Source organism: Diadema setosum, chromosome 17, assembly GCF_964275005.1.
Source record: "Diadema setosum chromosome 17, eeDiaSeto1, whole genome shotgun sequence".
NCBI classification, from domain to species: domain Eukaryota; kingdom Metazoa; phylum Echinodermata; class Echinoidea; order Diadematoida; family Diadematidae; genus Diadema; species Diadema setosum.
The window spans coordinates 18,193,526-18,265,614 of NC_092701.1; the positions used below are offsets into that span (position 1 = coordinate 18,193,526).

A 72,089-nucleotide genomic window follows, 5' to 3' on the forward strand; every position below is an offset into this window, starting at 1 on the left:
AAAAGCATGTTGATTTGTGTTGATTTATGATACCCTCAACATCACTTTTGCGGTGAAACATTTCATGTTTCTGTGATATTAATGTTACTTACAAAAGACACGGCGAGGGAACATGCAAGTTATGCTGAGTAGAGGGGAAGGTGCATTCCAATGTCTTTTGTTAAACATTTCAGTACTTTAGCAATGATTGACAGATGAGGTCATCTGAGGAATATTGGTTTGGAAGCATTTTTTTTGTGGGTGTTCCCAATTAATCTGAAGAAAAATAGAAGAAAAATAATCGTTTAAAATATATGGAATGTTTCTAGATATTTGTTCCACCACAAAAGTGATGTTGAGGGTATCATAAATCAACACAAATCAACATGCATTTGGATTTGAGGGGCCCTTTAATGTTCTAGAGCCCAAATCATCATATGCACACATGCTTGATCTCCTCACTGCAGTCTACTCAATACAAGCAGCAACACCTGGTCACATTTCCCAGCACATGTTCCAAATAGGGGCATCAAAACATACATGTACCTGCTTCGTTACAGTGAGAAAGGCTTTATTGTGAATGCCGGAAATATACACAGGTAGGTTGGTCTTTGCTTCTTCAAAAGTATTGCAACTGAAATGAAAGAGGAACTACAAACTGCCGAGAGGGATAGGAATGGTATGGTGAAAGATCCTATCTCTAGGCTCCTTGAAGTTAATGAAGCTGATGCCTTATGTGCCCAGACGGTCTGTCAGAATTTTCAAGATTATGTTGGAGTAGACAAGAAAATTGTTAATGCAGACATGCCTTGTGCGAAGCAGTATGGTTCCATTCAAGATACGTAGGATCTTGCTTTTGGCAAATGATCGGTGAAATGGAAGTCATGGCTACGAGCAAAGTTGTGTAGAAGGCAATCCATATGTTCGTTGGGAAATCTGTCATGAAGTATGGTGAATATGAAGGTGAGCCACTGAGGGTCAAATTCTTTCAAGTTGGTCATGACATGGGAAGCTACAATTGTTTCGTCCCCAATACAGCATCAGTATCCCATAACAGGGCTGCACGTAACCATGGGAAATATGTTACGCCCAAGATGTTGTCGCCTCTGAGGATGTCTGAACCAGCAGTTGGGAGAAGGAAGCGTCAGTTTAGCAAGAGCCAGCTTCGGACGGGAAGTCCATATACGGATAGCCTCAATTTCAAAGCAAAGACTAGAAATGTCGCTATGGTGACTGGTATGCCTCCGCCATAATGCATGATTCTCCTAATAGGTCTGCAGTACATGTGGACAATGTGTGATTACATTTTCACAAAACTGGCAAAATATCAAAATGACATGTCTGTCACAAATATGTTGAATGTTCACCTTCCTTGACCTCGGTTTAATTGGATGAATGGGAGAGCATGTATTTGGGGACTTTAGGACTTTTACTTGACTTTGACCGTTTCATAAGTTTATGCACTGAGCAATTTTCAAGGTACGGAGAAAAAGTGCAATTTCTGTATTGAAATGGTAAATTGTTACTATTTTCATCCTTTGAGCCTAAAATTCTTAAGAGAATCACTGTCAGGCAGAACATGCATAAATATGTACTAAGTTTCAAGATAACTTGAGCCACTTCCGAGATAAGGAGGAAGAAGTACATTGTAAAGTTCAGCACTTTCACTTGATCTTTGACCTTTGACCTTTTTGGCAAAAAAACAAAAAAAGCAAAAAAAAAAAAACACCATCCCAGAGAATCTCTGGTGGGTTATACATGCATACACCAAGTTAAAAAAAAATTAATAATCCTGCAGGCAGTGCATAAATATGAGAGAAATAGTAAAATTTTGAAGTGTTGCCCTTGACCTTTGACCCCTGACCTTTGACCCCATGAACCCCAAATTCCCTAGATAATCACTGCCAGTCAGTACATGCATATATAGTATGTTCCATGAAGATACCTTGAACCATTTCCAAGATATGGAGAAAAAAGTGAAATTTTAACATCTTTACTTGACTTTTTGACCTTTCACCTTTGACCTCATGACCCTAAACTTTCACCAGAGAATCTTAATTGGGTAATACATGTATACACGAAGTTTCAAGAAAATATCTTTTGGCATTGCATAGATATAGGGGAAATAGTGAAATTTTGAGCATTTGACCTTGACCTTTTGACCTTTGACCTTGAGCATGTGCACCCAAAAGTTGATAGGCACAACTTCACCCCTCATACATATACCTGCCAAGTTTCATGAGGATACCTCCAAAGGTTTTTTTAGTTACGCTGTCCACAAAATTCATTACGGACGGAAGGATGGATGGACGGACGGACAACCCGAAAACATAATGCCTCCGGCACCACTTCGTGGCGGAGGCATAACCAAGAAGAAGCAGACTTTTGGTGTCAGCAAGCACTGTGACGCTAGTTTTATTCACTGTCGTAATATTTTACTTTTTATGCAGGTGAATAAGCTTTTCATGTTTGTGCCTGGGGATGCTTTTAATTCCCCTTTTTGAAGACGTAACAGTTGGGTAAAATGTTGCATATTGCTCTTAACATTTCAAATGATATAAAATATAGGCTTTTAATAGATAGGGAATGCAGCTCCCCCCCCCCCCCAACTGCATATGCTAGTGCCTTGTAGTCAGCCATGAACCAGAAGATACAGCCTTACTTTGGATGAAATGGGCTGCCTTCCAACATTTGTCTGAAGTCCCCTTTATTGAACGGGATAGTCCCCTATATTGAACCCTGGTTCAATAAAGGGAACTTGTCCCCTATAGTGAACTTTTTTCATTTCTTTGAAAAGTGAAATTATTGAAACAAATAATGATAGTAAGTAGCCACCCACTTTTGGTATCTGTGGGGTAGGCCTACAGAGAGCTGCCCAAAGTGGGCTTGTCAAATATGGGATACACCTCCTAACTTTGAATCTATTGGCTTCCCTTCCTAAGGGTTCAGTATATGGGACTTTTCCCTACATCTTTGGTTGAATAATTTGCCTTGCCATAATTTACTTTGCTGCTATGTTAGAGGCCCATTTACAGGACCTGTTCATTTGCAGCAGCCTTCTCTGTGATTAGCACGTATGATTGCAAACCATCCCTACTTTTTCCTACAATATGTGGCAGCTGTTTCCACTGATCTTATAGTTACTGTGTAGGTTTTCTACATTGATTACAGGAGATATAGTTTAACTACTACAATTACACTTGCGAGAAGTGATCAGTTCATGCGAAGACTTTGCTCAATTGCACTCTGTTTCCAAATTGTTTCTGGCAATTCTTCTTTTCTAACTTTAATGTCCGAGTTTAAAGTCGTAAGTAATACTTTGTCATTATATAGTTTAACTACTACAATTACACTTGCGAGAAGTGATCAGTTCATGCGAAGACTTTGCTCAATTGCACTCTGTTTCCAAATTGTTTCTGGCAATTCTTCTTTTCTAACTTTAATGTCCGAGTTTAAAGTCGTAAGTAATACTTTGTCATTGACAAACCTGTACAAATTATCTGAAAAAAATGACAGGGTGCAGTAGTGCTCATGCTTCAGAAAGTCGGAAAAAACGCAAGAGGTGAACAGCCAAGAAGTGTGTCAGTGGCCATAAAGGAAACTCCTTGGTAAAGACATGAAAAAAACAAAAAAACACAAGAAACCTTGCAGAGCTTCCCAAAAGAAGAAGTGGAGTCACAGAGAAAAAAGGAGGATGTGGGACACCACTTCAGGGGAAATCTGACATCACATGTGCAACCCACAAAGAGGCAAATTGACAGATTAGATTCCACACAACAGTAGAACTGGCAGAAGAACTACTTTCATGGAAAATACGAACTCGTGGGAGTGCCATGATCAACAGAAAGTGTTTCCTCAAAGATGTTGTTAAGAAACAAGGAGACCTAGCTAGAGGAGCATCCGACATGATGTTCAATGCAAAGACCAAATGACCAGACCACAGAAATGCAAGTGGCCCGGGAAGCTCATGCTGAGATCTTCCTATATCTTGATTGATTATATTAAATGGGTAGGTCAAATACCGGCTAGTGATTGGCTAAACACAGTCACGTGATGGAGGCACATTGGTCATGTTCGCCCATGGGCAGAACATTTTTGTAATGTTCTCCCATGGGAAAACATTTTCACGTTACAAATGACAAACGATACCAAACGATTGAATGATCACATTTGTCATGTATCGATAAGATAAATTTGCCTATTCCATGCAATGTGAAAAAGCAGATTTGACTATAATAAACCCATATAATATAACAGATGATGACTTTTGTTGTCGGGAATATGTACCAAACGTTCCACCGTCAGGGTTTGAAATGCTATTTTGGGAGGCTATAAGTCCCTCAACTTCGTCTCCGGACTTATAACCTCCCTCAGGAGACATTGTGCAATAAAAATTTTTCAAAAATGCCAGAACTACAGTGTGCAGATGCATTGTATGTGAGGAATATTTGTGCATCGGGGAGGAAGGTGTCAATTGCTATGCAAATTGGCACAAAAAAAAAAGTGGTCTACTGGTTGTAAGGTTGGAGTTTACCTTCATTTCTTTCACCTTCATTGATAATAAAACATATTTGGCCCATATAAAGAAAATATCCTTCATAAATGACACATTTTTTTAGATACCAGTAAGTCAAATATGCGAAATATGTCCAATAATTAGGTGTAAAGCTCATGAAATATGCAAATTATTCAGGGTTCAAAGGGTTAAGCGTCTGACGTCCTCGCACAAATTACTTCATGACAACAAAGAAGTGTTGCCATATGACACTGAGACAGACGGTAGATCAAGAAACTGTAGAAAACATATGACAAAGAAACAAAGAGAGCATTACATGTGTAAACTTCGAATGAGAAAGAAAAGAGAAAAAGACAGGGAGAAGACAGAGAAAAAAAAATACAGGCAAAACATGTGCAGCAAGAGAGACGAATAGGTTACGGAAACCTTGGAGGCCAAAAATGACGACAGACGGCGTACGGCCATAATTTGTAAATTTTTCACAGATCGCCATGGTCGCCATGGTTGTTTTCCTAATGAGATGGGGGCTTTAACATAATAAAATGCTTTATGCAGTTTTGTGATGTTACTGACATACATGTCTATCTTTTGCCTACATTCTAATATTACATTCTATTACATTCTAGTATTACTAAATTACAATGAAATTCCCCTGTACCCTGAAAACAGAACCGCATTTCCACTATAACATTCTTGTATTTTCTTTTCTCATTTCAAGATCCCAAAGAGAGGCAAGGCCATGATCGTTCTTCGCAGTCCCCATTCGACAAACAATGTCGAGCCCCACATGAACAACAAAACTCAACACGTCGGCATACCAAGTCAGGTGGCCAAAAGAAAGACTGTTTTAATGCTGATTTTGGAAAGAGGACTAGACTACAACACCAATCATGCAGTGAATGACTTCTATTAAACAAGGTTCTTCAAGAACTCCAACTTGGAAGCAATGATTATTACAGCCTACCCTCCTGGGGACACAGCGCTCAATCCGAATGAGCACCTGTGGGCTCCTTGTCCTCGGGCCCTGACTGGAGTGTACATAAATGCCACACTGCCTGGGGAGAAGTGCCCATCAGCCCAGCTAGTGGTCGGAGTCAAATACGGTATGTGTTCGCTTTCTAACTTTCTTAAATATCTTGGTAACTCCACCATAAGTGAGAACTGAAAATGCTGGTTAAAATGTTTTACTTCAAAATAACAAATGACCATAATTTTCAGAACTGCAAGTGTTCACTGGAGAGCATCCTCGATCTCGGGTCTCCTTGATCCCTCCCTCCATCCTCGATTGCATCTGTAACTTATAATTTTAGCCTTTTTCAACTTGCAGTCACAGCCCTCAAACAGGGATTAATAAATTGAAATTGTAATTGGTATTGTAAATTTTCATTAATGATAATTGAGCGATAAAAGAAATGTAATGTTCTAATTAAAGATGCCACTGAACTTAAAGTCAGAAATTAAATTGTAAACATTTTAAGAGTAGTCAATTTGAATTATGGGCAGTATCTTGAATGACTTTAATCCTTCTCTGGCTGTCATATACACGTAACTGCAGTCCTTAAAATATATTTTTTGAACTTTGATTCGCCTTTCAGCACCAATCCCTTGCCAGATATGTGCCACAAAAGCAGGTTCTTGCCAAAGGTATATGAGGACACCAACCCTACCACCAGCTCAATACTCGAGCCAACAATGCCCCACCAAGCCGGCCACTGCGGGCACACCAACCCAGTCAGCTCATGCTCAACGCCAAAGTGCTCAAGAGACATTTTCCATTTCTTTCTGTTACATGTTTAGCAGGGTTGAAGACAAAAAACACAACATTTCGTCCTGGTCTATCGAGGCAACAGTTTTACACAGCACTGAAGGATGAGTTCACAGATTTGGATCGTGTCTAATTTCGACTCTGCAAAGTTGTGCCAAACAAGCAAATTGTGAAGTTGTCTGAGAATATCTGTACACCTGAGGCCCTGAGACAGCATATTCACAACAGAAGGTCCAACCTTGACATCTTGCCTCGGTCTATCGAGACAATAGTTTTACACAGCACTGAGGGATGAGTTCACAAAGTTGGCCTGTGTCTCATTTCGACTCTGTAAAGTTGGGCCAAACAAACAAGTTGGAAGTTGCCTGAGAATATCTTTACACTTCAGGCCCTGAGAATATTTGTACACCTGAGGCCCTGAGACAGCATATTCACAACAGAAGATCCAACCTTGACATCTTGCCTCGGTCTATCGAGACACAGCACTGAGGGATGAGTTCACAGAGTTGGCCTGTGTCTCATTTCGACTCTACAAAGTTGGGCCAAACAAGCTAATTGTGAAGTTGTCTGAGAATATCTGTACACCTCAGGCCCTGAGAATATCTGTACACCTGAGGCCCTGAGACAGCATATTCACAACAGAAGATCCAACCTTGACATCTTGCCTCGGTCTATCGAGACACAGCACTGAGGGATGAGTTCACAGAGTTGGCCTGTGTCTCATTTCGACTCTGCAAAGTTGGGCCAAACAAACAAGTTGTGAAGTTGCCTGAGAATATCTCTACACCTCAGGCCCTGAGAATATCTGTACACCTCAGGCCCTGAGACAGCATATTCACAACAGAAGGTCCAACCTTGACATCTTGCCTCGGTCTATCGAGACAATAGTTTTACACAGCACTGAGGGATGAGTTCACAAAGTTGGCCTGTGTCTCATTTCGACTCTGTAAAGTTGGGCCAAACAAACAAGTTGGAAGTTGCCTGAGAATATCTCTACACTTCAGGCCCTGAGAATATTTGTACACCTGAGGCCCTGAGACAGCATATTCACAACAGAAGATCCAACCTTGACATCTTGCCTCGGTCTATCGAGACACAGCACTGAGGGATGAGTTCACAGAGTTGGCCTGTGTCTCATTTCGACTCTACAAAGTTGGGCCAAACAAGCTAATTGTGAAGTTGTCTGAGAATATCTGTACACCTCAGGCCCTGAGAATATCTGTACACCTGAGGCCCTGAGACAGCATATTCACAACAGAAGATCCAACCTTGACATCTTGCCTCGGTCTATCGAGACACAGCACTGAGGGATGAGTTCACAGAGTTGGCCTGTGTCTCATTTCGACTCTGCAAAGTTGGGCCAAACAAACAAGTTGTGAAGTTGCCTGAGAATATCTCTACACCTCAGGCCCTGAGAATATCTGTACACCTCAGGCCCTGAGACAGCATATTCACAACAGAAGGTCCAACCTTGACATCTTGCCTCGGTCTATCGAGACAATAGTTTTACACAGCACTGAGGGGTGAGTTCACAAAGTTGGCCTGTGTCTCATTTCGACTCTGTAAAGTTGGGCCAAACAAACAAGTTGGAAGTTGCCTGAGAATATCTCTACACTTCAGGCCCTGAGAATATTTGTACACCTGAGGCCCTGAGACAGCATATTCACAACAGAAGATCCAACCTTGACATCTTGCCTCGGTCTATCGAGACACAGCACTGAGGGATGAGTTCACAGAGTTGGCCTGTGTCTCATTTCGACTCTACAAAGTTGGGCCAAACAAGCTAATTGTGAAGTTGTCTGAGAATATCTGTACACCTCAGGCCCTGAGAATATCTGTACACCTGAGGCCCTGAGACAGCATATTCACAACAGAAGATCCAACCTTGACATCTTGCCTCGGTCTATCGAGACACAGCACTGAGGGATGAGTTCACAGAGTTGGCCTGTGTCTCATTTCGACTCTGCAAAGTTGGGCCAAACAAGCAAATTGTGAAGTTGTCTGAGAATATCTGTACACCTCAGGCCCTGAGAATATCTGTACACCTGAGGCCCTGAGACGGCATATTCACAACAGAAGATCCAACCTTGACATCTTGCCTCGGTCTATCGAGACACAGCACTGAGGGATGAGTTCACAGAGTTGGCCTGTGTCTCATTTCGACTCTGCAAAGTTGGGCCAAACAAACAAGTTGTGAAGTTGCCTGAGAATATCTCTACACCTCAGGCCCTGAGAATATCTGTACACCTCAGGCCCTGAGACAGCATATTCACAACAGAAGGTCCAACCTTGACATCTTGCCTCAGTCTATCGAGACACAGCACTGCGGGATGAGTTCACAGAGTTGGCCTGTGTCTCATTTCCACTCTGCAAAGTTGGGCCAAACAAGCAAATTGTGAAGTTGTCTGAGAATATCTGTACACCTCAGGCCCTGAGAATATCTGTACACCTGAGGCCCTGAGACGGCATATTCACAACAGAAGATCCAACCTTGACATCTTGCCTCGGTCTATCGAGACACAGCACTGAGGGATGAGTTCACAGAGTTGGCCTGTGTCTCATTTCGACTCTGCAAAGTTGGGCCAAACAAACAAGTTGTGAAGTTGCCTGAGAATATCTCTACACCTCAGGCCCTGAGAATATCTGTACACCTCAGGCCCTGAGACAGCATATTCACAACAGAAGGTCCAACCTTTACATCTTAGCATGTAAGAAATAACATGTATTTTGCCTGCTATTTTGATTATTTTTGCAAGAATGTCTGCACCACTGTGTTATAAATGGACTTGATCCAGAGTACACAGAGGCTGGGGAGGCAGCAATGGAGGGAGAGCAGAGTGAAATCAATGTCGGAGCTGCTGCTCAACCTCCCGATCCTGCTCCTGTTCGTGGTAGGAGGGGGAACAACAGGTGGTGCCTGTGCAGCAGCAACTGCCCGGTGATGCCGACCGTAGTGGAGTGTTTGTGCTGCCGCGAAATACCGAAGTGCAGAGACTTATATCCCAATGGATGCATAATCAATGCGGACGAGTTCAGGCAAGTCTGCCTGACGAGAGCAGTCCTCCGAGTTTTTCATATTGCGAGGCGAGATATTAGAGGACATCGTCTGGAAGTACCAGCAGTTCTAGAGAACAAGTAGGTTTGCTGAAAAAGAAAAACTAATTCATGCAACATCATAAAAAAAAAAAGCGAGCTATACTTTGGACCCCTAACACTGATTCTATACTAGGCATAAATGAGCTGTTGTTAAGCTGAATAACTCAGTTACAAATGTACAATGTGTGTACATTTGTGACCGGCGACAACGGTTTCAGGCAAAAGTCGGGAATTTAGAAAACTCAGTTTTTCATTGAATCACATTGCCCATTTCCTAAGCTTTACATTGATATCAAACACTTTAATTCTCCGGTACTGTGAGTGGTCATATAAAGCAAAATATAACGCACTTTTTGATTCGTTAGCCAAACAAAATTGCGAGAAAACGGGCTTTGAAGATTCCCCTCATACTCGAAGACAATGCCCAGCGGCGATGCGAGGTGAGAATCACCCATCCGTACAATGGTGCCAATCGAGATTAAGCTCCGCCTCTAGCAACCACAGCAGGTTCTGATTGGCTCACTGAGAGAGTCAAATTTCCCGGGCACCTTCCTCGGAACTCAGCTATGGAGCCGAATGCACAATGCGTTTCGCTCGGGTTTGTTTACCAGTATGTCTTTCAAGATGGCGGATACGATAATTACACGCTGCTGGTTACGTGTGTATTGTGCGCGTATTACATATGCTATGCCTGTGTGTATACATCATGGAAGCGGGTAGCACATTCGTATACGCATCTTCGCAAATCACGTTTTCATAGCGGTTGATTTGTCTTGTAAATTTCATCATTGGGACCCTTTCAAAGGCAGAAAGATGAAAAGGGTCATGTTTCCTGTATTTTTATTTTTTTTTAAGCTGCACATAATATGTTGCATTATGCGGTAAACAGGCAAGCAAACAAACAAACAAACATGACTTTATTTAAATAGTTTAGTGCAATTTGACGTTTACGACAGTGTATTATTTGAATACTGGCCATTATGACCACTCCTTTTCTCTCTTCTGCTGCCTTTTTGAGTCGACCTGCTGTCATATTTAATACACGCACAAATAACAAGTCAGTTTCCGGTCGCATGTTGCACGATTTGTGTGGCAATTTGCCACTCTAATACGCTTAAACCATGTTCCCTATCGTATCTATTTTCACGTAAGTTAGTGTTGCCTAGTGTTGCTGTTCACCTTTCACTTCCGTTGTCGAACATTGCGGAAAGCTCGGATAGAAAGCCAAACTAAGAGCTTACACTAAAGACCGAGCGTACTGGTATCTATTGTACCAACAATGGAGCATGCATGCGTGGACAAAACATTACCGACACGCTGCGAGGCGTAGACTCCGAATGCCGAACTATGTAAATGTGTGCGACGCACTATCCAATCGCACAGGAGATACCGCGCTGTAGCAACACTGGGCATAGTGGCGCGGCGTTCGAAAGAAGATCGAAACTGGCGAGTGCGATCCAACATAGGGTGCTTAAAATTCTATTTTCGATAGGAAAAACTTAGTGTTATGCTGTGAAATTTAATGTAGATGTAGAAAACATATCAAAGATTCCAATTCTGCAAAAACCCAAAATCGACAAAAATAATGGTCAAAATGTTTGTACCCCGTCTAGAAGGGAATTTACTCTTGCGACTTTTGCCTGAAACCGTTGTCACGAACATTTGTATTCACAGCTGGAGCATGGACACCTACACTTGTAGGTAAGTTTGAGTGTGAATTTGTTTATGTCCTTCTGCAGTCAAATTGACATACAGTGTAGCATGGCTACTCAGTCTCTTTCTTGTTAAAATGGCATTGGTGCATACGTGTGCATCAGTTTTACCGTGACCTATAAATTAAGGCCTATGAGTATTTCTCTAGTCTCTGAGTGACATGCAGGCAAGAATTCCATATGTACCCCCTAGACTGACGGTATCTGTCTCTTCACGTTGGGCTTCTTATCTGATGTTGGGACATGTGTGGGGCTGACCACACATGTCCCAATGTCAGATAAGAGGCCTGTCGTGAACAGACAGATACCATCAATCTAATGTACACCCTGCTAAAATTGGAAGAAAAAAAAAATAAGCGATATGTCTAGGTAATATGATTAAATTCATGTGGTTTCTTTTTGTTGTTGGGGGGGAGGGGGGGTAGGGCTACTTATTTTAGAGTTTACGGTTAGGGTTAGGGTAACATTGATCTCGGTGTCCTATACTCCTCGGGTAATGTGGAACCCCGGAGTCCAACACACTGTATACACTGTACAATACGTCTGTAGCCTCCGTGTAATTCGTAGTGGAGGGTACATATATTGGCTGTATGGAACTATTTCCAACATGCATTCTTGTGCTTTGTCATCATGCACGTAACAATACTGTAATTTTTAAAGCTTACTTTAGATATGTTAGAGAAAAGTGAAATTATGAAAGGAATTGATAGCATAATTGATTTTGTTTATTGTCTTATTTTTTTCCTGCCACAACTACAGGCCGTCAAGGTTTGCAGTCTATACTCTCTTCACCTACACGTATCTTGTACACAACCATCTGGGCAAAGGAGTGCTAAGAGTGATACCAGCCTGTGCTGTGACCAGGATAAGGGATGAGTTCCCGGAGCAGTCTGGAACATTGAAAAGAGTGGAGTACTACCACAGCACTACAAATGTGACTGAATGGATCAGTCACCAAATTTCAGAACAGTCCTTTCTGTGAGGAGTTCATAGGGAGACACATGGACAAACGTCTGGAAATGATCATCTTGTCACAGTGCACCTCACACCACTATCATCACTGCATTCACAACCAGCCAGCACCATCTGCACAGGAAATGGAAGTCTTTCCTAACTTTCCTACACCAACACTCTCTAAAGAGCCTGTGCCCCATCGCATAAAACAGTTACCGCTGCGGTAAGTCTAAAATTTCAATGGTAAGTCACAAATCAGCGGTAAGTCACAAATCAGCGGTAACTTTCCGTTGCATAAAAAGTTACCGCTGATTTTTTTTAAGGTAAGACTTCCAAAAACAGCGGTAACTTTACCATAGTTTTCAGGGGTGTGGTAAGTCAGCAAAAACTGCGGTATCCATGTCATTCCATCATGGCAGCCATATTGTATGCCTTGGAGCACCGCCGTGCTGTGAGAAGAGAGTGGATTTTCCGAGATAGGAGGCATTCTCTGGACCTGTACACCGACGAGCAAATGCTCAAGGTGTACAGGTTCAGCAGGCATGGATGCCTGTCTATAATCGACCGTATGACGGAGAGACTAGAACATCGAACACGAAGGAACCAGGCAATTCCACCTAGCCTTCAAGTGTTCACAGCACTTCGCTTCTATGCAGGTGTCTCTGTCATGGATGCAACAAGTTGCATCCATGGCATCCACAAATCTACAACATCAAGAACAATTAGAAGAGTCTCTTTGGCACTTTGCGACATCCGGGACGAGGTAAGAAAAAAAAATATGATTAATTTCACAATCAAATTTGTCTACAGAGGTCTACCATACTCTATTCTATCATTAAGACTACTGCCTATGGAGTATGATACATACTCCACTGGCCACGGGTGCAGTATGTTGTTGCGTAGGTAACCCTTCGCCGATGCGGACCGGGCGGCGATGGCATGGCCTACTACTAGGATAGAGTAGAGAGTAATAGCAACGCCAGAATGTATACGCCGAACTGACATCAAAGTTGGCAAACTCAATGCAAACATCATGCAGCATGATGCTATATTCATAAATTCAATTATATCGTACGTAGCAAACTACCTTTTATCTCTCAAACAATATGATACACCTAGTAGTACTCGTACTTCTAAGGGAAAAGATGACCAGCACGAATGCTGCTTCACTGTAGTCCCACATGTGCCCTTTTCTGCGCGTCTATCTATCAAGCACACCATACCACCACACCACGGTCGCGATCGTGTTGACGTGCCGATCATCGGTACAGTCAGGGAGGTGAGAGGAACCTCCCTGGGACAGTATGTCAATCTATGTATCTGTGTACATTGTAGTAGTAGTTGGCCTGGGTAAGCGAGTGGGCTCAGCTCCGTCAGCCCAGCCAGCCAGGGGACGAACTCAAAGTAACTTTCTCAAATTGATAACTGCACCCTGAGAGAAAACTAACGATGAAGTTAAGATGTTTTACCTCAGAATAACAAGTATAATATTAACTGTAGTCCATCCTCAATCTCGTCTCTCCTTTATCCCGTTAGCTCAGCTTGTAATACGTAGCTCACCAGAATTTGTCGTCCCAGGAAGTTGATTGAGTGAACGTACAGCAGCAATGCACACACGTGCACATTAGTTGTTTACACGTTGTCAATACACGTACCTTGGATTGTATCCACAGCTACATGTAGCTAGCACAGTACATCTCTTTGGTGAATCGTCACTTCCGCACAGTGCTTTGTGAACTTTGAACTTTATTTGCATACAGTACAAGGTCACAATCTAGCCCCAACTCCCACCCACCCTGCATCAAAATGTCAATAGTTTTGCATGGTAAACTATCATCAGTGTTTGACTATGTACTATAAAGCAAAGGTTGTTTTGGATGCACAGTTTACTTCATTGCATTTAAAGGGTGTGTACAGTTCTGGTCGAGGTGAGGATTTAGCTTTTAACGTTTTGCGAGATATTCAGAAACCACTCTATGAGATGTCAAAGAGCATGCAGTTCTAAGGGGTATCAAAAGTTTATTTGATGAAACTCGGTTTTGAAATGGCTGAGATATCCAAAAACAAGGTGAAACAAAGAGATATCCTAATAAAGTTGTGGCATGTCGCCTTTTATTATTAGCACTTTTTTTGATATCTCAGCCATTTGAAAACCAATTTTCATCAAATAAACGTTGAATCCTTCTTAAAATTACATGCTCTTTCATATTTCATAAGAGGCTCTTCATTATCTCACTTAGGAATGTTCAAAACATGAATCCCCACCTCAACCAGTACTGTACAGTCCCTTTAACCCGTTGAGGACGAGTCCCGAGTATACTCGGGCAAGTGTCTGTGGGAAATGCGTGTTGTAGCAAAATCAAACCGTCCTCAACGGGTTAATAGTCTGTGAGACTGAAAAGTATTAAGTACCGTACATGTAGAACTCAAATACACTTTGAATCCCAACATTAACTGTGTCAATTTTTTTTTTTCAGTTCAAACTTAATCAGTACAATTATTTACATTCATTGTTGGCTAGCATTACTGTATATTGAGTGTCCTTGGGATTGGCAATGTGTATACCAAATGTGTTCGAATGCCTTTCTAGAATGTATAACCACATGGGAACCAGCTTGACCTAATCCCTGATATTAAAAAATATATACAGAGAAAATATTGAAGAGTACTTGGGTTGAAATAAATATTAATATTAAAAAAAAATCGAAGGAACACTGTCACATGTACAACAATTTCACACCTTTCTCTTGTATAGATCACAGTTAACTTTATCATTTGTTTATCTAAAAAATAAGGTAACACCTGTCACATGAGTAGCTGGCCTGAAGAGGCCTATGAGTGATAATTATATGTCAAATATATTATTTAAAAATATATATAAATCTGAAAAAATATATATATATATGCATATATACAGACATTAGCAAATCATTTAATTAAAGAAAGAGAAAACGTTGGGCTAGAATATGGAAATATGGGAATATACAATGTAATTGTTAGTGGATAGAGCACATTAAAAATGAGGTTGACAAAACTGGCAACAAAAAGGGGGCATCTAACCCATATTACCCCTAACTGCATTGCTAGGGTTATATTTCCCCACTCTAAGATAGAAATGACATCCGCTCTTAAAAACAAACAAACAAACAAACAAACAAACAGAAAACCATATGTTCGCATTTCTGTTTGCTTTGCTGACAAGTGCATGTGTTCTGTGTGGTAACAAGTGGGTCTGTGAATGAATAAGTTGGGCATGAACATCAAGAAAAAAAAATGCTAGCTATTTAACAGCATCCCTACTTCCCTTAATCTGAAACTACATCAAGCAATTACACATCTGTTTGTATTGCCATTACCACCAATGTAATAACAGTTTTGCCATTATCATTAAATTTAATGCAATCATATCTAAACTATGAATGGTAATTGTGAAATTTAAAATAACAAAATAATGTGTTGGAACACTGCAAAATAACAGGCTCAGTTAGTTTTCTCAACCCATGTCAATATAATTTGACCTTCAAGCACAATTATCAAATACATAAACTCTATTCTGGAATTATTACATTTTCATTTCAGGTGATTCGCTTTCCCACGACCGTGGAAGAGGTTAGGCAGAGCCAAATAAGATTTTTTCAGCTCTCCGGCTTTCCGAATGTGGTGAGTACCGTAGATGGCACTCATGTGGGATTGCACGGCGCCCCCCTAGGACTTGATGAGTATGTTTTCGTCAAAACAGAAAAGGAAACTACTCCATTAATGTTCAACTGATGTGTGACAGTTCCTACAAGTTAACCAATGTGGTGGCACGATGGCCGGGTAGCACCCACGATTCCAGGATATTGAGGGTATGTATAATTTCTTCATCATCCTCTTTAATCAGGAAATGACACTCATAGGGCAAAATTTACAAACCATCCAAACCATTCATCCTCATTTCAGAATGTCAACCACAATCACTTGAAATTCAAATGATATACAGTATTTCCCCCCCCAAAAAAAAAAAAAAAATACAATCAGATTTTTGCATTAATAAAATCCAATATGATTAAATTGTCTAAATGCTTCTTCAGGGTCTTAAAATATAACATCTTAGCTCTACTTTGCAGAAGACCCCATTCCATTTGGTTAAGCAGTCACAGAGAAATGTGGATTGTTGTAAAGTGTGTCATGAGTCTGATTCTTCCAAGTTTAGCACTTGGATGATCTCAGTGTGAACACAATACACAGAACTTTGAGGGAAGAGACTCTTGACATGCTCTACAAAATTCCTTATTACTCTTTGACCACTGAAGCAAATCAAAAGGGGTTTTCTGTTAGATGTTGGCAATGAGTTTTTATAGTTCTGTATCCTGGAATTGTATTTGGATTGATTTGCTATTTTTAACGTTATCATTGCGGAGTGTTACATTTTTTTTTTTTTTTTTTTGGGGGGGGGGACATATGGTACGTATACTGTATTATTGTCTGATTCATTAAGTTTTGAATAGGAAATGCAGTACACATATAAGTTGGTCTGATAAGAAAGATTAAGATTTTAAGAGTCTAATGGTAAAAATTTGACTGAAGCTGAATGAAAATAAGCAAGTTAGGACATTTCAAAGTTTTGATATTTTCTCCGCCAAAACAGCTCTTGCATATTGAGTATGAATATAAAATTGCATGAGCTTTACCATGTCATACCCTTACAATTTTCCATTGATCTTGTACAGAAAATAACAAGAAGTAAATGTTTCTGTGATTAAAGTCTGAAACACGACATTATTCCGGCTTGAATTACTTCAGAATAGTGTTCAGTTAGAAATATGGGAATTTGAGCTGTGGGCATAATTGCCTTTAGAAAATCCACAAAAAGAAAAAAGAAAAAGCAAATGTCAAAAATTTATGGAAAAACAGCATGGTAAGTTGTAAGGAAATGCATGCACTTTAAAGTCATGATAAGTTTCTTTCCCTGAAATTGTATCTGGAATGATTTGGAAACTTCAGTGTATTGTTCTGAAAACTGGAAAATACCTGATAATTTTTTAAAGGAATTTCTGGCCATAGTGACAAATGGCAAACAAGGTTGAAGTTGGATTGAAAATGCTCAATTTCCTGCATAACTGATTTGGGAAAAAATTAGTCATCCACGTAAATGAAACCTACTTTGAAAAAGTAGACACTAAACACCTTTCTGACATGTCTTTTTTTATGAATAAATTTGGCGATAACGTGAAACTGTGATTTCATGTTGTCAAGAAGCAATTAATGATATAACCATGCAGAATGATAGAGGGAAACCATTTAACATAGCAAAATTTCTTGCTATATCAAAAAAATAAAGATGTTATTTTGTCATTTTGCATTGTCTTTGTCATCCAACACGAAAGCTACTCAGTTAGAGTCTATGTATTTGAAGACATTGTTTGAAATCAAGAACAGAATTAATTTCTGTATACACATACTTTATGAGCGGTACATTACGTGTAGTAGAAACCCATGTTATGATATGCAACAGTAGTGGGATTATGCTTAAGTTGGCAGATGGTTTGCACAATTAGCTAATATTATTAGTAATTCATGTCATTATTGATATATACAAACAACTTACTTCCTTTTTAATTCTATACAGAAAAGAGAAAAAAACTCAGATTTCAGCCAAGGTGAGAAGGTGGCATTGGTGGAATATGTCGGAAACCACTGTGCTGACCCGTTTGCCAAAGCAGGCTATTGTGGTGTCAAGGTGAGCTTAAAGTTATCATTAGTAAGGTTTATGTCCACATGTCTTCTCTTGAGCATTATAAAAAGAGTTATCATGGATAATTTCAAATTAATTGTAGTGTAATCACGTTTAACAGCATGTTTCCACAGGCATTCAGGTAGCCAATATGCAAGCCCAGTTCCCATCAGGAAGATGATTGAGAGTGGTACAGACAGTACTTTGACATTGTGATAGTCATCATCTTCATACGATCTTATGATGGAAAAAATAGAGAAAAGAGGTGAATTATGAAAAGATTGGTTTTAAATTGGTTCACTTTCCCGATGACTATAATTGCTACCTGTGAGATGGCTTGTTCTGTATAATGTACCATTTTAAACAAAATTATTAAAGTGGTTCAGTACCTCTGATAACTATCAAACTGACATGGAGAACAGGAATACATAGAACACTGAGAGACCATGGAAGGCAATGGACACCAAAATGAGGGAAATGTAGGAAAATAGTGATAAGGGCACTCGGCAGCAAGCTGCAAAAGGATACCAGAAGATGTCATTTCACTAGCGAGAGTGGCAGATACCTTAGCTCAGGACCAAACAATGCCAGAGAAATGATTCAAAGAAGACTGTCATTCTTGACCCTCCATGACTTGGATGTTGAAAGCAGAGTGAGCCACCATGCTCCTACAGCGAGGAAGGTGAAATAATCCCAAATTGCTGCCACAGACAGACAGTGCAAGGAATTTGCACAGCACTTGAAGAATGTGGTTAAGGCAACCAAGGAAGAAGTAGAAATTGAGACTAACTCAAGAAGTCCTCCATGTGTATAGAGCAAACGTGTAGATGGAGTTCTTCTGGCCCAGCTGGTTGTTTTGAAAAAAGGTCTGGAGGCAAAGTGTCAAGGAGGACTGTTGATGATTACAAAAAATGCTCCAGTGGAGAAGGCTGTACTTCTAGTGATGGTGCCTTTTGGGAGAAAGCACTCTGTATGTAAAGTGCTCTGGAGTGTTGAGATCATTGGTAAATGTTCCTGAATTGTGCCTGTTCTTCTTAAAAGAACAAAGAAAGGAACAAGAAAAAAAAAAGAAGAGGACAATTGATTTGTTAAGAGACCACAGGGGTGATGGTGAACACAATGATGAAACATTTAGGCACTTGATTTCTTCCAGCATTTTCTCACTGGAGAAAGATTCTTTAGCCAAAAGATTTACCTCAAGCTTTATGGTGAACACAATGATGAAAACACTAAACCACATTCAAGAGTTAGCTTTCATCTGAACCAAATTTTGGGGAGGTTAATTTTGCCACACGAAACAACAAAAATGAAATATGTAGTGGCTTCTTATGGCATATTCAGCTAAAATTTGGACTAGCCTTCCTGGTCAGTAAAAATTAACTAGAATTTTACTTTTCTGTAAAATTGGTGGCATTCACTTTTTTTTATTTATCAACAGGGAATAACTTAAATGATGGCATAGGCACTTATTGATTGGTTTCGAAAGGATTTTACATGGCAAAAATCATTCAAATTATCATAAAGGTATATAGAATGCTTCTAACCGACACAAAGTTTACACGCAGTCATTTTTCTTATCATTAAAAATGTACTGTTTCTGAGCAATTAGGAAGATGATGACAGGTGTTCTTGTTTATTTATTTTTTTTTTGATTATCATGTGACCTGGGGTGGAGATAACATTGACATTTGACGTCATTGGCTGCACCCATGCTAGCTCAACTTGATCATCATAAGATCACCAGTTTGACTGGCCAGCTAGCGCAGTGCAAAAGTCAACTGTCGATACCCACTCTCATTTTTTGTTCTCACAAAAATAAAGAGGGGGTGAGTGCCCGGTGCACCCCCTCTAGATCCGCCACTGGGATATTATGCTTTTTTTCATCACTTTTTTGATACCTATGTACTGTAAAAGGGGACATTTTTGTGGTGTTGAAATTTTCAAACATTTCATGACCCCAAAACCAGTTTGAAGATAAAAGCACACAAATATTTTTGCTTTCAATATGCTTCAGAAAGATGTCTTTATTCCACAGAATTAAAAGCAAGCTACATTGTAGACTCTGCATACCCGGCTTAGCATAAAAATATCCACTCTTACAGTAGTTCTAGTCATGTGCAAAATTACATAATCTTCTGTCCCCTGTTTTTTGTTGTTTCTACATAGATGTGGATGCATGTAGAACAACAATGTTTTTCATCACTTTTTTAATATCTTTACAGTTCTAGTCATGTCCTTTTATAGTAATCTGTTATCCCCTCTTTTTTTCTAATTTCTCTATAGGTCATATGGAAGCATCTCTATGACCCCTCTTCTGCAGGAGACAAAGGGTCATTGTACTCTGCGAGGAATTTCCTTGAAGCCCGAAATGTAACGATCGACCCCATGAAGAACATTAATGCTGCATATGATCTACTAGAAAAGTACACATAGGCATTGGTACTTGCTGCAGAATTGGATTTCTTTGGGCTGGAAGAAGTGGAAGGAGATCCAACCAAAAATGCATTCTCCCTCGAAACTCATCACAGTTATAAGCACTATGCAGATCTAGTAATGTCATCTTTTGTGGGTTCATACATGTTTCCAAGGGAAAGCGAAATGATTCCCTCAGACCAGTCATGGATATGCCCACACTGCAGCAAGAAATATGCATCGAGAAAAATGCTAATGAGTCATGTCAAGTCAAAACACTCTGGTGTGGATGTTCTCCCAAATAGTGCTACAGCACCAACAGAGAATGCAACCGAAGATCACATTCTGAACTATTCTCATTGTGCATTAGGCCTAGGAATGGTTGCACAGAACTTCAATGATGCCAGGGGAGATGGTGATTGCATTATCCGACTCCACAAGATACCGCTTTTGCATTTCAAGGCAGCTAAAAAAGCCAAAATGACTCTAGATGGCATTTTTATTTGCTTCGTGAAAAGACTCAGTAAATTCATCAAAATGAATGCCATGAGCAGACAGTTTGAGAAAGACAAGGACACACCGAAGATTTCGAAATACTTGTCAAATGTGAGTTCGGAGAAAACATCCCCAGACATGGAATCAAGGGAGCATGAGGACGATTTATTGAGGCAAGCTGACAGACGGATAACGAAAGCAGCGAGGGACTGACGGAACCGCAACCGGGTGACTCAGATCACATTTTGAACTATTCTAGCTGTGCACTGGGCCTAGGAATGGTTGCACTTGACTTCAATGATGCCAGGCAGATAGGATGGTGATCACATCATCCGACTCCACAAGATATTGCTTTTATATTTCAAGGCAGCTAAAAAGCCAAAATACAGCTTGGAGGTTCTTAGACTTTTAGCGCAGGTTAAATGCTTTCTCACACCAAGGCTATCGTATGAGCTAAGCATCACAACAGGGTGTTTCAAGAAAACTGCCAAGGACTTTGTGGGAAAGTTACTCAGAAGAGTGTTACAAGATCTGTGCAGCAGCTACATCAGGTACTGGTGAATGTGGATAAGAAGCTAAAGATGAAAAGGGCTTCAACGAGATGTCACCTCACTGCTAAACACAATGTCATCTCTCTTGCTAAGAAGCTCAATGAGGCATGTATCTTTGACGAGACTGCGAATCGTTGCCATTCAAGGTTTCCAAACTTTCCAGTATATATCTTTCTTGAGCACCCTTCGAGTACCAGAGCTACAAAAATGGATTTCATCATCTCTAAAATCCTTGTCGCGGAAGAATCAATTTACAAGCAATTGAAAGTTATCATGAGGAGATGAAATAAACATGTTACATTGATGAAAAGAAGCCAAGTCTGATATCCATGGCATTGATTAGTGTTTAAAGGCTGTCAGTGTTCTAGCGGCAGACTCTTTGGGAAACATCCAACACATGGGATTTCCTCAACAAGGTGGTCTACAAGATGGATTGTGGGGAGGGGGGAATCAACACCTAAATCCCGCTCTCTTTTCCAGTACCATCTCCTTCCTAACCACTGTTTCCCATGTCTTACTTTGCATGTACATTGTACAGTAGTGAGATGGGACACAATGGAATCATTTCTCGAATTTCATGACCTTTACACAAATGATCATTGACCCTGCACTCTGATAATTTACAACCTTTAATTGAAATAACACCTGCTATGGATGGAAGAGTATGCAGATGCTGCAGATGAAAATGTTACAGAGTGCCTTTACTGAGCTTCAATAATCTTTCAGCGTCCTCCTCAATGTACAGTGACCTACAAGAAATGAAAAATCTTTTCAATGTCTCCAGAGTCAACACCAGGATGCTGCAGATTTTGAAAAAACGACAAAATCAAAAGACACTGGATCCACCTTCTCTGGAAGTGGAGTTCAGCAATGCACAGTTGTTGGAGACGGGATGAGAGTGAGCTACAATCACACAGCATCAGCACAGGCTTTCGTGATTTCATTTGTCAATAGGGAATAACTTGATGGCATACATGTAGTCGCTTATTAATGGGTTTCTTAAAGATCTCCTACAGCAGCTTTTACATGGCCCAAAATCCATCAAATTATCATAAATTTATGTAGAATGCTTCTAACCCACACAAAGTTTTCACCCAGTCATTTTCTTATATAGAATATGCTGTTTCTGAGCATTTAGGAAAATGACGACACATGTTCATTTTTTTTTATGATCATGTGACCCGATGTGGAGATAACATTGACATTTAGCATCATTGGCTGCATCCACGCTCGCTCATCTCGATCGTCGTAAGATCAGCAGCTTGGCTGGTCAGCTTGCGCAGCGCAAAAGTCAATTGCCGATACGTGTCGTTACATTACTATTCTCACTGCATGCATGCACATGCGATTGATGCAAATTATGACACACAATGTTTCTTGAGTGACGTCATCAGTTGTTACTTTGTAATCACAGACTTTGTACAAATCTCACAAAAATGCCTCAGTACTGTACAGTTGAAGGCTGTAACAGCACAGAAGGTCACACATGAAGCATAGGCAAAGTTTTTCCCTGATTTCCTACCCTTAGACAAAAAGGGCGGAGATGGCAATGGGTTTGATTTGTCATGATGAAAAGGAAGGACTTCAATTCAACTTCTCATACTCTTCTGCATGCTTGAGTGTGTTCCAAGCATTTTAGGCACAAAAGATAAAAGATTATGCACTCAGGTTTTCAGGAAAGGGCCTGGTCATTTAACCTTCAAGAAATAACTATAACGGAATGCAGTACCATTAGTCCACCTAAGGTCTACAACTGCAAAACAGAAAGTTCGATAGAATGGTGTATTCTTGCAAAGTAGAGGAGATGTCAATTACTATCTGCATAATGCAGACAACTGCAGACAGAGTTATTTTGTGTGCAACCTATCCATGAACAAAAATGTCAAAACCCAATATCAACACAAATTCAGGTACACTTTGATTAATTACCTTTACAAAGATTTCATCACAAAATTCCAGATGAGCCGCCAAAATGTACTTTCCAATTAATTTTTATGTTTAAGCATCCTCGGTTGCACCGATACCAAATGTTGTTAAATGTGAGGGTGCAATAGCTGGCTCCTTAATATCACATACAAATGGGATACAAGTTCTAGTGTTAGGCAGGCAGTTAATCAACTATTTCTATCAGTTAAATCTGCACACTTTCCTCCCTGTGAAAACTGCAGCGGTCCTTTTTCATACAATGTAGCATGGCTTGCCTGAATCCGTGGAGTTGCTGAGTTTCATGCTTTATTGTTGTGTGCCCGCTTGCTGTGGGCTGGCTTATTGTTGGCTAGCCTGGCACAAGGGAGTTTACACTAATATCAACTTAAACGTTTACAAAATACAACCAAAATTTTGGACTTTTGAACTGCATCAAGTTGCACAAGTTTTCTGTTGTGCTGATTTTTTAAAGAATTTGTTGACTTTAAATGCAATTACCAAATTCTTTTATCTCTGCGGAATCAACAATCCATCCCTGATTTGAACTTAGGTATTAAAGCAAAGTCAAAAGATGGTGCAGTTATCTGACAATTAAAAGTGTAGAAAAGTATGAATCCACAGCAAAAGGAGCATTTATGCCTGCTGGGATAAAGAAATGCAAGTACTGAAGCAGGCTACAGATTTCATCAAAAGAACTTTTGGCAAAACTACATTTGTTAATCAATGTACCTTTTCTTTAGAGTGATTCACAGGATCAAGTTTAAATTGAAAAGGCAGTGAGAGAACTAGACATTACATTGTAGGTGCTAGTTGCACTTTTCATTTGAGAGCATATGTGTCCTCATTACAACAACAACAAAATAAACTACACTTGAACAAACATTTTAATTTTACTCATTTTACTTGTTTGGAAATATTTCCTCAGCAACTACAGGCCACTTCCATTGTGACAGAATTCTTATGACTGGCAGTTTTCTTTTGTTATTAAAAAAAAAAAAAAATTGGGATATTCGACGAAAGAAAGTATATAAAGATATTATAATAATATATATCCTCAAGTATCATTTATCATATTTATATTTCATATTTATCATATTTTGTAATGTTGACATACATGTTAATTATTGTATCTACAAGCTCTGTTGGAGATGGAAAAAATAAATGAATGAAAAATATAAATAATTTGGGACCTGCATTTTCATTTTGTTATACCTGTATTTGCTATAACCGGACGGCAGTGTATTTTATTACAGCTTATACACCCTCAACATCAAAAAAAGGAAGCATAATTCCCCATTCTTCTAGATCGTTTCAAAACATACACTGATCTTCTGAATTCAGCAGAGCAACGGTACTCTTGCTTCAGGACATCATATGAGTGATGTCATAACGATGAGTAACGATGAATCACATTTCACACTGACCCACTAGGCCAAAGGCAACATGAATGGTAAAATTATATCAGTGGGTCCAAACTCTGCCGAGCAGAGACTTGCCCGCCATCAACATTTCACTTGTCTGTCTCACCCGACGGCAATTTGATTGCAGCCTGTGGATATTTCAGAACGGAATCCTATGCTATTCCCTTGGTGATAGTTTCTTTGGTACTTTTCCTCTGGTGATAGTACATCTCAGACTGGGAGTGCTATGGCCTTCTCTCTGTGTAGTTCATTGACCTCGGACTGGCTGTACCCCAGCAGGCTGGTGAGAATGTCTGCCGTGTGCTGACCCAATGTTGGGGGAGCCAATCTCCCCTCTGGCTCTATGTTGCTGTACCTCACAGCGTGACCTGGTCAAAGAATCAAACACACCCTTCACATCAATCAAAAATATGGACTCATTGTCATAAAGATATTTGCAATGTAAAAGAACATTTCTCTCAGTATACAGTACGCATTGTATTACTATCTGTTTACAACATGATAATGTTCTGGGAGACTTTAAACATGTGTCAAACAACTGGACAATCAAATAAAGATGAAGAGTAAATGGCACCTGTTGAAGATGGGTTGATTTTGCTACAACATGCATTTCCCATATACACCTGCCCAAATCTACTGGGGACTCATCTTCCATGGGTTAACATTATGAATATCTAGGCCACAGTACATAAACCTGAACCAAATGATTCTAGTAAGTCTATATCAGCACACTAGAGCTGATGACAAGAACTGGGAAGAAATGATAGAATTTGCAAACATCTGTGATATATGGAGAACTCATTTAATCCCTATTGAGGTGCCACACATCCAATATTATGTTTGATATATCAATGCTGCATAGTTTAATGGTTAATACAACATTTTCCGCCACACACTATTCAAGTGTGACAACTTTCATGACCTCAAAGTTCAAATGCACTCCATTATTCTTCATGGTGTCTCCAATTAATATGGGATGTGCCTGGTTATTAGTCTCAACAACCCTTCACAGAATGAAATTCCATTAAACATCCCCTGGAATCGCACATGCTATGGTAATGTTTCCCACTAGAGTAAGCCTATGTCTGGTCTCGGAATTACATGCTTAACGAGATTCCTGTAAACGCTAAGTGCTACCAGTCTAGTGTTCCAATACGGTGGTATATCCACATCTTCTCCACTGACGAGACACCAAAGCACCTGTTAGAGAACACATCTCACCCCTGGGTCCTTCAGTGCTAACATTCCCTGTCCTTGTTACATTTAATTATGTGTCAATGCATATTAAGTGTTTTCCTCCAGAGAGTGTTCCTGATCCAAACTCCTCTCACATATTGTGACTCCAATGACTCTGTTGCAGCATCACATATTCTCTATCATTTCCTACCACTGGCCATTCTAACTCCTGCACCCCTCTCTCCCGTCATCTCTCTCACAGTGAGACTTCATTTCACGCCTTCAGCATACCTGGTACTCTAATGTTTCCCACCGTAGGGTGCTCCATCTCAAGAATCATGTTGTTGTGTTGGACTTGGGGGTCGCTGAATACCTGGCTCATGGTGTTGATTGGTCCATAGGGGAAGCCACACCCCTCCAAGGCCTCTAACCACTCCCCAGTAGTACGCTCCAACAACCTTTCATTTATGACAAAAAAAAAATATAAACAAATGATGCAGACAACAGATTTATGACTGGTGTAAAGCTTCAAGAGAACCCTCTGGGAAAAAAGGCCATTCTCTCTACAGTTTATCTTGTAACAAATCTTCTCTAGAATAGGCATTAGCCCTCACCAATTATCCACTCTTGCAGTATTTTGATTAATGTGCTTTGATCACTGATGAGATTTGACATCAATAAACTGTAAATCATCTGACTGTGCCCTGTTACCATGGAAACATTCTTGCAAAGTCTACAAGTACTGCATCTCACGGTATGTGAAGGTAACATTCTCCACACAATTGCCATCAAGAACTTGGAATATCCGTCTCAAATCACTGAAACTCTCATAAATTACTACATCACTACACAGAAACACTTGTGCTCCGGTCCCTTTGCATTTGTTGTTTTTGTTTATCAAAGAATGGTGAGCTTGTTACATTTTGAGAGAAAATACTCACTTCATGTGGAAAAACCAAAACAAATCAGTTGCACTATCATCTGACCACACAGTTTCAATTATTCCCGGAGAATGCCACAAAAATAATTTTCTTGATAATTTTCCACAGTCATTTGTTTGAATCTGGGCCACATTTCATTAAAAGAATTGCTTCGATAGCAACTCTTGCTGGAATGGCAAGTGTCATGGTAATGACAAGAATCCTGCTTCCTTTCCTGATTGGATGTTGCTACAAAAAGTTGCTATTCAAGCAATAGTTGTTATGCTGTCATCTTTCATAAAAACAGGACCCTGATTTGTCGGTTCTTTATCAAGAAAATAAACTTTCTCTTCAGAGGCAAAGTCATTTGTAAATTACACAGGTGCACACATACACACATACATACATACACACATTACACATACCTTTACACCCAATAATATCCGACTGAAAAACTGAGTTCACTATCAAGAGCCTTTCAATCTCAACTGACAATACTCCTCAATACAGTAACTCTGAAAACTATTTTGGAATACACTGCATACCTCTTGGACAAGATGGGCAGCAGCTTGTCTCTGTTAGCAACTCGCTTTGCGTTTCTCTGGAAGCTGGGGTCATCTGCTAGCTCTAGAAGGTCTATCCTCTGTTGGTTGGAGTGTAAGCAAGAGTCCAGAAAATTGCAGATAATTATGCTGATGTTAACCTCTGCGCAATGCCTACTTGCATGAATCCATAAATATGCGTTATGAGACATGGTTAGGATGAGGGAGAACATAAAAACAAACAAGAAGTGATGATTGCTACTACATGCATAATATACATAAATGTCATTTTCTGTTACTTCTAGACAATGAAAACTTCAAGACAGACGTATCAGGTAATGTCCTTTTTTCCCCTTTGTGTTCAGTCATTTGTTACGTCCTAGCTCACCACTCCCCTGATCAAAGTGCTTCATGCTTTTCAGAAATTTTCAGTCTTGTTGAGCATAGTCACATCCAATAAAAAGTAATTTTTTTTTTAAGCATCACGAGGTTGAGCCCTGCAGAAGATGCCCTTTATGCCACTATCCATGTCTGTTTTCCACTTAACTGACCCATTATATAATGTTTGTCTGCCAAACTGGATGAGACAATGTATGAATCTCTGACACAACCTCCTATACAGTTACTGAGATAAAATATAAAATTTTCGCTCTGAATTTAGCATTTTCCTATGCTGAACTTTGGATATTCAAATGGGTGATTGAACCTCATTCCTTCAATTTGTCCAATATGTTGGCAGAATTTTGTCTGCCTTCCATGAAGTGATTATCATCATTCACACGAGAAAATCAAGATTATCAATGGTGACTATGATGAGTATCATCATATCGATAATGACAACAGGGACACTACGTCTACTACTTCTACTGATACAAGTACTACAAATACCATATCTTATCACCATCACCATACTATAAAAATGATATAAATAATTAGCAACAAATTAAATGATTACACTCTACAACACAGTTCCATACAGCATAACATAGAGATAGGGGGAAGGAATCATTGAAATGGTGAAGTCTTCAGGTAGTTTATAAGAGGTGTGAGTTGAGTCAGTATGTTTGACGGCAGGGTGTAGTGTTGGGTGGCTATTGTCACCTGGTTTAGGTATCACTTTGTATACAGAGAGTAATTAAAAAAGCAGGAAAAACCTCACCTTGCAGAGAGTCTTGAAATGCTGATCGTTGCCAGCCCCGATTATCAGGTATCCATCACTGGTTTTGAAGGCCTAACAGGGAAGGTAAATATGCAATATGCAATATGATCTTTTGGGTCATTTGGGTCACTCATTCAGTTACACCCATTACGCTTACACATGGCCTCAAGTTTTTTCCTCCAAATTCTTATAAATCAGAAACTGGATCTGAAACTGAAACTGAAAGTAACAGATCCATTTTCTGATTTACAAGTATTTGGAGGTTACACTTCGACTGGAATATTAATAATGTACATCAGTTCATTCAACATCAGGAGGTTGCTTGTGGATCTTCAGAAATATTTCATGTCAAAACAACTTACTGCCAATCTAGTATCAGTATCTTTTTTAAAACTTGTGTGCCATCCCTGGGTGTCATAATTTCTGCATCAGTTTTAAGGCATTTAAATTCGTTATATCCTAAGATTGCTGTCAGATCAGCTACATTGTAAAGCCTATTAGTGCATTGCAAAGAATAGCAAAATTCAGCCCCAAAAGTGGATAGTGGTATCCTCTATATAAAAAAAAAAATAATGTGATGCAAGTCAAGTCCACTCAATCATAAGTGCAGCCAGTGGGTTTTAGACCGTTATTAAAATCAAACGAGAGCATCCAATTCTCACCTATCCACAAAATAGGCCTATACATCATTTGTTTTATAAAATAGGCCCGTAAATTCATGAAATTCACCCCTTTTCCCCATCATGTGTCTGGTACATCTACAACACTAAACAAGGCTTGAGCCGTTCATTTGGATTTTACCGGACGCATGGCTCAGTGTGGATCAGTAAAAATCAATGCATGATAACTGACCAATCAGACTGCAGAGATTCTCAAGCCCATTTTACAATTTAACAGCTGACACTGTCATGACGCTCATGAAGCATCGACGCAGCATACCTGGTAAGGGACAATGCTCTGGTGCTGCGTTCCCCATCTCTTAGCCTCTGTTCCAGCCATCAAGTAATTTGCAGCCAGATGAGTGAGCAAGGACACCTGATTGGAGATCAACAAATCTTGGCTGAACAAAAGGGGTGTGCGGATGAGACTTTGGTGAACAAAAGGGGTGCATGGACGAGGCTCTGGTGAACAAAGGAGGTACATGTATATGCAGATGAGACTGGTAAACTAAGGAGTTGCACAGATGAGACTTTAGAGAACAAAAGGGGTGTGCAGATGAGACTATGGAGAACAAAAGGGGTGTACAGATGAGACTTTGGTGAACAAAAGGGATGTACAGATGGCACTTTGGTGAACAAAAGAGGTGTACAGATGAGACTTTGGTGAACAAAAGAGGTGTACAGGGCCCCATTTCATAAAACAGCTGATATGATAGCAACTCTTGCTGGAATGGCAATTGGCATGGCAATGACAAGTATCCAGCTTCCTGATTGGCTGTTGCTATGAGAAGTTGGCCATTCCAGCAAGAGTTGCCATCCTAACATCTTTTATGAAATGGGTCCCAGATGAGACTTTGGTGAACAAAAGGGGTGTACAGATGAGACTATGGAGAACAAAAGGGGTGTACAGATGAGACTTTGGTGAACAAAAGAGGTGAGCAGACGAGACTCTAGTGAAGAAGAAGGAGAAGAGGTGAATGGATGAGACTAGCGAACAAAAGAGGTGTGTGCAGATAAGACTTAAATAGGTAAATTGTTATTAGCCATAATTCCTATCAGAATTGATAACATTATTTTGATGGAGCAAAATGCAATATGTTGAATAAGGTTTGTCTCTTGAACAATTTAAACAGCTGTGAAGTGGTAGTTCTTGTGCAGGTGATGATGTACAATTGACCATGTATAATTCTTAAACGTGAGATGCAAGCATCCAGCTATGGCTGGGATGCCCATTAAAATTACCAGGACAATCAACAACAATCGTACCTACAACAATCATGGCAAAGTGTATCGAAAATAACAAAGTTTGTTACAAATTTAATGAAAAATGATCACAGTTGAAATTGTTCAGACAGCAGAGAGGGGTGATGACACAGTGACATAGAAACAAAGATGTATCAAAAGCTTTCCAGTCAAACACCATGAGCAAAAGAACACCTGGTCGGAGAGCAGTGATTACTAGCATCATTGTCATCGCTATTAAAATACACAAGGTTAATCGTTTCACATAACCAGGCTCCCCTATCCACATAGCAACTTTACACTGCTCAGTAAAATGTATCAGAAAGTAAGGACTTTGGTACAAGTGAGACAATAATTGGCCACACACATGACTGCTGTCAGGGATGAAACTGGGACTAACAAAAGTGTCGATCACGGATGAATCAAAGATTAAATATTCAAGGTCATTATTTTCACCCTGCAAATTTTGACTTCTGAATAGGACTACAGATATAGAGTATAACTTCACTTGTACAGTACTTGCTTCATATCAGGTGGAAGAGTGCAGATGAGGTGGTCATAATACACATATAAACATTGCTATCAGTCTAGTGGATGCTAATGAGGGTTATTAGGAAAAATATCTTATTTGTCATCGAGTGAATTGTGTTTTCCCTACCAGAAGTCAAACATCAGTAAAGGATCACCTATGTGATGGTGACTACTGTAGGAATTTCTCTCTTAAAGGAATGAGTCAGAGATTGATAAATGAATGTAATCTTTGCAACTAAAAAATTGCAATTTACTAGCCAGACATGGTTAACTCATCATCTTGAATTAAAATGTTGATTCTGTGCATGGTCTGAGTGCTCACTACCCTTATCAGGTCTTTAGTTTGGGTTTAGTGACTTAACCTGTTTTAAAGAGTACTGTAAAAGTGGATATTTTCGCGCCAGGCCGGGTCAGAAGAGTTTCGCGTGTTTTTAATTCCGCGGAATCAAGACATCACGCACAGGAACGTATGGCAAGCAAAAATATTCGCGTGTTTTTATTTTCGCGCTAGTTTCTGGTTGCGCGAAATGCGCGAAAATTTCAACACCGCGAAAATTTCCACTTTTACAGTAGTCCCGATTATACTCAGACAGGTGTCTATGGGAAATGGGTGTTATAGCAAAATCAACCCATCCTATATGGGTTAAAGACGACATGATTTCAATAGGTTCTACCCAGTGTATGATTTATAACTCAATATTCAATAGCTTAGTCTTATAACAGGTGAGAGGGTCCAGTTTGCCACAACTGGACAGAGACTGACCTGTGTGGAGAGCAGGTTGGCGTCTATTCCCTGACCTTCGCCCGTCTTCATCCGGTGCAGGAGTGCGGCCAAGATGGCCCCCTTGGCGTAGAGCCCCGTGGAGAGATCCGTCATGGCCACACCCACCTTGCAAGGGTCACCTTCCTGTGTTGTTGGTATACACAAGGTTGAGGGTCAAAGTTGACTTGTGACGTCAAGAACTCAAACACAAACACTCAAGATGAGGGCACAGAGATATGAGTGGAACTCGCTCACACACAAATACAGGCACTAACTGGCATGCTTGAATGTAAATGTAGGAATCTACACACTTGCTAAAAGAGACACACAAAGTTAAGTGGTGGTAAACTCTGGGGTAAATAGTGTCCCATTCACTTATCTTCACAGCTAAATGACAAATTTAAAACTGTACAACTGAAGTTAACTGCTAGGCCTTCATAGGACAGCTCTACACTTTAACTCCTTCTTTTTTCTTTTCTTTTTTTTTTGGGGGGGGGGGGGGGAGGGGAGGGGGTACGCTTCAGCCTGTCACAAAAGACAACAGACATCAAAATATATACTACAAACATACCAAAACTTTACCTGATCCTCAATTATCACCTTTTACATTATACCACAACATTTGTTTGTCCATTATGCCTTGTTTATGCAACAAACTTGGTCTGCTTCCCTACACCTAAAATCCATCTTACCTGAGGTCCTGTGATGTTCATTAAGCCCCCCATGCCCGACGCTGTCAGATCGTAGCCACCCCTCTTGGAATACGGTCCACTCTGGCCATAACCTGTTGGGAGGGAACATTCCATAAAACTGGTATGATTCTCAACAGAGCAGAGTAGCGGTGCTCATACATATTGACATTACCTCAAGGCAAATCAGAGTTATATTCACTCTCCTCCCACACCAATATATCAACTGTCTTATGTAAACCTGATGTTTCTCTGACATCATAAGAGAAATCCTGGTGGGCTACAAAATACCATACAATTTCTACTAGTAATTCATTTAAAAAGCTCTCATACAGTAAGTTGTACGACATTTTGACACTGGAACCAACTGGGGACACTTGATAGGAATCAACTCCAGGCAGCTAATGCAGACAAACTATTTGATCAAATTTCATTCCACTCATATTTTAATTAACATGAGGAAGTTTACATTCATGTCACAAGGTAACAGCCAAATTCTTTCAATCAAGGAAAAACTAAGAATATGCAGGTATTTTTTCCTCTTATCATTTCAAAAACTGAGGGACCATAATTCAGACTTGCTTTGAAAACGTTCCTTGTCATATATATGTATCATTTGAAGTTTGATAAAAGTTCGGGTATTAATGAGTCCCCTCCTTTAGGGGTGACTGAAGTACATTGTACCTGTGATGGAGCAGTAGATGAGGCCAGGGTTGACGGTTTTCAGCTGATCGTAGCCCAATCCAAGCTCCTGCAACTTTCCTGGGATGTAATTTTCCAGTAAGACATCACTTACACCAACAAGCTGAAAAAGGGAGAACACAACACAATGAGCAACTCTCACCACGCAATTCTATACCAATTTTGTGTCACAACATGTTTTAGGTCTACGCTCATCTCTTATTAACCCATTGAAGACTAGCTGATTTTGCTATACAGTGCACTCCTGTTACAACGAACACGGTTATAACGAAATTTCGTTATAACGAAATTTCGTTATAACGAAGTAAATCTTCTGGTCCCAAAATTATCACCATTAAAGTCTATGGTACAAAATTCTCTTATAACGAACACGGTTATAGCGAAATTTCCGTTATAACGAAGTCTTTTCCGAGCGCCACAGACAAAGAAAAACAAGAGAAATGTGCTCCGTTATAACGAAATGCGAATTGCTTTCGAAAATACGTAGCGGAACAAGCATTTTATAGCTGCGTCTCTGCATGGGTGGACGCTTCACACCACTGTGTGTTCGCTCCTTGTGTCACACACAGTTTCTGAGGGAACTTGCATTTATTATTGTAATACAGTTATCCCATCACATTTCACATAGCTTTGCAGTGTATGATGAGTATTCAGCAAACATAATATGATATATATACGTGGTTCCTGTTTTCGTTATATATTGTATTTGTTCGGTTATAACGAAATTTCGCTATAACGAAAGAAAACTGCCGGTACCGAGCATTTCGTTATAACGGGAGTCCACTGTATAACACAAACTTCCCAAAGACACCTCCCCATGTATACTCAGGACTAGTCTTCACGGGTAAACATCCTTTCCTAACCCATAAACTGTATGATTCTGCAATTCCTAATGTCCACACTGTGTTTCCTCCCTTCCTTATGCTAGAAGTGGAGGCTCCTTTCTCTTCTCTTTTTTGTATGGTTTTGTGCTAGGTTGACACCATTTGCTAACTATTGCTTAAGTCACCTGGCTGAGCCAAAAGAGGACAACATCATTTGTCCAATTCCTTGTGTGTGTCAGTCAGTGTGTGTGTGTGTGGGGGGGGGGGGGAACCACATCAATACCCCCCCCCCCCCCCCCAATCTTGATTGAAAGTCAAGTGGAACCTTTAACTTGTGTGAGTCGTGGTTCTGTGGAAAGAGGGAATTTCCTCTTCATGTCTTATCCCAGGGACAGGGTATTCTGTCTCTTTCTCGAGGGGTTTTGACATGATTAGAAATGGCATTGCTCTGCTGGTCTAGGTCGAATTAAAGCCCAAGTTATTTGACTGCTACGCAAACACACTACCAACTGAGTCACCTTAACACCCTGTTAGAGTTGAAATAATTTCTCTTACAAGGGAGTAGTATTCCCAAATATGGTATTTCATGTACTGTGTTCTCTGTGGGGTCAGAGTTCTGTGCAGTCAAAAACAACATTTACTGCAAAATGCCGAATATTTCGTGAGGTTTTTATTTTTGCGAATTGGGTGGTACACGTGAATTTAAAAACACACGAAAATATAAACTCTGATCCCGACATGAATGTCACATGCATGCATACACTTCTCCATTTAGTACTGTATTTGACAATTGGGACTTTTTTAAAACCACTCACAAAATTGTCAGGAAGTTTCAATTCGTTAAAAAGTATACTTGCTAAATATATGGCATATGCAGTATTCCTAACAGAAGTATTGCACCAGATTACTATATTTCAAATCATCTGTACCCAAGGCTGACATTCACACCATGTTCATGAAAATCCCAAATTAACTTTGAAACTCTTGTCTGCAACAATAGCATTGCTTGGCTTTCTACAATGGAGTCAAAGAAAAAATGTTGTTGTCTTCATATAGCTTAAAAAACACAGATAGAACATGAAACCTTGATAGAAAATACTGCATGTTATTTACAGCAACCATCAGTGATCAATCCATACCCCATGTACAAACCATAATGAATTGTGGCAAACTTTAATTTAAAGGAAATTCACTGCAAAGCTTACCTTTTGAACAACTCGAATTCCTTCTGGGTGCTTCAGATTCACAGCCAGACTCTGAAATGTAACCAGAATCTCGATCCTGACAAAATCACTGACAGAAGAAACCTCATGAATCTAGAATGTTCCATCACTCACAAATTAGAGTCACATTGATAAAAGAGTATATAAGTACATAGGAAAGCATGGAATAGAATCTAAACATCTTTATTCTGCAGACAATATTAGAGAATGATGTAATCAGAAAAGTGTCTGCAATTTTCTCAACTTTAGTAAATACCACTACAAACATCTTGATGTAGATTTTACATATCATTATACAATTATAAGAATACTACTAACCATATAAAAGCTTGCTTTGTCTATCCTGCATGCCTGCTCTGTCATAATGACTGTACAGTTATTTGATTATCAACTCTTTTATTACATGTAAAAAAAAAAATACAAAGATATACACTATGTACAAATTCATTGTGCTTTTACTATGTCAAAGATTGGTCAAAGGAACTGAAATTCATATCGATATATTACCTTTTTGTTTCTGTTGATTGAGAGAAAGTAGCAACTCTCCCCAGCAATGAAAGGTGGGCCCCACTCTCTTGTTTCATCACCTACACCTGTATAGGCCAAAGACTAAATATTTAGAGGCAGTTTTGAACATGTTATCATCATGAGGAAACTTGAACAGGCAAATCTGACCACTGGGTCACGTTGATACACTGGCTGGACAATGACATTCACTAATCAGTTTCCGTATATTTTCTGTTACAGGTCATTCTGCTTATGACATGATCAAAAGATATTCTGTTCTGCTTTTCCTTACCTCAAGTTTGATAGTTTTTGTTCACACCTATAATTGTATTTCAAACACCTTGACAAGATTCTCCTTAGCTGAAACTCATAGCATTGTATCTCTGGAATACATTCAATCTTTTATCTGCTAGACCACTTCAGCAATAAAATAAACCTAATCACCTTTGATATTTTGATAAATTCCACATACTGGATTTTGGGTACGATGACCTCTTTCAAGCGGTTCTAAATTTTCTCTCAAACTCACTACATATTTGGTCTCCTTTTATTCACACTCTACCTGATTTCTAGTACCAAACAGGGTCACACATTGCTGGTAAAAATCATTCATCAATGCAAATTTGTCCATTCAGACTGATTGCTTTGAGTTTGTTACAGACTGAAACTTACTGAAACAAAGATCAAACAACAGGAAGAGTCTTTCAATTCTCACCTGGTCTCTCAATTTTAATAACTTCTGCTCCAAGATCTCCAAGAAGCATTGAACAGAATGGACCAGCCAATACCCTGTGGGCAAACATGGAGAAAAGCTTTTGAATGTTTGGGGGCAAATGAAAACCATACATTCTTTCTTCCCTGATAAGTTCACAAATGGAGAAAACAGGCACAAGTTACCAAAGAAAGTTAATCCCACCTGTGAATTTTATACTTTTGGGGAAGTGCAATGATCCTGAGGGTTGAGAATGAAAAAAAAACAAGGAAAAGTAGAAATTACGCAGTGCGTAATATATGTCCCCGCCGGAAGTAGCATTTTGTAGCAAAATGTACAATAAAGGTAAAAAATCAAGGTCAAAGGTCAAAGAAGTCAAAGGTCAAAATTCTGTGTAGAAGTTTTGAAGCGCTCACCTAGTGCCATCACATAAAGCAAACGGAATCGAAATCAGGTTAGAAATGGCGAAGGAGTAGCATTTTGTAGCAAAATGTACAACAAAATGTAGGTCAAAAATTAAGGTCAAAGGTCAAAGGTCAAAATTCTGTGTAGAAGTTTTGAAGCCCTCACCTAGTGCCATCACATAAATCAAACAGAATTGAAATCGGGTAAGAAATGGCGAAGGAGTAGCATTTGTAGCAAAGTGTACAATACAGGCCAAAAAAATCAAGGTCAAAGGTCAAAGAAGACAAAGGTCAAAATTCTGTGTAGAAGTGTTGAAGCCCTCACCTAGTGCCGTCACATAAAGCAAACGGAATCGAAATTGGGTTAGAAATGGCGAAGGAGTAGCATTTTGGAGCAAAATGTACAATACAGGTCAAAAAATCAAGGTCAAAGGTCAAAGAAGTTAAGGTCAAAATTATGTGTAGAGTGTTGAAGCCCTCACCTAGTGCCATCACATAAAGCAAACGGAATCGAAATCGGGTTAGAAATAACGAAGGAGTAGCATTTTGTAGCAATATGTACAATATAGGTCAAAAAATCAAGGTCAAAGGTCAAAGAAGTCAACGGTCAAAATTCTGTGTAGAAGTTTTGAAGCCCTCACCTAGTGCCATCACATAAAGCAAACGGAATCGAAATCAGGTTAGAAATGGCGAAGGAGTAGCATTTTGTAGCAAAATGTACAATACAGGTCAAAAATCAAGGTCAAAGGTCAAAGAAGTCAAAGGTCAAAGTTCTGTGTAGAAGTTTTGAAGCCCTCACCTAGTGCCATCATATAAAGCAAACGGAATCGAAATCGGGTTAGAAATGGCGAAGGAGTAGCATTTTGTAGCAAAATGTACAATATAGGTCAAAGGTCAAGGTCAAAGGTCACTATTGAAATTCTGTGTAGAAGTTTCAAAGCTCCCATGTAGTGCTATCATATAAAGCAAACAGAATCAAAATTGGCTCATAAATGACAGAGAAGTAGCAAATTGAAGATTTTGATCACACACGGACGCACACACGGACGGACACACGGACGGACACACACACGTACAGAGCCCGTTTCATAGTCCCCTGCTCGAACTCGTTCGGCGGGGACAAAAAAATGCTAATACAGATGGTAATTGGCATCCTGAACAATCCAACATATGCAGACATGGCTAAAATTTCATTTTATCATGTTCAATTTTTGATCATTGAAAGTTATCATTGATCTACATACTTTATGCATACAGTGTATTCCCCTTTCTTGTCAATTACTCATTTGGATACAAATACAGGTATTCAGCATGATGATGAATGATAGAATGATGCTGGCAATGCCAGTCATGTTGGTCCTTTCAACTCAGGAGAAGAACAGTTTTATTACAATCACCATCCAGATCCTAACTTGTTCTGTGGCTTTGTTATTCAGCTAAGAGCACAATTTTTTGAAGTTAAAGATTTTTCTTTCATTCTTTACTTTTTTAAGGCAAACTTTGCTTTCATTCTTAGGTTTTTGATTTTCCTCAGTTTGTAGACAGAAATCAGCAATTATGATGAGTGAATATGAAATGACATTCCAAATCTATCCTCATCCATTTCATGTCAATGGTCACTGCAGAATTTTCCTTTTGATGATCACTCACCTTGTCATATCAACAACTCTGATCCCACTCAGTGGATTTACTGCCACTGATGCTGCCAGGGAAAAAAAAAAATGTTTATATGCCATTTATCTTTATGGTACAGAACATTCATTTTTCCCCCTATCTTCTCTCTTTTATTTCAGTGGATATACATGTAAACAGTCTGATATAAAAAAGATCAAAATATTCTCTTTTTTTCAAATTTATTAAAATATCAAATGGCAAAAGCTGTCATTTGAGTTTTTACGTGCCCTACTTCATAGATTCTAATGTTCAGAAAGTTTTATGAGGTATTCAACTTCTCTTGCATGTTACGCTTTCTTCATTGCATGTTACTAGGCCCTACTTACCTAATAAATGTCATGTAATGTCATGTAGGTGAAATGTAAATCGTACTACATCTTGTTATGTTGCTACACATGTTAATCAATGCTCAGGAAAATCTGGGAGAATCAAGACTGGTTTGGACTTTGGTTACCTAGAACTCTATAGAAGAACAAAATGAAAGTAAATTTAAGTTTGTATTGTATACGAACCTGAATGTCAAGTTCCACAATGCTATTGCTAATGTTAGCTACACTGTATGACAGTTTGACTTAACCGCAGCAGCGACCCCATACGGACAAATGTTACAGCGCCCCGCGACGGGGTTAAGTTTGAATATGAGTGTAGACTGTAGATAGGTAGGTAGGTTCTAGGCAGGTAGGACATCTGACACAAATCTAGAGTGTCTAGACATCTAGAGTAGTGTAATTTAACTTTACAATGTCAGTACCTACTGTAGCTGTACCTGTACAAACTTCTCCTAACTAGACTAGTAATATAGTATTTAGACCTGGCTATAGTAATAATCTTAATAGGATCTAGGCCTATTTATAAATCATACCGTTTTCAACTAATTGGCAAGTGTTTGTTTTCATCCAATAATAAGCAACGGACATTAACAAGTAGGTGTCTACCAGTAAACGGCATTTCAACACTTGAAAAGTGACACGTAAAAATTGAAATTAATATGGACTGTTCCGCTAGTGTTTGTCTTTCACACTGCACTGCACGTTCAAACCAATTGAGACGGGACTAACCTTTAAAAATTTTACATATCACACGTATTTGTACGTGGTGGATGGGTGGATGCTTAATTGTCTGTAACATCATACCGGATTTTTTTATTTATGAACAAGATGTAAGGACAAACAAATGATCAGAAGTGACACTTAAACTACACTCACCATATTTTCGTACTGGAATGATGAATTTCATGTTTGTCGAACAGAAATTGCACATGTATAACAGCTCAATCAGAACCTTTTTAGGCCTAGTCAAATCATTGCATATATACACTCGGTTGACGGGTTATGGGGTCGCTGGCAGTGACGAGTGTGCAGCAGGCGCAAGCACACGCGGTACGCACGCAGTAGTGCAGTGGTGCAGTTCGTCAACGCCATGCGCCAGGGCCAAGCTAGTTAGATCCGCTCCGAGCTCCGATCCAGGCTCGCTAGCATTGATAGCTGAGCTCAAGAGCGTCACCGCTATTGAATCAAAAAGCAAAGAAGAAGCGAACAGGATACGTTGAGGTGGTGTGATATCACACCACGTGCCTTGTGAAACGCCATGCGAAGTCAAAGGAGACTGAGTTTATGAAAACTATTTTTTTTTCTCTTTTTTCGATATATCATCTGGTCTCTGCCCTTGTAAAATATTCATATGCAAATAAAGCGAGGACAGCATCCATCTAAATCGAGAGTAGAAAGAACCTAGGAGATTAAAAAAGAAAAGATTATTAATATTGTTGATGGAACCAGTGACTTGCTGGAACAATGGAACTAATAAAAATGGACATTCATCGTATCGTTAGTTCATGCACCTGTATATCTCAAAAGCACAATAGAGACATTTTTAGCATGCTTTACTGCTTTGATCCCATAATCGTCACCGCCAGCAAGCCGGGAGAAGAACAAGTTGGAGATTCGAGAAATCTAAAACTACAAGTATGTGCAGAAGAAAATAACTCACAAAAATCAAGTAAAGTGAATGTGCAGTAGTGGTGTATGCTAGGATATAATGCCTCAAACAATTTCGCTTTGGAAAAGCAGGTATTTTTTTTTTTTTTTTTTTTTTTAAAGAAAGCTAACATTTTGGCAGAATGATTGTACGTCATTTGTGATCTCATTATTCCACTTTTCCGCAGCTTATTCCAGAGCAAAAAAAAGGACGGTAATGGTCAGAGAACAGGATATCTTGCCATTAGGCAAGGCATTATGCTTGTGCGAAAATGTGCGAATCAGCAATTACCCATCTTTTGACACAAAATTTGTCATGATCCCAGGTTTTGCTGCTCATCATCATCTGTATTTATTCAAGGACATTTCCGTCTGAAAAAGGCACATCAGCGAATCAATTAGAGTGAAATGAGGGAAACGATTCTTTTGTTAGTGACGATACACATGATCACACAATCGTTACTGTTCAGACACCTGAGTGTATTCATTAAAATGCACATAATCATGTGTCGGTGACGAAGACTACATCAAAGAAAGACTGCCGTGAACAGTCCATGCATATTAATAGGTCCATGCTCGAACAAACTTTGCAGTATTTAATACTTTGAAATTATTATAAGGGGCTGCGGAGCGGTTTTTTTTTTTATTTTCTTATATTTTTAGCGTGTGTATGTGTGTGTGTGTCACTGAGTGTGTGTGTGCGTGGGGATTTGAGTCGTGGGTTTTTGCTGAGATCAATTGTTTATATCATTTCTTAGATTTTCCCCCGTTGCATGTAGATGTGCTAAGCATTTCTAATGGTTGGCACAACTCGTTAAGGGGGTATCTCACTGAGCGGCGAACGTTTGCGAACGTAGCGAATTTGGGAATTCGCCAGGGTTCGTAAACGGTTGCAAAAGGTTCGTTAACATTCGCAAGAAAGTTCGCAAACGGTTTTTATTGTCGCAAACAGTTTTTCTTGTCGCAAAGAAATTTTGAACATGTTCAAAATTTCTTTGCGAACCTTTGCGAATTTGTATTTTCGCTAACAGTTGCAAACATTCGCAAACATTCGCAAAACACTCGTAAGAATTCGCAAACGGTCGTAATACGGTGTCGCTAACGTTTTTATATGATTCGCCACTGCTAGCGAACAAGTAACCACATGGTTCCTATATAAAAGCTTCTGAAACAGACAAGGTTCCTCTCTAAGAAAGTTCTTGAAGCTCTTGACATCTCCATCATGATTGTAATTGCTTCAAAAGCTTTTCATATTGACTAAAGTCTGTCCTCTGCAACAAGCACTCTCTGACTCTCTTTCTTTTCTTCTTCCTTTCTTGTTTTTCTTTATTTTATTTCTCTTATGCTGCACAACTCTCTAAAAAAGAAAGAGTGAAAATATTCACTCTTGAAGGAGTGAATTACAGAAAAGAGTGAGTTTTGAGTGAAATTGGAGTGAATTTTGAGTGAAAATATCTATTTCACTCATTTTGGAGTGACCTCAGGGATCACTCGAAAATCTTGGAGTGATCCCTGAAGTCACTCCAAAATGAGTGAAAATGAACATTTTCAGTCCAAAATCACTCTAATTTCACTTGAAACTCACTCTTTTCTGTTATTCACTTCTTCAAGAGTGAACATTTTCACTCTTTCTTTTTTAGAGAGAATAGCTGTAGCAGCAGCCTGACAAAGCAGCTCTTCAAGGATAGCAACACCTTGAGCCTCTTCTTGGCAGAAATTTATTTCCATATCCTGGAAATCCATCTTGAACGGTTGTCACAAGAGATCTGAATTCAGTGGAAGGTTTTATGTCGTTTTATGGGTCTTACTATACACAATCGCCTGGTACTTTTCTAGATCCAAGAACATTCGCAAAATTGTCGCAAAGGATTTGCAAACAGTTGCTAATATTTGCAAAACTGTCGCTAACATTTGCAAAATTGTCGCTAACATTTGCAAAATTGTCGCTAACATTTGCTAACATTCGCTAATAGTCGCCACCTGTGTTCGCAAACACTTTCGCAAACATTCGCTAAAGTGTTGCTAATTGTCGCTAAACATCGCTAAAAGTCGCTAACTGTCGCTAATGGCAGAAGCGAACTTTGATTTTTCGCAAACATTCGTCAGAAAAATTGGCGAATCTCAAATTCGCTACGTTCGCAAACGTTCGCCGCTCAGTGAGATACCAGCTTTATGAGTTAAAATTTGTTGTTCAAAATTTCTGATACAATACAATTCACAAGAATAATCAAGGGATAGATAACGCTATATATAGCGTTATCTATATTGAGAAACTCCAAAAATTATTTTTCTCTTTTCTTTATTTCTTTATTTCCCCTATTAAAAAGTTTATTATGCCATGTCGAAATCAAGCGTATAATACCAGTACTTTACACATAACTATTATTTACAGGTGCATAAACTAGAAATCGTATTAGTCGTTTGCATCCAGTACGTTGGGAATACGCGCCAGTATCAAGGAAAGTCATATTTTGTTGAGTCCATTGATAAAGTGTCTACAACAGACGCTATTTCTCACCCGAAGGTATGTTGGCTAGATGGTGTAGGCACCTACTACATGTAGGGCCTAGGTAGGTAGTTCGTGAAAGTATAGCATGAATTAAAAAAAGGCCCCAAGTTTGTGTCATCTCTCATGAGCACAAAGTATAAAAAAATAAATAAATAAATAAATAACCAACACGCTGATTTACATTTCATTGCTTTTCTTTGTAAGATTCTTAACCTCTTTTCTTTCACGTCTGACCTCTCATATTTTACGTTCGAGTAAAGTGATGTAACCTTCAGGAAGTATAAATGCAATAAGTCATGATAGTATAGGCCTACTAGGTTTCAGATAGTTTGTGCAAAACATAATAATGATGATGATAATAATAATGCTCTAATAATAATAATAATGATAATAATAATAATAATAATAATAATAATAATAATAATAATAATAGAAATAATGATAATAAACAATGATGCTAATTATAACAATAATGCCACTAATATAGGGCACTTATAATGCGCCAAATTACATTTATGCAGGTTCCAGCTGCAAATTATCCAAAGATGTCTCAGCATAGACATCATCGCAACCATATAACATATTCCAATGTAACATAATATAATGTGATATAATGTAAAATGACATAATATAATATAATATAATATAATATAATATAATATAATATAATATAACATAACATAATATAATATAATATAATATAATATAATATAATATAATATAATATAATACAATATCATATGATATATATGATATGATATGCAATATACCAAATATCATTATATATATATATATATATATATATATATATATATATATATATGTGTGCGTGTGTTTGTTTGTGTGTGTGTGTGTGTGTGTGTGTTTACAGCATCAGGAAGAGAGTGTATTTGAAAATAAGGGTTGTCAGCGATATTAAAAGCATTCATTGAAAGGGATATCAATAGTTGAAAACGTATCCAAGAGATATACAAATTTGTCTCCTTAGAAGGTCGCTCCGTAATGTAATGCTAACCATGCAGTTCTTCCCAAAGTCACATCCAAAGATAACCTAATCTACTCTATCTTTCTTTTCCCTGCTTTCTCTCTCTCTCTCTCTCTGTCTGTATATATATATACTTGTATATATGTGTATGTGTGTGTGCGTTTTCCTTTCACGCTTCTCTCTCCAAGTAGAATTACTACTACAACATATATATATATATATATATATATATATATATATACAATGTATATATATATATACATAATATATATATTAATGTGGGTTGGGAAAAACACGAACACTGCAAACGCTTATACTATATCAAAACAAAAGTTTATTATACTTGACGTGATCATCATTCAGCGAGCTCTAGACCAGCGGGTGGTGCGGGGATGAACATAACGAAACGCACTCACATCGCAGTTCACAGTAAAAATAACATAATATCACTTTTAGGGAGAATATACCGCAAGGATAAGAACACAGCACATTAAATAAAAAAGAAAAGAACAGAGAAAATTGAAGCGCAGTTGGGTTCCGTCATATAAAAACTTCAAGGAAAACTAAATTGATGTCAATGATGTAATCAGAAACAGCTGTTCTGAAGCCTCACTTCCATATACAGACAAAACATTATAATGATGCTTCTTAATAATGTAAATACCAGTTTTATGCTATGTAAACTTACAGCAGCTTATTCTCATGCTCAGTTCAGTTTTATTGATGCATCGCATATTGTCAATCCTATATATAAATTACAAGGTTTTTAACAAATACAGGTGTTGGCGTAATTAAGTGAACTGTATGTGTCAATACAATCACGTCATACATTGTAGTACAGTGGTACGAAAGTCGTACAAATTAAAGATATAGAGCAATGTCATATTGAAAATACGCAAGTAGAGGAAACACTTTCAATTAAGTTTTGAGAAAATAATTGAAATTGAAATTGACTAGGAATATCGCACCAGGTAACGCTGCAATATGAAATATAATATCATTAAGTGGGCCTATGCTCTAAATCTTGCCACTCACTGAGAAAGCAGCAAGTAACCGCCATTCTAAATGCAATTTCGTAAGAAATCATACACGTTATATCAGACTTATCAGATGTTTTGTACATCAAATTACTACGAGTTAATCGACAATTACAATAAATATAAAATCAACGACAGTTGAATCACATTCTTTCACTGACTACTTCTGGTTTGAAACCATGCTTTTTGCTTCCTTCAAATCACTTCCAATGACATAATTGTAAAAGATCACTGAAAGGCAATAAATCTATTTCGAAAACTACAGATGAGACGACATGATTATGGATGATTTCTCAATGAGTGAAGATACAAAGTGTACAAATTATGGCTCTTCAATCTGAGGAAATCTTGTTGCCGTACATCCAGATCTTCCCCTCGTTTTGACCCTCGCAGTGTTGCATCATACCTGCAGGAAAATGTCACAAAAGGATCTTGAAATCGTTGCCAAAGAAAAGTAAATCTACAGAACAAAGTGCAAATTGAAAACAGAAATATAATAAACGTGTTCATCTCGTCATCTGCGTCTTTCGTAATTCTATCTATATATATCGGTGGTGACTCCATGAGGTTAGGCTACCTGGGAGTATAACGGTGTCTTAGCGAGTACCAACAACACTGATACGGTAACATGGTAGTACACAGTAATTGAAAACGGTAACCTTGTTAAAGCACGTATACTGTAACTTACACACACTGTGAATAAACTCACCTCATTCTCAGTGGACACTCTTTTTCTTCATGAGGACAGTGAGGTAGGTGATGACGGAGAGGATAAAAATGACGGCGAGAAGGGCGTACGTGGTCGACGACTGTTGTAGGACCCCTCGATGAGGGCCAGCTATGGGACCTCCACCTCCTATCGATAGAACACCAATTGACAATGATAGGCGGTGTAGGAGGTTGACCTTGACATCTAGACATTCAGTAAGCATAATAATAATTGTATTTAATGAAACAAAGAGCAGTAGTTTACAAAGGTTATCACTACAACTGACATAAGGTATACAACACGTACAATATATGCTCTTGTGATATTTCAGGAGACAATATGTTGGCTTTGTGCATGAGACCATGATGGAAAGACTGCTGTCAACAAGGATGCCTTTACGAGCATGATCATTAATGTGATATGCTTTCAGTTTGATTTCACATACTGAGTGAAAATGTATACAACAGCTCGTTCTCTTCCGACGGACTGCAATAACAAACAAACAAACAAACAAACAAAAACACGTAACATTACATAATAAATCCCTTCCCCAGAATGCTGTTTCCGCACCAATACCCAATACCCAATACTTAGTCCACACTATGTAACGACTAGATACCTTGAGGACAGGCGCGCCGGAAGCAGTTTTGGATTGGGGGGGCAAACATTGGAGGGGGCTCAAGATTAGACCATGCATATGTTACACAACATACACATACACACACACACACGCACACGCACACACACATCTATTATATATATATATATATATATATATATATATATATATATATATATATGTAAAGTGGCGTACGGTGGGTCGAAACATGGGGGGGGGGGGGGAACCATAAAGTAATTTTGACGGTCTGTATGCTTGTGCGTGTGTGCGTGAGCAATAATGGGACTACAATACATTACGGAATGTGATACATTCAACAACGCAGTCATTGAGGAACATTCGTAAGCTTTCCTTACATGGATTATGGAATGACGGTGTGAAACGATCGACAAATTATATACTGTCAGCAACATAAGGTGAATGGCATAACAATAAAATGCGAGCGAGCGAAGCGAGCGAGCTTGAAAATTTTGATATTCTACAGTTCCAAAACTGGAGTTTTAATTGTAGCTATATATTTCGCTTTGGAAATAAATGGGGGCGCATCGGGCGCAACTGCTGGCAATTATTGGCAGCAACATTAGGAGAATGGCATAACGATTCAATGCGAGCGAGCGAAGCGAGCAAGCTTGAAAATGTTGACATTCTACAGTCCCAAAACTGGGGTTTGTGACTATATCTTTCACTTTGGAAATTAATGGGGCGGTGCATCGGGCGCAACTGCTGGCAATTACTGGCAGCAACATTATGATTCAATGCGAGCGAGCAAAGCGAGCGAGCTTGAGAATTTTGACATTTTACAGTCCCCAAACTCCCGTTTGTAGCTATATCTTCCGCTTTGGAAATTAAGGGGGGGGGGCATCGGGCGCAACTGCTGGCAATTACTGGCAGCAACGTTAGGAGAGTGGCATAACGATTCAATGCGAGCGAGCGAAGCGAGCGAGCTTTAAAATTTTGACATGTTACAGTCCCAAAACTCCCGTTTGTAACTATACCTTTCGCTTTGGAAATTAAGGGGGGGGGGGGCATCGGGCGCAACTGCTGGCAATTACTGGCAGCAACATTAGGAGAGTGGAATAACGATTCAATGCGAGCGAGCGAAGCGAGCGAGCTTGAAAATTTTGACATTTTACAGTCCCCAAACTCCCGTTTGTAGCTATATTTATCTTTCGCTTTGGAAATTAAGGGGTGGGGGCATCGGGCGCAACTACTGGCAATTACTGTCAGCAACATTAGGAGAATGGCATAACGATTCAATGCGAGCGAGCGAAGCGAGCGAGCTTGAAAATTTTGACATTCTAGAGTCCAACAACTCCCGTTTGTAGCTATATTTATCTTTCGCTTTGGAAATTAAGGGGTGAGTGGGGGCATCGGGCGCAACTACTGGCAATTACTGCCAGCAACATTAGGAGAATGGCATAACGATTCAATGCGAGCGAGCGAAGCGAGCGAGCTTGAAAATTTTGACATTTTACAGTCCAAAAGCTGCCGTTTGTAGCCATATTTTTTCCCTTTTATTCATATATATACATATTTATTCTATTTTCTTTGTTTATTCATTTATTTTCATTATTATTATTTCTTTTTTTTTTTTTGGGGGGGGGGCTTTTTGGGGGGGCAAAAATGCGTTTTGCCCCCCCCACTTTTTGGATTGGGGGGGCGGCCGCCCCCCCTGCCCCCCCACTTCCGGCGCCTATGGTAGCAGTATATTTTGATGTAGATTATCATTGAACAATTTGCCTATAAAATAGTATCCAAATAAACTTCCTGTTTTAATATTTACACTGAATATCATGAACGCGGCCAAGCAAGAGCGAGAGGGGTGAGCGAGGGGGAGGATGTGGGAGGGAGTGTCCCCCTCCCAAGGTGAGCACTTTTTGCATTTTGATGTTGTAAATAGTGCAATTTGATGCAAGTTTTTTGCGTGTTTTATCGACTTGAAACAGTCCCACTTGTTTAAGGTATCAGTACATTTTGAAGTAAATTGTTATTGAACAATTTGCCTATAAATGGTATAATCTAAATAAACTTCTAGTAATAACTCTTACACTGATGTCATGAACGCGACCGAGCCCGAGTAAGCGGAACGAGCAAGGGGGAGGTTGTGGGAAGGGGTTGTCCCCCTATAAATGGATTATGGAATGACGGTGTGAAACGACAAATTACTGGCAACAATATCAGGAGAATGGCATAACGACTGCATGCGAGCGAGCGGAGCGAGTGAGCTTGAAAATTTTTACATTTTACAGTCCAAAAACTGCCGTTTGTAGCCATATATTTTTGCTTTGGAAATTAGGGGGGGGGGGGCGCACCGGGCGCAACTGCTGGCAATTACTGGCAGCAACATCAGGTGAATGGCATAACAATTAAATGCGAGCGAGCGAAGAGAGCGAGCTTGAAAATTTTGACATTTTACAGTCCAAAAACTGCCATTTGGAGCCATAATTTTTCGCTTTGGAAATAAAGGGGGGGGGGGGCATCGGGCGCAACTGCCGGCAATTACTGGCAGCAACATCAGGAGAATTGCATAACATTTAAATGCGAGCGAGCGGAGCGAGCGAGCTTGAAAATTTTGACATTTTACAGTAAAAAAAAAATGCCGTTTGTAGCTATATTTTTTCGCTTTGGAATTTAAGGGGGGGGGGGGGGCGCATCGGGCGCAACTGCCGGCAATTACTGCCAGCAATATCAGGAGAGCATAACGATTACATGCGAGCGAGCGGAACGAACGAGTTTGAAAATTTTACATTTTACAGTCCAAAAACTGCCGTTCTTAGCCATAGTTCGCTTTGGAAATTAAGGGGGGGGGGGGGTGGGGCACCGGGCGCAACTGCTGGCAATTACTGGCAGCAACATCAGGTGAATTGCATAACGATTCAATGCGAGCGAGTGAAGAGAGTAAAAAAACTGCCGTTTGTAGCTATATTTTTTCGCTTTTGGAAATTAAGGGGGGCGCACCGGGCGCAACTGCTGACAATTACTGGCAGTAACATCAGAAGAATTGCATAAAGATTAAATGCGAGCGAGCTTGAAAATTTTTGACATTAAATTTACAGTCCAAAAACTGCCGTTTGAAGCTATATCTTTTTTGCTTTCGAAATTAAGGGGAGCGCACCGGGCGCAACTGCTGGCAATTACTGGCAGCAATATCAGGAGAATTTAAATGCGAGCGAGCGGAGCGAGCGAGCTTGAAAATTGTGACATTTTACAGTCCCCAAAATGCCGTTTGTAGCTAAATTTTTTCGCTCTGGAAATTAAGGGGAGGGGGGGGGGGGGCGCACCGGGTGCAAGTGCCGGCAATTACTGGCAGCAACTTCAGGAGAATGGCATTACGACTAAATGCAAGCGAGCTTGAAAATTTTGACATTTTACAGTCAAAAAACTGCCGTTTGAAGCTATATTTTTTCGCTTTGGAAATAAAGAGGGGGGGGGGGGACGCCCGGTGCGCCCCTCTCCCTGGATCCGCCACTGGTAGTCAAGGGTGTCGGTTTATGTTCATGACTGGGGGAGGTATGACGAGCGAGGTGGCGTCGAAGTGACCAAGCGGGGGAAGGATGTCCAAAATCTGCACTTAAGAGCATCCCCTAATTGTGCGTGTTTGTTTGTGTGTGTGTATTATATAAATGGAAAAGTTAGGAATTAGCCCAGGTCAAGTCTTTTTATTGGCAATGCAAGACATTTTTATTTAGACTAGTATGTAAAGCAACACTGCAAAATGATCCGCTTTGATATAACGAAGCGTAAGGTACAAAGGTGTACATTCTACATCACATTGCGCAACATTGTAGCGACTCTTTTTGCCGTTCGGATGTTCTGAGTATACACTGCGCACATCCTGCTTGTATGCAGAATGCCAACCAGGAATCACGCTGAATCACAATATTTTGTCGGGTCCGGGCTTTTTGAACAATGTTTCACACTGTATACCTATTTACTTATGATTAAAAGAAATCATAGAAAAAATAACTTATTTCTTGATCACCCTTTCATTCAAAAGCAGTTTACTAACCCTTGAATTACTATTTTTGTAAGTTGTTGTTTGTTTTGTTTTTGTTTTTTTACCAGCGGATGGGGGGGGGGGGGGGGCACCACCTCCCCCTCCCCCCCTCCGTAGTTACGCCACTGCTTTTGGGTGAAACAATTGGACAGATTTCTAACAAAAATGCAAGAAAATCTTTTCATCGCGGGAATTATGATTATGTGGGGTGGGGCAAATGGTGAGCTTGCCTTCCAATATTTTTATGGGGGCAACATTTTTGTTTTCTTTCAAAAGCAAGAAAATCTTCTCATTTCGGGAATTATTATTTAGGGGGAGGGGCAAAATTGAAATATGCTTGCCCCTCCATCTTTTTTTTTTTTTTAATGAGGCTAAGGCTCGCTCTTGGGCTGGCAATATGGATTGGTCGGAAGTAACGTACATAGACCCTATACATACTTGTAAGTATAGCACACGTACATGCAAACGTGTACGTGCTCCGTATGGTACGGATGTACAGTACGGTCGATAAATAGTAAACACTGTATAGAATACTAGTAGATAAATTATGTATAAAATCAGTGCTGCAAGAACCAGGGGTGCGAAGTGTTATTGCCCACGGGTTTTTTTTTTTGTTTTTTTTGTTTTGTTTTGTTTTTTTGTTCCTGGTGCAAAATAAAAAAAAAAATAGAAAAGAATAATTATTTAGCGTCCGGCGTTGAGGTCGCTCGCTGACTGAAGTTTTGTTGTTGTTGTTGTTGTTGTTGTTGTTGTTGTTGTTTTTTTTTTTTAAGGATCTGAAGGGGGGTGCGTTCGCACCCAACGCACCCCCCCCCCCCCCCCCCGGTGACGCCCATGTAACGTTGAAGCCATTTTAGAGATTTGTACATTTCCTAACGAGACGTTTGTGCATTTCCCAGCTCCACAGACCACAGGCACACGTTAAAGTAGGATGGTAAGTTTTATCAGGGCGGTGGAAGAGAAACCCACCTCCCTGGTTTATCAAGCACATGCATTCACACAAACATGCTCGACCTTATGCACAGAGGTACATTGGCGAAGACCTAACATGAAAATGTAACATGATATAATGATGACTTGTTCGAGCATGTTAAACCAGTAAGATGAATAAATTAGTGGAAATCGATAAGAACATAATCAAGCTTTTATGTTAATGGGAAATATTCAGTCTATCTCGGGTAATTTGTATACATATGCCATTGGATAGGATAGCACCAAAATCGCATTTCTTTAAAGGGCGGGTCTTTTAGGATGAACATTGGGGCTACAAAGACTCTATACAGGTCCACTAACACGATTTCGACATTTTTAGATTTTAAAAAGTAACCAGTAGTCAGAAATCGCTCTAAAACCACCCAAATGTGGGAACGCCCCCTAAAATTGTCCGCTGATTGGCTAGAGCGATTTGACGTACCAACAGGAAGCCCCCCGCGAAGGCAAGAAGTTCTCACCATTGCCCTAGCGTGTCAATGATAGATAGATTTTCTACTTTTGAATCACAAAATACACAATTTTTGCAAGTAGCACATCCCAAGAAAGGATTTAAATTTGTTGTTTATATATTCCAGAAGCGACTTAATGGCGACTCGGACATTTTTCGAGTATTTTACCTATAATAATTTGTCATTTCGGATCATGTTTACATTTTGGGAAAAACTAAACATTTCCTTCAAGAAACAAGACAAGTAGGCGTGTGTGACAGCCTCTTAACTGCTGAATGTACATTGCAACTGGTGAGTGCGTGTGCAGGTCGTAACGACATATTGTTACGGGAGACTGGTTAACAGTCTAAATTTATATCGATATCTCGATCCAAAAGGTAGGTAGATGTTAGAATGTTATATCGATCGTGAGTATCTTATAGCGCTAGTTATAGCGCTCGCCTCAGCTCAGCTCTAGCTAGCAGCTCTAGCTGTCGCTGACCTGTGTAGCTTACTAGTTCTAAGATACGTGTGAATAAATGATGGATTCAGACGACGAGATCGAGTCGCCCATTTCATGCCCCGCTACCGTTTCGAGTGAGTCAGGGAGGGAGTCAGAGTCGGATGTCGAGCGAGATGGTGAGGACGAAGATCCCCGATCAAGCAGGAGAAGCAGCTGTTGGCGTTGGTCGGCCTCAACAGCGATTGGGTTTACTCCCGTATAGCATGAACCAGACGCTGCACCTCCCGCCCCCGGAGTAGTCGGCGGTGAGGAAGCTCAGGGGACGGGGTGATGACAACGAGCCCGCAAGATTGGGGAATAACAATTGGTAATTATCTACTTGAGAGTCTATATTATTCTATATAACCTTAGTAACTCACTTATTTTAGTAGTATATCTATAGGCCAGAAAAAAAGTATAAGTCACAAATGTTGGAAGTACAAAACTGCTGCTTGTAAGTTGTAATAATACTCTAGACTCTCTACAACGTACAAGTTTTTACCAATGCCACAGTTAGTTACTGCTTATTGACTTACTGCTACGTATTTGGAATGTGTGGACAAGACAGTAAAGTCACTAAAGACTAAAGTACTGAAGAGGCTGGTGTAGATCATGTAGATGTAAATCTCTGTGGCAATAGTTGGCATGTTGAACTTGAAGGATTGGTCTCAATTTATCATTGTGTGGCAGCTCAGTACTACGTGTACATGACTAAAACTAATTAAGTTACACAACAAGTAAACCTGAATTTACCTGTATTTCTTTCTTCAGGTGCCAATGTGGGAACTGTGTGCCAATGCCTACAACACGGGAGTCATTGTGCTGTCACAAGGCTGACCCGGTCTTAGAGGAGGTCGAGCAGTACAACGACCGGCTGACATGCAGATGCTCAAATAAACTGTATAACAGCTAGCACACCCAGGATTTTCCACCGTTTGCCTTGGTGAATGGGTGTTGGAAGCTGCTTATCACCAATATGCTCAACAGTATGGAGAAGGTGCCAGAACGGATGCCACAGATAATGAGTGAGATTGTTTGTCAAATTTTTCAATTTTTCTTCTGAAATAATGCAAATTTGCCATTTTATATATATTCCCTTGACAATATGCTGTTTATACTGCCAATTTGCATTTGCACCCATCAAAAGAATGCAATATCTAATTCACCATGTGTGATTTCAGTCCTGCACTCCAGTAATTTATTCAAATATATTGGACCTGTCTTCGTAGATAATGCAAAAGTACATGTAGCCTTGTAGGATATATTTGTATAATTTTTTCATTTTTTATTTCTTGAGTGCATAGGGACATTATCACTTTGTGTTATGCGCTGTATAAGCACTGTCAATTATTACACTATTATTATTATTATTATTATTATTATTATTATTATTTCATGCTGCCATTATACAGTTGTACCAGGTACCCAAAATAATGACTACCATACTCCATGGGTCCCATTCACATTGTCTAATTTAAATCCTATTCTCAAGATAAATTTCTAGATGAACACATGATGTCATATAAAAGGATTATCAAACTTTACTCCTTTTGCATTCCATTTCATTTCACTTTTGTTTCTATATCAGGTGATCAAGACATGTTGCATACACCGGCAACTGGTGAGATGATGCTGGAAATTTGTGGGCCAAAATGTGAGAGTCCTACTGCCATCGTCTGCTGTGAGGAAAATGTGATAAACTTATCCATCAGAAAGAGTGACACGTTTTCATTTTGCATAGGCTGTAATAAGACTATATGCAGCACTGATATTGGGTGTAGAATGTGACTTGTCACATTGCGATCTGCTTAACGGGAACGTGGTTGTAGAAATGCATCAGATAAGTTTGTACATTGCGAAAGTCACATGCATACTTTGTCAGACACCTTGTCCATTATGTCGTCATACTGATGATATGCAGCTTCCAACACCCACTCATCAAGGCACACAGCTGGGAAACATGCTGTTGGACTTCAGCCTCTCTGTACAAATGATCATGTATTATTTTGTTGTAATTTATTGATGCATGTTCAGTGGAACCTCAATATTATAAGCACTGATATGACAAACTGTAGTAATAACAAGATCTTAATATATATGGGGGTGATATCTCTGGTCCCATTGACCTCATTATAACAAGGTTCGACTGCATGTCAAATGCACTCTTGTCTCAATTCTTACTCTTGCTATGCTCTCCCTCTCTCTTTTGTAATGTAGACCTACTGCATGTTTTAGCAATTGGAAAATCACACTTTCACAACCATACATTGATACAAGTGAAGATAATTTTGATTGTTTAGAATTGACACGTTGAACAGCTATGTTGTCAGTCATGGTCAGAAGAAATAGATAATGATCTGATACAATTAAGATGCTGTGGCCTTTCCGGCAATAGCTTCACAGCCTCTATTTAGAGAACAGGACCAAGTCTAGTTACAAACTCATTGAACTGGAATGTAACTGGCTCATATAGTAATGTTCTGTCGTGAACCAGTATACATTTGTCAAACATTCCTTCCAGCTGATTACACTAATTATATTTTGTGAGCAAATGGAAAAAAAAAAGTGTGTTGTGTTTTCTATACATACATTTGTAGTTGTAGTAATACAGTACATGTACCAGTAGTGTAAATTTATCCTTATATACAAAAAGAAATAGATTAGCTTCATACAGACCCATGAAAATGCAAAAACATACACATATACACACACCCTCAGTACACTCATGCATACCCAGGCCTGGCATATCAGATACAAACATGCACAAACACACACCAACATCAGACACACATAGGACTAATATATCATTGATATCTTTGCCCTATGTTTGTCTGATGCCCCCTTCATGGAATGGATATCCCCTCATAGATATGCACATACAATGTATTTGCGTAAGATTTCTCTGAAATTGTACATCTGGCTGTATGTAATTTGCATATTGGTGGGATGTTCCAATGATGCCTGATTGAAAGTATTTGTGGGTATGTATGTAGTATGGCAAAAGGTGTGTGTGTGTGTGTGTGTGTGTGTGTGTGTGTGTGTGTGTGTGTTGATGTGTGTATAGATAGGAGACTAAAGAAAATTAGTCACAGGGAATGAGGAAAAGATGGGGGAGTGTACTTACAGGAATGAGATTGTAAAACCCTACCAGTGTGTTATCTCCATATCCTAATGTTGGAACAAAATGGGATTTATTCCACTGGAACAATGGCAGCTGGTCAGTCAAGCATGCATGAGTGACATCCACATTTGAAATCAAATCAGCCCAGAAGAGTTATCTTTTGCACATATATGTACATACTGTATATTTCATATCAATACTATGAGACATTCTCATGTAACATTAAATCAAAAGCTTTGTGATTTTATTCCTCATACATAAATCTATCAGTGAAATTACAGAACTCAAATTCAGGATAACATAATACATGTATTGCACATGTAAATATACAAAACAGTACAGGTGAGTGATGTTATTCAATCTTTCACACAATATTTTAAAATGTGTAAAAATGTGTGAATGTATGTGAGCATAATCTATGTGCATGTGGGTGTTTGCTTGTGTGCACGTTTTCAAAAGTACCTCTGCATGCAGATGTGATATGAATGATTATGAATGTCTGAGTCCCAGTCATAGCAAGATCAATTCATACCAAATTTTCTTAAACTGAGTGACCTTGCAACTGTTCTTTCATAAAGAGACCTTACACCATATTCATAAAAAAACAATGCTTATTTAACTTTTAATGCTTGACTTCAATGATTATGTATGGAGAACCATTATAGAAATCAACAGAATAATTCCCCAACTAGACTTAGCATTGCATTATGAATTTGGTCCTCCCCCCCCCCCCCCCCCCCCCTGTGGAGGCATTCCAAGTCTCAGAACTTGAGTAACAGGGCCCCAGTCTGCTTCAACATGTCAGATGAAGATTAGGGCCTATATAAAATGCTAATGCCTTACAGACACACATCTTGTGCTCCTTTTTCATAAATTTGTGAATCATATACCAAGAGTAAATTATTGCATTCCTTCCCAAAACTACAATTTTTTTCTCCATCTCTTTTTGAGTGTGTTGTGTTCTATAATGCATACACATTTTATTCTAAATTACCTTGTCAGAGATATTAATATTTGATCATAAGAGTGAGCTCTAATCTTAACAGCAAACATTCAATGGTAAAATCATAGTGTGGGACAGCATTCATGTAGAAATCTTCTAAACTTGCCATTACAACACTGAATATCTCTAGAGAATTGTGTTAGCATGCAAGCTCATCTGTCCATAAAAATGGCCATGTATGCTTCAAACATCAAAAAAAAAAAAAAAAAAAATACAGTTTTCCTTTTGTATCCACATGACTGTTGTATTGTAAATGAATTGTGATTTTGCTATTAAAAGGACAATATTCAACTGGCAAATAAATGATCTTTGAAACACTAAATCAAGTTGGCATCATATTGTTTGTGATGAAATGCAACATACACGTTATACAGACACAATACAACAGTGATCTTATCTTGTCTTTAAATGATCACTCATGAATAGAAGGTATAAGAATGCAGGGTATGTGTAACAAAATTTTGAGTGTTTGTATCTACCATCTGACAGAAGAACAGATGAAAATAGTCTTCTGAAACATCATTCTGCAACAGTTAAACACTATTTGCACAGTATCATGTATTGAATACATTGTATGAACTTCAATCTCAATTGCAAGGATTCCTGAACCCATCAGATCATTTGCCAGACTGTGCAAATTGTCTCCTTTGATGTTCAATAACTTCCTCCCTTGGATGATACTCAAAGGCATTCACAAGGGGAGGCGTTGAAGGCTGGCAGGGTGCAGGAGTTTTGTCATTGTACTCCACAACAGCAGAAAGGACATTATCAACCTGTGCTGTAGATAATTCAACAGAAAGAAACAAAGGGACACACAAAATAGATATGGAATTAAGTTGTTTGCACTGGTTTTTAGCAACACATTTCTTGAGGTGTCATGAACAGACACCACCACTTTGATAATGACATCAAAAATCTTTGCAAATTCATATAAAAATTGGGGTTTGCCCTCCTCAATGCAAAGACTTGACTTGAGAATGCATAAGTAGCCATTGGTCATGGCAGGTGGAGTGTTGGTCTTCAGAATGGACAACTGACTGCCTCCCTTCTATGACTTCTGATTAGTGGAACAGGCATAAGACCTGCCCCCCCCCCCCACCCCCCAAAAAGAGAAAATGTATAGCTAGACCTTTTAAAATTGATCATTTTATGTGTACTCAGTGGTCAAGAAAGCCATGCTTCTACAGAGACAAACAAATAATAAAATGTGTAGTTGACAAATTGTGCCATTCTAATATTTTCCTCTGAGTAATGTGAATTCATTTTCTTCCAATATTGCATAAAATATCTACGCTGTTCTTTACGAACCTTCACGCTAGAAGAGCCAGGATTGTTCGTCTTCACAATCCGGTAGAGCAGATCTCCTGTTGCACCTCTTATCGAGCTCACTGCCTGTCAGAATTTGTGTAGTACACTGTAGTGCAATGCTGCCAGATGAACCCTGTAAGTACATGTAATAATGGCACAGAGAGGAATTGAATTTTTTTTTCAATTGTCTATGTAGGCCTGCAAGAATGTGGTTAACTAGATGCATGTAGGAACTCTTGGGAAAAACAAATACCGGTAATCACAAATAATGACTGCCATTAGTACCGGTACTTCCCCACATAACCAGGGCAAGTGAAATTGTAATGATGACAACTGAAAATAACTGACTGCAGACAGTTCCTTGTCTGATAGGAAAGTGACTTTTTTTTTTCCACATGTAAAATATGAAATCGCATTAGGCCTACATTAGTCAACTAATATAAGCAACATTTTGGGGCAAGAAAAAAAAATGGACATTGAAGATTTCACTTGCCTCATGGGCAAGTGAAGACAAACAATAATGGCCAGTCCTGGATCAATTCAATCTAATAATATGTTTTGGAACACACCATCCAACCATTCGGCTACAAGTTTTAGAGCTCAATGGGGAAGCAAGGCTGTCATAGCAGAAGTCAGAGTCATAGAATTAACTGTTACTGAATATGTATGATTGATAAGCCTTCTAATGTAGCAGCGATGAAAATATACAGAGCCAGCCAGCCCGGCTGGCTGGCTGGTACGCGGTCTCAGTTGGTAACTGTTGACCCCATATGCCCATGCAAGTACTACGTGGTATCTAGAATCGATAGCTACATGCAGGTACCGATGTAACTGTGTTGTAGTGAATGTCTTACTAATCTTCGATAAATTTTAGGTCTGGTATTGAACGTTAGAGGTGTTCACTTCATAGTATAGTACGATTTAATGAGCACACAACTTGACTTATACTAGTACATTAAAATCCCTCCATGATCTTAATTTTACTGACATTGAGTGATGTTCCACTCAAAACGCTACAGACGAAGCTTATCAACCTATCGAAACCGTGAAACTGTTAGTAGTGATACAACAATTATAGGCCGACCAGACGCCGTGCGAACCCTGTCGCGATTATTGCAGCGACTGGGCTGTGTATAGTTACGGTACATGTACGATAGCTACTGTATAATAAGAGTCGTCTACACAGTGGCAAAACATACCCGCTTTCTCTGATCCAGCTTCAGAACTGCTGATCCGCTTTGTTTTTCAGCTCTCTGACGATGAGTTTGGCTTCCATTTTCCAGCTTGGATGGGCTGCAGGATCCTCTTTTTGGGCGCAAATCCTAGCCGAGTATACAGCACTACTTAGCTCCACTACAAGCGATCACTCCATACGAGGCTGTACAACCTAGTGCGTAGTAATGTACATCGTAGTAGAAGGGACCTATCCCACTGGGCTCGCGTCAGCAAATGATTCTCAACGAACCCAATTTTTTCGAGTAGCGTCATCTTTAGGGAAGTTGTGCAGACTTACACCCCATCTTTTGTGTCTTTGCTGCGGTGATGACGGCACACTTCCTCGGCATTTTCTTGAAATACTTTCTCCAACTTTCCTACAAATACCCCGGTACACAAGATCCCTGCACTGTGAAGTACAGTTTAGGCGAGACAGTCGCACTATGAGTTCCTGTTGGTGCGTCACAGTGTCACCTGACAAGGCACGTGACCGGTCCTTGCTTTTTCTGGGGGCGTTCCCGACTACCCGAAAAATGAGCGATTTAGGCGATTTCAACTGAGTTTTTTGAAGTTCACAGATCTCTTTGAAGAAAAGTATATGCGATTTCTAATAGTATTGACACAGTATTTTCATATGATCATGCATTATAAAATTAAAAGACCCGCCCTTTAAGTATTGATCAAAATAAGTCATGCATAGACAGGGGCGGATCCAGGAATACCGTAAAGGGGGGGGGGGTGCAAACAATATTTCTGGTGCTACTTCCGAGCTTCATCTCATTTTTCTTTGTATTTTCTTTTGTTTTAACAACAAAGAGGGGACACGAGCCCGCGCCCCCCCCCCCCGATCCGCCACTGATAGACTTTTATGTATTTCCTTTCATGACTTTGAAGTAGTATGACTGGATTTATTGCCGAAATTTGTTTTTTACCATAACTGATCTACTTTCTTCGAGCTAAATGCTGGACACAAGATCTTATCCTAGTTATAACCTAACTAACCATGTATCAGCCCGTAAACAATTCGTCTAATAATGATTACAGCAAGCAAAATGAGGCGTTTTCTCGTGTTCCCCGAGATGGATTGGCCATGCTGTTCAGTTCCTTTTCTCACTAAATCATATCTGCAGTGTGGTGTGGTTAGATAAATGGATATCATTATATGAAAGCATTTCAAAGATTCATTATCACAGTTTTTGGCATTTATTTCATGCTCACATGCTTCACTGTCCTTGTATTTCTGCTGAGAAATGCACGTTTAGCTTTGGATTAATGGAAAAGTATAAGTAGGGAGAAATCAGTTTCGTTTGCATGTACTGTTTCTTCGTTCCACCAACATACATGTGTAATGTTTAATATACTCTGATACTGAAATTACGATGTGTGCATTTATATCTAATTTGATGAATTCACCTGTAACTTCCAGAGTGGCAGAGCGCACAACACCGTACACATGACACTGAAGTATATCACCATTGTTTGCTGTCGTTGGGGTGAATGTCAATCTACTCGTCATGTCGTAGTAAGTGTAGCGATCAACGCCATAAGACAGACCTTCGTTCAAGTCTGCATTGGCAAATATTTCGGTTGCAGCACTCGGATCTCCTACGCAATAAAATAACGTATTCAATACAAGCATTGGTACATCAGTACATCAGTAAACCGTCCCCAAAAATCATGGGAGGACATGGGCAAGTATCACATGACGTAGTTGACATTGAGACCAAATTGAAGATATTGCCAGAAGGGGGGAGGTGGTTCCAATTATTATCTCGCATCTCTTCAAGTTTCATATCTTTATGATACTCTTTTTAATCAATAATCCAATAGTGTTAATGGACTATTATACCTAATGTGTCATGATAGACAAATTAGTATGAATACTTCAATTAGACATTATGTGTTTGAGACTTGATGTGGATTCCCCTCTTTACTCTTTCAGAAAGAAGAGAAACACCGAATAAAGCACACTTCTATAGGTGCAGGTAATGTAATCAGTGCATATGATTTTGCATGTTAAATGAAAGTGCTGTTGATTATCGGATGTTCCAGTTATTATTTCATGGAAACAATGTGTTGTCTCCAACTAACACCAATTAGGAGTGAGTTCATAATATATCCGAAATAAGTGTCAGATTGAAAACAATCATGATAGGAATATCGATATTGATTGGTTTGCCAGAACAAAATTTTCGTCTGTTGAGAATGAGAAGGGCGTTAAGTTATCTTGAACACTATGGGTTTTGTGACAACTTAACGCCCTCATCATTCTCAGCCGACGATAATGATTACATGACGCATCACAATTAGGTACATTATACACTTCAACAAAATACTGAAGCATGGACATGCCATCGATTGTATACATGTAGTTCTTTATATTTGAGGAAATCAAATGATCAAGCGAGCAGTACAATACTTTGACCGAAAGATCGGTCTGTTTATATCTGTCCGTCCGGGAATGTTCTGCGGAGACTGCGTCTGGCTTTATACGGATCCCCTCCGTTTACAGACCGAAGTCAATGATTGCGACTCCTGTGTGGAGCAGTCGCGCACAGATCAAACGTTACGATAAACCAAATTTCAGACAGCTTTTTTACATTCAAACAAGTTTGACATGACATGACACATTATGCAGCAATATTTGGGATAAATATCTCACATTGTGCAATCGAAATACTCACATAAACTCGGTTATAACGCAGAAATTTTATCGATATCGCGACATCGCCGTTCGCGAGCAGTAAGTCGCCATTTTGAATCTGTAAGCCAATCACATGCGAGGTACGTGTTTTAGTAAAACAGACACGTAGAAACTGCCTCGCATGTGATTGGATTGGATTGATTGGAGAGATTCATAGTGTATGTTTCTGCAGTTTGAATGTGACGACGCGACAGGTTGTGTTTTACGTTGAAAATTCTACGAAAATGTTGGATTATTCATTAATCTGGTGAGTGTAATGTATTCTTAAAACACTAATTTCACCATACAAGCTTAAATTTGCCGACTAAGGGCCGTGAATTAGACGCAATCGAGAAGGGTGAGGTACCTCACCCAATTTTCCATAGAGACAGTGGTTAAGAACATCCACACAGCAATGGGTACTGATACATTAAGTCTGTCTACGGAGGACAGCGTCAATGGCAAAACTATAAAGAGTCCTCCGCACAGACGGATCTTTCTGTCTATACAATACTGTAATAATTATTGGGATGATGACAGTTGATGAAATTGCTATGTAAAAAAAAAAGATCCAACAGATGAAAAACAACGAAGACTAATGGTTAAAAAAACAAAAAACAAAAAGGAAAGACTTTGTAATAGATGAAAGTAAACTCACGTTCTCCAGCACATACTACGCCGACATCACTGGAGTGCCCGCAAGTGTTAAAGCCGCAGTCAGTTGAATAGCATCCCCATGGTGCTCGAGAGCACTCTAAAAGGGAATTTTTATCCGAGGTTGGACAGTAAACCCCATGGTCCAACCATATGGGGCCCGATCCTTGTCCGAAGTGGGCATTGCTATGGACCGAGGCGGCCGATGAGTATCCAAGCTGTCTACACACAGCGTTCCCCTCCTCTATACCCCAACCGTAGTCACACACCGTGCCCCACACCCCGTCACACAGTATCTCCACTCGGCCTTCATGTTCGTCAGACCCTCCCACAAGTCTCACTTAAGTATGAAAAGACAATGAATCACGTTTGCTATTTCTGAATATTGAAAGACTATTGAAATTTGAGATTCTAGTGAAATGAAAGTGAAGTTTCACAAACAATGAGTGACAATGGGACAGACAAATGAATATTCAAGACGCTTTTAGTGTGGCACTGTTTGTGAAATTTAACACGCTGTTGAATGATGTATAAAATTGAGATCTGCTTCCACTGTTCAAAACAAGTCCGCAAAGTCGCTAATCCATTCTGAATCATACGTTATATTGGACAAGAAATTAGGAGAATCTCCACTCGGCCTTCATGTTCGTCAGACCCTCCCACAAGTCTCACTTAAGTATGAAAAGACAATGAATCACGTTTGCTATTTCTGAATATTGAAAGACTATTGAAATTTGAGATTCTAGTGAAATGAAAGTGAAGTTTCACAAACAATGAGTGACAATGGGACAGACAAATGAATATTCAAGACGCTTTTAGTGTGGCACTGTTTGTGAAATTTAACACGCTGTTGAATGATGTATAAAATTGAGATCTGCTTCCACTGTTCAAAACAAGTCCGCAAAGTCGCTAATCCATTCTGAATCATACGTTATATTGGACAAGAAATTAGGAGACTTCTTACTCATATTAGTATTAACCAGACTAGCAAATTTTGCCATTAATTCACATCAAAGTGTAATTAACAATAAACATCAGTTAACATTCGATAGATAGTAAATGAAAACGAGGTTACAGTAAGAGTAATGAGTTTCCTTTCTTCAAGATGATATCATCATGGCTGATGCCTTCAGGGTAAACAGGGGCGGATCCAGGAATTCCGTAGGTTCAAAACCACTAAATATGTACAATTTAGTGAAATACTTGTCGCAATAGTTTTACCAAAGAAAAAATAAAGCAACGACCGATTGTCATAAGTTTCGGGTAATAGTTATCGTTAATACATTGTTAACTAGAACTGCCGAGAATTTGAACATCCAGTTATGATTCTTTCGGAAGTTATGCATTCATAAAGATGGTAAACCCGCCAAAAACAGCATGTCGCAAAGTAATAATTTTGCCGATATGTTACTATTATGCAAATGAAAGCATGATCTTTTCTCATTATAACTTGTTCTAAAGCAAATTAAGCCATTTGCCTACACGTTAGAATAAAAAGAAATATAATTGAAAACTATTCAAATGAATTATTTTACAAGTCAAATTTGTCGCAAAGGCCTGTGAAACATACGTTACCTTGATTTCAAGTTTTCCTTTAAAACATTCCCTGGGGTTGAAATTGTGAATTATCCGTCCTAAAAACTTAGAAAATGTCTCGTCCAATGCTGTAAACAATAGTTGTGACACCTGGTTATCTGCTGCGGAGAAAAAGCTTCACGTACTAACACGTTTCAGACCGTATGGTTAAGAAATGAAACATACGTTACCACCGCTATGGAAAATTACAAATGAAAATGTTACAAGGAAGTTACCAAACATAGGCATACGGTACCCCAATCTCTCCACTGAGTTTTCAATTATGAGCCATTACTAATCGCTTGAAAAAGTCACATCGAAGGTCAGATGTAACTTACGTTACCGAAACATACGTTACCCCCGAAAAAATAATCTTAATTAGATTCACTAACATTGCAACCATTCATCGATAACAAGTGATATCTAGAGCCATCTATACTCCATAGTTGCTTAGAAACAGTCATTGCGACAAAATGGCGCATCACGTTGACGACTCACAGGGAATGGACTGCACGAGATCTTTCTCAGTATCTGAGCGAACGGTATATATATTTTCAAAGTCATGTTTAGCGTAATTACATTCAAATATTGGTACTTTTTTACTATAAGCAAGTACTTTGGTGTTTGTTTTGTCGAGGAGAATAACAAGTTTACATCTCACTCAGATATTTATACCACATTAGGGTACCTAAACATAGGGTCAATATTGTAACGTAGGTTTCACTTAAGGTAACGTAAGTTTCAATTTTACATCTGCATGTTCACTGTCGTACTTTTCACCAAAGCTTTATCCTAAAAAAGACTAATATCCATAAATAAACAGATGAAAAACATATTTCAATTTTAGGCTTGCACTAACCGTTCTTTTTGGCGATAATCATTGTCAATGAGGCCCTGAATACCCTGGTAACGTAGGTTTCAATCACTCTAAATCAAACCAATATGTATGTTAATGATTGCATAAATTATGAAAACAATGGTTTTCATCTTAATTATCACATCATTTACTTCAAAGTTATAGTTATTGTAGTGTACCAAATTCATTATGTGACACTTCATTCCTTGTAATTAGAGGTAACGTAGGTTACGTTATTATGTAAGAATATCTTATTACGGATTTGCAGTATGGATGTTCTTATTTCTCTGCTAAGGGAATTTTATCATTACTCCTTAGGTTCCAAGAGGTCAAAATGGGAAAATCAAGAACCAAGATTCAGGCCGATTACTGAAGAAGGAAATAGGAAGAGATTGGAGAAGAAGCCTTCCTCACTCTCTAAAAAAAAAGAGAAAAAAATGAGTGAAAATATTCACTCTTAATGGAGTGATTACAAAAAAAAAAAAGAAATTTAGAGCAAAATTGGAATGAATTTTGAGTGAAAAAATTCATTTTCACTCATTTCGGGGTGAGCTCAGGGATCACTCGAAAAGTTAGGAGTGGTCCCTGAGGTAAAGAGTGAAAATGAACATTTTCACTCTAAATTCACTCTTTTTTTTTGTATTCATCCCATCAAGAGTGAATATTTTCACTCGATTTTTTTTAGAGAGTAAATCCGAGAAACAACGTGTAAAAAAGTATTACGTTCCTATCACCTGTGGAAAATCTTAAGAGTTGGGAAAAACAAGAGCGCAGAAAAAAATTAAGGAGTCAAAAAGCACAGAGCCTTCGGCAAGAAAATAAAAGAAGGCTTAAACCGATCTCAGCAAGGGTGAATGAAGGTGACAATGTCGACTTGATTGACAAGGATTGACATGGAAATTGATTCACAAATTTAAAAATTTGCTAATGATGTATACTTACGTATGCTTTACAATGAAAGGTACTGGATAAAAGTGTTGGCTTGTAGATATCAAGTTGAAAGGATGAAATGTATGTAAATTTCCTTGTTTATGCACCGAAAATCATCCATAAGAATTTCTACCCAATCTAACTCTTCCGAGATATTAATGAAAATATGAAGTTTAGCCAAGAAAATAGAAGAAATCGTTATACTAACGCTCTTATACCAACTTTTATATCATTTCACTTTAATACAACTCGCCACTTTTGCATTCTTCTCTCCTACATTGGCTCTTACTCAGTACCTTTTATTGAAAGTTGCCTTTTGCAGAAAAATACCAGATTGTGAGTCTAGTTGTCTTTTACAATGATGTAATATACATTAAAGTCATTTTATATGTCACCGAACTTTTCTATGTAATGGAAATAGAAGAATTGCAATTTGTTCTTTTAAAATTTCCATGCCTTTTCCATTGCCTTTTTCCAAAAAAAAAAAGAAAAAGAAAAGAGGGGGTATCCAAATTATGAAAGGTGCGCCTTTTTGTGTTTATCATTGTTATGTTTATAGACTAGTGTGTTATAGGTCAGTTATACTCTCAATCTAAAACCGTGAGAAAGGTGTCTATTTACGTGACCACTCTTGAATTGTTCTTAATTCTGTATTTTTTTTTGTGACTATTACCCAAACCATGCATCATTGTTGCTTAAAACTTACAGATTTCTTGGCACATTATGGAATAATATGCCAAGAAATCTGTACGTTTTAAGCAACAATAATGCATGGTTTGCTAATTAATGAAACTTGTGATAATCATGCATTATTAATCATAAAGCAGTGGTGGTGTTTGCATTCTAAACTTCATAGGCTCGCTGTGATTTATTTCACATTTTTCACTCTTATGCCTGTTGTACCTTATTGATGTAAATTTTAATATGCTAAACAGTTAAGTGCTGACCAGTTTGTGCACTTACACTGTGCAATGTTGTTTAGCGATGTATCATTCCTTTTGAATGCACTTTCCAATGCATCTCCACTATCGAGTGATTAATATTTCAATCTGGAAACATTTGAAACATACGTTACAATTGTTTATAGTACACACTGATACATTTTAGGGCTTCTTAACAATGTCTTTTGTGACTCTTATATAAATGTATTCCTTGGGTTTTGAACACGGCACTTCAACAGGTAATTTTGCAGTGAAACTCATAATATTCAGACAAAATAAACTCTTGAAATTTAGATATTTTATTCCAATTTTTCATTTAAGGCCAAATGTATAATATACGGACGATAACATCAGACGGCAATTAAATAAATCTGCTTCCATAAGTACTGAAGGTCTTGCAACGCTGGTACTCTTGATATTTATTAGAACTCTTAATATTTATCTTCTTTTTTAGTGTTTAGTATATTTATGTAACATACGTAACTTATATGCGTAACAAACGTTACCAAGGTTTAAACCGTCACATTTTCATTTGCCATATGGTGACTGAGATTGTTTGAGAATATGTGTAGGACAAATCCATCTAAAATAATTTGGCAGTTATCTGCAAGTTCTATGTGTCCGAATAGAAAAAATATAGGAAACAATCTAACTTTACATGCTTAACAACCTCCATCATATCTATCAACATCTTAATTCACGGTTACAGTGACTCATCAAATGAATGAAAAAATATAGAAGGCACATCGAAATAAGAGTGGTCATATCTTCGAAACTATCCACCAATAGAAGGATAGTTGCATTGTCCATCCCTAAACAGAATGAATATGGTCAAAGAAAAATAAGCGCAGTAACGTAAGTTACAGTGGTGAAATTTTCATGTTCAGCTTCAAATATCAGAACATAAAAAGTTTGCAACATTTGTTGCTCATTTTTGTTTGAGTTGAAATTCAGTGTATCCTCTTGCAATTTTTCGTTGTTGGAATGTTTTTGAGAAAACTTTATTTTTTCAAAATTTCAAAACCTGAATTGTACATTTTTAATGGTTTTGGCCCCGTAAAGGGGGAGGGGGAGGGGCGCAAAGCAGTTTTGTGGTGCCACTTCCGCGTTTCATAAGCTGACAGGGGAAAAAAAGGCTTAAGAGCAATACAATCGGCTGACAAGGATGGTTTCTTTAAAAAATAAAAAAAAAACACCAAAAAAAAAAATTAAAGTGGGGGCGGTGCGCTCCACTGGATCCGCCACTGGTTAACACATTGCAATATGACTGGGTTGATTTGGTATGGATATTTCTACACTGAACGAGGTTCGATCACGGTTTGCAAACCAATCGGCCATGTAATACATGTAATAAGATGTGATAGGATACAAACTTGATGTCAAAATATGGTCATCGGGCTTCAGTAAGTATCAGAGTAAATCAATGAAAAGGTTCAAGGGCCCGATGAAGAACAGCCTGAGGCTGAAGCACGTGCTGTGCTAAAATAAGCAAACTGAATTTGATTTCAATTAAAGATTTCATTATTTCTTGCATGAATAATAATAATAAAAAAATATATATATCGATAGCTTAGACTTAATATTTGCCTATGGAGGTTGATAGACTTGCAAATATAAGTGCATAACACTATAACACTTCTTGTGTATATATGCAATGATTGTTTTGCGAATGGTCGTGCCGGCTTGGAAAATTTGATTTGATATTTTAGATGGGACTTGAACGTTGAATGTACTTAAACATTAGTCATTCTTTCTTATTTTTGTTCCTTATCCCCTGTTTTGTAGCATGGATGTAGGTGGACATGGTGGAAGAAATATGTATCAATAGACATGCTAATGATCACAACTTCCATAGACAAACACGAAAAGTCAACGACCAACTTATTCGCTTTTGTGTTGGAATGAATCCATATTTTTCGACGTACTTACCAGTTCTACCATCGCACGGCCGCGAGCAGTGACTTCCTGTAAGAAAGCTTAAGCCTTTGGCTACGCAATAATGACAATGATAGAGAGTACGCTGATAGGACAGTTTTATCTTCCTTTGGCTGCGTGTAGGATGTGTGGTGAGTTTGTCCTCGACTGACATGCTTTGCGTGACAGATTTCCTTCTCTTGTATTTAGCTCAAACACGTCGATATTTCATGCTATACCACTTTAGAAAATAGAATAGTATTTTTTTCTTCATACAAACTTAACGAGGTATCATGAAGGATAGAGAACCTGCCTAATATTACTGGATTATTATCCCAGATGCATTACGAGGCTTTAGCGGAGTAACAGACAAAGATACGATAAATTTCGTTGTTTTTAGCTTCGCACATAGGGTTTTCATATCAAAATTCTTGATAGGGACACTTTCAATAATTCGCAAAAAGTTTTTGAGCTTACCTAGCAGCTAATGTCTACATTTTTAACCATATTTAATGAAAACACACCCGATATTTGTGCATGTACATTGAGGACAGCATCCGGTAACGTTGTAGTATGACGAAAACCTATGAGCTCTAACAGGTGATCAAGTCCAGTGCATTGCTTACACAGACATCCTGTCTTGATGACATTGACCGTACTGGTTCATGAACCTATGTTTAATGTGAGATGATGATTGGGAAGCGATTATGACATGAACAAAATTTATTTCGTTTCATCCTAGGTATACGTATACGTAGGTAGACCGATGTACTTCAAAGCTGTTCAGTCTTCTAACTCCAGACGAAACCTTGGTCGCATGTCGTGTAAAATCTGAAGATTTCAAAGGAATTATCCCTGATATTAACACTTAAACTGTACAATAGTCATCTTACACATTGTACCGTTACTCTTTGCACACTCTGGGAGGATTTGCGCATTCGTTGTATGAATAGGACACACATTATATCATCTTCCGCTAGTATAAGGTAAAAGTTCACTTCCGTTTAATTTTGTTCCTCTGTTATGAATTATCGAATTAATGAAGAGAGAGTTAATTCAATGTGTTTGGTTATCTGATATGCCAACTAGTGGGAATGCCTCTAATTTGATATATTGAACACAAAATGAAGCAGCATGCTTTTAAATGTATGAAGCTCGACTTTAGAAAACAAGACTGGATAATGAGGACATATCTCGCGAGGGCAAAAACATCTCTTGACTGTGTGGGCCAAGCATCTTTTGCGTGGAATCAAGCTAGTGCAGTAATGGACACATAGAGACCACATAAATGGGAGGAAGAAAAATCAGTCCTTAGTGTACCGGAAAACGTTGCATTTTAAGAACTTTATGATATCCATGTCATGTTAACATTATGATCAATATAAGGTTGGTTGCTAAAAGAATTTGTTCCACATGATTTGGTCGACGAAATCAATATTTTCGAAATGACGTCGTCCTCTCTACCACATCCTCAGAGAGTCCGATGAGGTAGTGGACAATTTCTGCCTTCAGAGCCTTACATCAGATCGAGGGAAGTTGCTTGGTATTTCAGTATTTTCTGGTTTAACGACGTGAGCCATTGTTTCGATATTCACACATTATCTTCTTAAGGATATCCGTGACGGATTTCATGTATCTCTTTAACAATATCGCTCTGTCGGGGTACTGTAAATTCGATTTGAATGAGCATGGTGATGTATTTTTGTGAAAGTTCACTTCCGTCACACAAAACTCTGTACCATCGACACAGTGTTTGGATTCGGATGAAGAGCGGATATTCCATATCTATGAATCATCTCCTTTGATCGGGTATCCTAGATATTATCTGGGGATTGAGCTGAGGGACAAAGTTTTCATTTCTTGAATACAATTTGTTTGGCTCCACCTCCGGAACTATTTTTTTTTTCGTTTTCTTTATGTCTAGTGTCTTGAATTTCCTTGCTGTTTTATCCTTCATATAAAACTCTTATTACAAGCAATTAGTATAAAATTGTGGCTTCTTTTAAAGAGCTTATTACCTTAACTCATACACCTATCATTTAGCAAAGTGCCAAATGTGATGGTAAATAAAAGTAAATTCTAATTCTTTCAAGTAATGTCATTTTCCAGTTTGTAGTTACACCTAAATACGTTACATTCTCCTTCCCTTTTGTAAATTTTGGTATTTCACCAAACAGTAGGCAGGTATGGGCCTATTATATCTATTGTTGTTGCTGTAACTGATATGTTACCAGCGATGCTATTTTAGTTTGTAAGTATTTGGACTGTGAATTGAGGTTTTTTTTTTTTTAAATAATATATTGAACAGTTTAAAATGAAGTGTTGAACATTTTACACTAACTATATTTCCATTTGTTCTGCATATGTAATGTAGTGTAGTGAAAGATCAAATTATATCTCTCTTAACTTAAATTTGTATAAATTTAGATTTCATTTGGATATGTAAAAGTAACATTGTACGTTACTTTGTTTATGTTCGATTGTCATATTGTATACTTTCGTCGGAAATGAAATGAAATAAAAAAAAATGAAACAAATGAAGTGATATCTCAGGCTATGATGTCGCTTATATTGCAAATGACATATCAATCGTCAATGTTGCAGGGGCGGATCCACAAATTTCGTTGGGGGAGGGGGGCGAAGAATGTTTCTGGTGCTACTTCCGGGTTTCATTTCTTCTTTTTTTTCATTTCCTTTGTTTAAAAAAAAGAATTAAATAAAGAGGGGGCACGCGCCCGGTGCTCCCCCTCTGGATCCGCCACTGTTGTTGTAACGTTGAGGCCAGTAATGCGAAATGATTCTGATTATGGCATGCTACATTAAATTTGGACGTTGTTCCACGGGATTTTTGTCTCTCGGCCTTGTTATCTAACAAACCAACTATACAATGATCTAAATATTTGCCAAAATACATAGGAAGTCAACGTCGCTATGTGGGTTTTATGAATAAACGTATCGCGATTAGATAATCACTCTGTCTTTCACCGGCAGATTAAGGAAACCTCAATCTTGTATTAAAAATATTTCATATCTAATTGTTTTAATGAATGTGAGTGTGTATGATTGTTTATATATAGAGGGGAAGGGTACATTCGTTATTTTTCATTTAAAGTCGTTGACAGAAGGAGAACAAAATGACAGATAAGGAGGACAATTCCACAGTAATATACTTAAGAACAGTTGAAATTGAAAGCTAACAATTAAAGGTTTCATGACATACTAATTTGTGTTGATTTCTGATACCCTCAACATCACTTTTGCAGTGAACCGAATATCTAGAAACATTCCATATATCTTTTTTATAATTTTTCTTCTATTTTGCTTCAGATTACTTGGATATGCTCACAAAAAATTCCCAACCAAGATTCTGATTGTGGCTTATCTGTCAATGATTGCTAAAGTACTAATATGATTAACAAAAGACAGTAAATGCACCCTCTCCGAGACCGAGCATAACTTGCATGTTCCCTCGTCATGTCTTTTGTTAGTCACATTAATATCACAAAAACATGCAAGTTATGCTGAGTCGAGGGGAAGGCGCATTCCAATGTCTTTTGTTAAACATATCAGTACAGTACTTTAATGATTGACAGATGAGGTCACAACCAGAATCTTGGTTTGGAAGTTGTTTGTTTGTTTGATTGTTTGTTGTTGTTGCTGTTGTTGTTGTTTTTTTTGGGGGGGGGGTGTGATTGTGTATCTATATGAAGAAAAGTAGAAAGAAATTATTTAAAAGTATATGGATTGTTTCTAGATATTCGTTCCACCGCAATAGTGATGTTAAGGATATCATGAATTAACACAAATCAACATGCATTTATAATAAAACCTTTAAAGGAACACCATATACATTTATCGTGTGGA

At 38.8% G+C, this 72,089-nt stretch overlaps 1 protein-coding gene and 2 pseudogenes across 1 annotated transcript; 2 read left to right on the top strand and 1 right to left on the bottom strand.

The window, feature by feature from the left end:
* The first annotated feature begins 12,434 nt into the window (after window positions 1–12,434).
* LOC140240489 (putative nuclease HARBI1) lies at window positions 12,435–20,858 on the top strand (annotated as a pseudogene).
* A 3,895-nt stretch (window positions 20,859–24,753) lies between these two features.
* LOC140240944 (succinyl-CoA:glutarate CoA-transferase-like) lies at window positions 24,754–39,506 on the bottom strand. Its single transcript, XM_072320715.1, has 13 exons — window positions 39,476–39,506; window positions 38,247–38,298; window positions 36,196–36,269; window positions 35,481–35,566; window positions 34,956–35,006; window positions 32,909–33,029; window positions 32,228–32,319; window positions 31,536–31,679; window positions 29,280–29,375; window positions 28,341–28,412; window positions 27,185–27,282; window positions 26,011–26,177; window positions 24,754–24,911 (listed from the first exon to the last, which is right to left on the bottom strand). Exons 1-13 carry the CDS (start codon window positions 39,504–39,506, stop codon window positions 24,754–24,756), a joined length of 1,242 nt encoding a protein of 413 aa, XP_072176816.1.
* A 12,556-nt stretch (window positions 39,507–52,062) lies between these two features.
* On the top strand, window positions 52,063–54,552 carry LOC140241061 (uncharacterized; annotated as a pseudogene).
* Window positions 54,553–72,089: the final 17,537 nt, after the last annotated feature.

Excerpts from the sequence above, each read along its gene's own strand:
- LOC140240944 (XM_072320715.1), bottom strand. The coding sequence starts at position 39,506 with ATGAAATTCATCATTCCAGTACGAAAATATG. Across the intron at positions 36,270-38,246 it reads AGAGTTGTTGATATGACAAG|GGTATTGGCTGGTCCATTCT; the intron begins GTGAGTGATCAT and ends GTTTGCCCACAG. Across the intron at positions 31,680-32,227 it reads TGAACATCACAGGACCTCAG|GAAGGTGACCCTTGCAAGGT; the intron begins GTAAGATGGATT and ends CCAACAACACAG.